Consider the following 72,089-nt stretch of genomic DNA (forward strand, 5'->3'; position numbering starts at 1 on the left):
CATATTTCAAGGTAGCAAAGACACAAAGTGAGAAAACCTAATACCCAACAGGAATTAAACAACGTCCCATCTTAGGTATACTGCACAAAACAGAAGCAATTTAGGCAAACAGTCTCAGGTTGTGGACAGATGTCGAAATGAAGTTCAGGCAATGAGGTAGTGGTGCGTGATACAGGAATATGCAGATATATATATATATAGAATGATACAGTCTCACCTCAGTTTTATGCTTTTAGATTCACACAGTATTCCGCTGTTTTTCCTTTTCTGGTCACAGAATTACCGCTGGGTTTCTGCACATTCGCACCCACCAGGGGGGGGGCGTGTACAGTGCTGTATCAGTTATAGTCCACAAAACGTTCCGTAAATCTTTACACTCACTTGCCGCTTGCCGAGTACTCAGCCGATTCACTCCTTCTGAGGATCAGAGGCCTACCGCCCACCAGGGGGCGTGTCCAGGAATCTACCGGACGATCCTCCAATCCGAGTGCTCGACTGATTTTCGTCACACCCGTTGTCCACCAATCCCGGGACTGCAGTCTGGAACCATAGGAATCCTCCGTTCAGGTAGACGGAACTTTAGCACCGAACCGGCTTCTCACATGTGTGGTAATGGGATATCCCAGCTGCCGCTTGTCCAATGCAGACCAAAACAGTTCCGGTAATTGCTCCCAAGGAAGCAGAGAAGTGGACGAGGCAGGGAACTAACGCTCTCCAGGCTAAAGTATAAAGTCCACCAAAGAAAACAAGTGAGAGCGCTAGTATAAAAATAAAATATAACCTTTATTGGTATATATAAAATAAAGTAGGACAACACAGTGTCAAAAAGAGACAATATGGGGCACCTCTGGCTGGCAGGCTTACGCGTTTCGGCATAGCCGTAATCATAGCATACTGAAGCCAGCCACAGGTGTTCCTTATGTACATAAGTAAGAACAACCTCATTGGCTAAAAGCATATTGAGAAACAACACGCCCTGAGTTTATTTTAACCCCATACATACTGGTTGTGAACTAAAGATAGCAGAGCAACAAGAGGTCATGAATCCATTTTTTGTACATATATTATTCCTCGTATTAACAAATAAGTAAATGAAATAAACACCATGTTTGAATACTATTATCTACATTGCATTTGTTTGACCTAGGTATTCTTTAACAAAGCCATGATGATATAAATTATAACTTAAGGTCTAACAAGTGGCAAAGAGTATTTTATTTTTCAAATGCTTACTTTACTGGATTTGTAGTTGTGTATCACACATGAGAGTAAGGGCCACTTATTCAGGCTTCTAGTAACCTATTACACAACTATGCGTTCATGTATACCGCTTAATCGTTTAGACCCACTCTCTGTGATAAATAACAAAACAACAAAACAACAAAAACAAAACAAAATAAGTTGAAAAATTATCTCTATGCATTGATGTTTGAGATATACATATATATAGAGACACAATCTCCTATTTTCTTGATCAGAGGAATGACATATGTCTTTGAAAATCTACAACAACCTATATTCTAAGAGATGGAATAGTTAGTAGTTATATCTCTAGAATGAAAATGTGATATGTACATATATACAAATACGTGTAGTGTTTGAGATGATTGTTTATTTAATTAAATTAAATTAAATTAAATATGAGCAACAGTGAGAATAATCCTGAGGAATATAATTGTATAGGCATAGCATGGAATGAAACATTCATTCCTATTCCCAGTAATTTATAAGATCAAACTCCGAGTTCAATCCTTTTGGGACTCTGGTTTCCATCTTAAAAATCCACAGCATCTCTCTTTTAGAGAGTGCTACTTCACGATCACCCCCTCTTCTCGGTCTAGGTACCATATCAATAGGTTGCCAAGAAAAACAAGTCAGATCTTGTCCGTGGATTTGTGCGAAGTGATGTACTATAGGAGTAGTAGCCTTGCCCACTCTAATGGTGGACAGGTGCTTTCTAATCCTACTTCTGATGTCTTTTGTAGTGAGCCCAATGTATTGTTTTCCACATCTAGTGCAAGTAATGCAATAGATCACGAAGGTAGATGTACAATTTAGGCAGAAATTTATTTCATAGGAGATACCCGTCACAGTGGAGCAAAATTGTTCTGACACAGTCAGATATTCACATGCCCCACATCTAGAGCTACCACATTTGTAGGACCCTTTGCTAGTTAACCAAGCACTTCCTTGTGAAATGGATTTCGGTAGGACAGTTGGAGACAAGATATTTCCTATAGTTTTATTGCGTCTATAGGAACATCTAAGTCCTCCTTCTACGCATTGTATTAATCTATCATCTGCCACCAGCATATTAAAATGATGTTTTACAATATTACAGACCTCTTCATACTGGTCGCTGTAGTCTGTCACAAAGGTTACCCCTTTCATGGGGTCCTTAGTTTTTCGATCTTTTTCTTTTAAAAGATCTTGTCTGTTCAGATTCCCAACTTCTCTCTGGGCCCTATTTACCACCTTTTTTGGATAGCCTCTCTGTAGGAGGCGTTTTTTAACTTCCATCATCTGTATCTCACCTTCTCTGGTGTCAGAGCAATTACGTTTTGCCCTCATAAGTTGACCTTTCGCTATGCCATACGGAACATGCTTAGGGTGGCAGCTCTTGGCATGCAACAAAGAGTTGCCTGAGATAGGTTTTCTGTACAGACATGTTTTTACTGAGCCTTGAGGGCTACCACTTAAAACTACATCCAGATAGTTAATCTGAGTCTGTTGAATCTCACTCGTAAATTTAAGGCCTATGTCATTGACATTCAGCCCTTCAATGAATGTTTTCAGGTCATCATAGTCACCGTGCCATATGATAATCAGATCGTCGATAAAACGACGATAGAAAACAATACAATTACGTAATAGGTTTCTATCTCCAAAGATGTGGGACAGCTCCCACCAACCCATAAGGAGGTTGGCATAGGAGGGGGCAAACTTAGCCCCCATCGCCGTCCCACATCTCTGGAGATAAAAAACACCCTGAAACTCAAAAAAGTTGTGAGTCAATAAAAACTCAGTCACCTGCAAAATATACTGTTGGAAATCTGTCGTGAAAGAGGACCAATTCTTTAGAAAAAATGATACAGCTTCCAATCCTTTGGAATGTGGAATGGTAGAATAAAGTGCTGTAACATCAATGGTTGCCCATAGATGTACCCCTTCCTGCCATTTAATGTCCTGTACCAAATTCATTAAATGCTTGGTATCTTTGAGAAAACTGGGGAGTGATTCCACAAATGGATGTAGGATCATATCCAACCATTGGGACAGATGTTCAAAAAGAGACCCTATACCACTTACTATTGGACGTCCTCTGACATCCTGTAAGGACTTGTGCACCTTTGGGAGGTGATGGAAAACAGGAGTAACCGGATGTTCAACGTATAGGTATGACATAGTCTCTTTGTCAATAAAGCCATTTTCCATCCCTTCATCCAAAAGATGCAATAGTTCTCTCTGAAAACGGAAGGTTGGATCGGTTGGTAGCACTGAATAGCAGCAATCATCATTTAATTGACGCAGTGCTTCGTTTATATAATCAATTCTATTCAGTACTACCACCGAGCCACCTTTGTCCGCATTTTTTACCACAATATTCTGGTTATTAGCCAAAGAGGAAAGGGCTTCCCTTTCAGCTCTACCCAAATTATCATATCTCTGTTTTGAAGACTTTGATAATGTTCTTAGATCACTCTCCACTCTTTTATAGAAGTTTTCAATAACTGTTCCCCTACTGTGTATGGGGTAAAATTTGGATGGCGATTTAAGACTTTTCACTTTATTTGTGCTGAGTCTGGCCCCTGACTGATTACCTTCTATAAAAAGAGTGTTGAGTGAAATCAAATCACAAGAGTCAGGAAACGAAAGGTCAGTGTTAAGATTAGTGGTAACCCACTGTGTATCCCGACCTTCATCTGGTGGTACTACATCTCCACCTGAAAAATGACCCTTCAAAGTAACATTGCGGATTAGACGATTTACATCAATTACAGTTTTAAAGAGATTGAAGCTCGTAGATGGCACAAATCCCAATCCCAGGCTCAGTACATATATCTGAGTCTCAGACAATGTTTCATCTGAAAGATTAATTACACATGTTACTTGTACTTCGTGTCCTTCCTTGTCTCTCTCAGTTTGTACCCTCTTTTTGCCTGTCCCATAGCCCCTCCCCTGTCAGGGTTGCTCTGGGGCAAGGAAAAAACCTGCTGTACTTGTTCATGTCCAATATCAGGGTTAGCGGGTAAAGCTGACCTCATGGTGTTAGCCATGGTGTTAGCCACAATTACATCTCTTTGGGATACTGCTGGCTCACTGGCTTTATATTTAGTGTTAGTTTCCCTTTGTTTTGTTGCAGGATCTACCTCTGATGTTCTATTGTATGTGGGTGCACTGTATACTATTCCCTCAGTTTGTTTATGTTTGAGGATTCCTTTCTGTGGTATAAATTCATCCCCACTAGTGCTGTCCCCTGATTCTGCCTCAGTGTCTGAAAATGTTACTTGTGACTGTCTTCTCCCTCTTCTATTGCGTCTTCCCCTATTGCGGTTCTGTTGCCTACGAACTTGTGTCCGTCTAGATCTATTCCACACATACACTGAATCAGTGTCATAGTCAGTCTGATCTCGAATATACTTATTGTGTTTAGTGTTGATAATAGTTCTTTTTGCTTCTGCTATAGTGTCTCGTAATACAGTGTCAAATCGACCATAATCTAGATCCTCTTTTCTAGAATTAAGTTCCATTTGTATCTCGCATATGTTATCTCTAACTGTAGACAATAGTTTTGATTTGTAATCACATAATAATATCATAAGCCTCACAGAACATTCCGTTAGTATTGAGTTCCAAGCTTTTATAAAATCAGTATCATTAGTATCAAAAGTGGGGGTACTTATTTACCCTTAACCCCCTAGGGACAATACATAATTCAACATATTTATTCATAGACCAAATGTCCCATTGAAGTTTTATTTCCCTGATTTTCAGCTTCTCCATATCCTCAAAAAGTTCTCCTAGTGAGGAATAGGCTTTATCCGTTGAAAAAATTCTTGATAGCTCTGTATCAGGTTCACCCCCAGTCTCTATAGGTTGCAATGAAAAGTACTGTGATACTATTTGATCGTCCATAACAAGATTGTTACCCTGCATGTTGGGAATAGGTCTCTCTAGCGCCACCTGGAACGCTTAATATTATACCAAAGACACAAAGTGAGAAAACCTAATACCCAACAGGAATTAAACAACGTCCCATCTTAGGTATACTGCACAAAACAGGAGCAATTTAGGCAAACAGTCTCAGGTTGTGGACAGATGTCGAAATGAAGTTCAGGCAATGAGGTAGTGGTGCGTGATACAGGAATATGCAGATCTATGGGCAACCATTGATGTTACAGCACTTTATTCTACCATTCCACATTCCAAAGGATTGGAAGCTGTATCATTTTTTCTAAAGAATTGGTCCTCTTTCACGACAGATTTCCAACAGTATATTTTGCAGGTGACTGAGTTTTTATTGACTCACAACTTTTTTGAGTTTCAGGGTGTTTTTTATCTCCAGAGATGTGGGACGGCGATGGGGGCTAAGTTTGCCCCCTCCTATGCCAACCTCCTTATGGGTTGGTGGGAGCTGTCCCACATCTTTGGAGATAGAAACCTATTACGTAATTGTATTGTTTTCTATCGTCGTTTTATCGACGATCTGATTATCATATGGCACGGTGACTATGATGACCTGAAAACATTCATTGAAGGGCTGAATGTCAATGACATAGGCCTTAAATTTACGAGTGAGATTCAACAGACTCAGATTAACTATCTGGATGTAGTTTTAAGTGGTAGCCCTCAAGGCTCAGTAAAAACATGTCTGTACAGAAAACCTATCTCAGGCAACTCTTTGTTGCATGCCAAGAGCTGCCACCCTAAGCATGTTCCGTATGGCATAGCGAAAGGTCAACTTATGAGGGCAAAACGTAATTGCTCTGACACCAGAGAAGGTGAGATACAGATGATGGAAGTTAAAAAACGCCTCCTACAGAGAGGCTATCCAAAAAAGGTGGTAAATAGGGCCCAGAGAGAAGTTGGGAATCTGAACAGACAAGATCTTTTAAAAGAAAAAGATCGAAAAACTAAGGACCCCATGAAAGGGGTAACCTTTGTGACAGACTACAGCGACCAGTATGAAGAGGTCTGTAATATTGTAAAACATCATTTTAATATGCTGGTGGCAGATGATAGATTAATACAATGCGTAGAAGGAGGACTTAGATGTTCCTATAGACGCAATAAAACTATAGGAAATATCTTGTCTCCAACTGTCCTACCGAAATCCATTTCACAAGGAAGTGCTTGGTTAACTAGCAAAGGGTCCTACAAATGTGGTAGCTCTAGATGTGGGGCATGTGAATATCTGACTGTGTCAGAACAATTTTGCTCCACTGTGACGGGTATCTCCTATGAAATAAATTTCTGCCTAAATTGTACATCTACCTTCGTGATCTATTGCATTACTTGCACTAGATGTGGAAAACAATACATTGGGCTCACTACAAAAGACATCAGAAGTAGGATTAGAAAGCACCTGTCCACCATTAGAGTGGGCAAGGCTACTACTCCTATAGTACATCACTTCGCACAAATCCACGGACAAGATCTGACTTGTTTTTCTTGGCAACCTATTGATATGGTACCTAGACCGAGAAGAGGGGGTGATCGTGAAGTAGCACTCTCTAAAAGAGAGATGCTGTGGATTTTTAAGATGGAAACCAGAGTCCCAAAAGGATTGAACTCGGAGTTTGATCTTATAAATTACTGGGAATAGGAATGAATGTTTCATTCCATGCTATGCCTATACAATTATATTCCTCAGGATTATTCTCACTGTTGCTCATATTTAATTTAATTTAATTTAATTAAATAAACAATCATCTCAAACACTACACGTATTTGTATATATGTACATATCACATTTTCATTCTAGAGATATAACTACTAACTATTCCATCTCTTAGAATATAGGTTGTTGTAGATTTTCAAAGACATATGTCATTCCTCTGATCAAGAAAATAGGAGATTGTGTCTCTATATATATGTATATCTCAAACATCAATGCATAGAGATAATTTTTCAACTTATTTTGTTTTGTTTTTGTTGTTTTGTTGTTTTGTTATTTATCACAGAGAGTGGGTCTAAACGATTAAGCGGTATACATGAACGCATAGTTGTGTAATAGGTTACTAGAAGCCTGAATAAGTGGCCCTTACTCTCATGTGTGATACACAACTACAAATCCAGTAAAGTAAGCATTTGAAAAATAAAATACTCTTTGCCACTTGTTAGACCTTAAGTTATAATTTATATCATCATGGCTTTGTTAAAGAATACCTAGGTCAAACAAATGCAATGTAGATAATAGTATTCAAACATGGTGTTTATTTCATTTACTTATTTGTTAATACGAGGAATAATATATGTACAAAAAATGGATTCATGACCTCTTGTTGCTCTGCTATCTTTAGTTCACAACCAGTATGTATGGGGTTAAAATAAACTCAGGGCGTGTTGTTTCTCAATATGCTTTTAGCCAATGAGGTTGTTCTTACTTATGTACATAAGGAACACCTGTGGCTGGCTTCAGTATGCTATGATTACGGCTATGCCGAAACGCGTAAGCCTGCCAGCCAGAGGTGCCCCATATTGTCTCTTTTTGACACTGTGTTGTCCTACTTTATTTTATATATACCAATAAAGGTTATATTTTATTTTTATACTAGCGCTCTCACTTGTTTTCTTTGGTGGACTTTATACTTTAGCCTGGAGAGCGTTAGTTCCCTGCCTCGTCCACTTCTCTGCTTCCTTGGGAGCAATTACCGGAACTGTTTTGGTCTGCATTGGACAAGCGGCAGCTGGGATATCCCATTACCACACATGTGAGAAGCCGGTTCGGTGCTAAAGTTCCGTCTACCTGAACGGAGGATTCCTATGGTTCCAGACTGCAGTCCCGGGATTGGTGGACAACGGGTGTGACGAAAATCAGTCGAGCACTCGGATTGGAGGATCGTCCGGTAGATTCCTGGACACGCCCCCTGGTGGGCGGTAGGCCTCTGATCCTCAGAAGGAGTGAATCGGCTGAGTACTCGGCAAGCGGCAAGTGAGTGTAAAGATTTACGGAACGTTTTGTGGACTATAACTGATACAGCACTGTACACGCCCCCCCCTGGTGGGTGCAAATGTGCAGAAACCCAGCGGTAATTCTGTGACCAGAAAAGGAAAAACAGTGGAATACTGTGTGAATCTAAAAGCATAAAACTGAGGTGAGACTGTATCATTCTATATATATATATATCTGCATATTCCTGTATCACGCACCACTACCTCATTGCCTGAACTTCATTTCGACATCTGTCCACAACCTGAGACTGTTTGCATAAATTGCTCCTGTTTTGTGCAGTATACCTAAGATGGGACGTTGTTTAATTCCTGTTGGGTATTAGGTTTTCTCACTTTGTGTCTTTGGTATAATATTAAGCGTTCCAGGTGGCGCTAGAGAGACCTATTCCCAACATGCAGGGTAACAATCTTGTTATGGACGATCAAATAGTATCACAGTACTTTTCATTGCAACCTATAGAGACTGGGGGTGAACCTGATACAGAGCTATCAAGAATTTTTTCAACGGATAAAGCCTATTCCTCACTAGGAGAACTTTTTGAGGATATGGAGAAGCTGAAAATCAGGGAAATAAAACTTCAATGGGACATTTGGTCTATGAATAAATATGTTGAATTATGTATTGTCCCTAGGGGGTTAAGGGTAAATAAGTACCCCACTTTTGATACTAATGATACTGATTTTATAAAAGCTTGGAACTCAATACTAACGGAATGTTCTGTGAGGCTTATGATATTATTATGTGATTACAAATCAAAACTATTGTCTACAGTTAGAGATAACATATGCGAGATACAAATGGAACTTAATTCTAGAAAAGAGGATCTAGATTATGGTCGATTTGACACTGTATTACGAGACACTATAGCAGAAGCAAAAAGAACTATTATCAACACTAAACACAATAAGTATATTCGAGATCAGACTGACTATGACACTGATTCAGTGTATGTGTGGAATAGATCTAGACGGACACAAGTTCGTAGGCAACAGAACCGCAATAGGGGAAGACGCAATAGAAGAGGGAGAAGACAGTCACAAGTAACATTTTCAGACACTGAGGCAGAATCAGGGGACAGCACTAGTGGGGATGAATTTATACCACAGAAAGGAATCCTCAAACATAAACAAACTGAGGGAATAGTATACAGTGCACCCACATACAATAGAACATCAGAGGTAGATCCTGCAACAAAACAAAGGGAAACTAACACTAAATATAAAGCCAGTGAGCCAGCAGTATCCCAAAGAGATGTAATTGTGGCTAACACCATGGCTAACACCATGAGGTCAGCTTTACCCGCTAACCCTGATATTGGACATGAACAAGTACAGCAGGTTTTTTCCTTGCCCCAGAGCAACCCCGACAGGGGAGGGGCTATGGGACAGGCAAAAAGAGGGTACAAACTGAGAGAGACAAGGAAGGACACGAAGTACAAGTAACATGTGTAATTAATCTTTCAGATGAAACATTGTCTGAGACTCAGATATATGTACTGAGCCTGGGATTGGGATTTGTGCCATCTACGAGCTTCAATCTCTTTAAAACTGTAATTGATGTAAATCGTCTAATCCGCAATGTTACTTTGAAGGGTCATTTTTCAGGTGGAGATGTAGTACCACCAGATGAAGGTCGGGATACACAGTGGGTTACCACTAATCTTAACACTGACCTTTCGTTTCCTGACTCTTGTGATTTGATTTCACTCAACACTCTTTTTATAGAAGGTAATCAGTCAGGGGCCAGACTCAGCACAAATAAAGTGAAAAGTCTTAAATCGCCATCCAAATTTTACCCCATACACAGTAGGGGAACAGTTATTGAAAACTTCTATAAAAGAGTGGAGAGTGATCTAAGAACATTATCAAAGTCTTCAAAACAGAGATATGATAATTTGGGTAGAGCTGAAAGGGAAGCCCTTTCCTCTTTGGCTAATAACCAGAATATTGTGGTAAAAAATGCGGACAAAGGTGGCTCGGTGGTAGTACTGAATAGAATTGATTATATAAACGAAGCACTGCGTCAATTAAATGATGATTGCTGCTATTCAGTGCTACCAACCGATCCAACCTTCCGTTTTCAGAGAGAACTATTGCATCTTTTGGATGAAGGGATGGAAAATGGCTTTATTGACAAAGAGACTATGTCATACCTATACGTTGAACATCCGGTTACTCCTGTTTTCCATCACCTCCCAAAGGTGCACAAGTCCTTACAGGATGTCAGAGGACGTCCAATAGTAAGTGGTATAGGGTCTCTTTTTGAACATCTGTCCCAATGGTTGGATATGATCCTACATCCATTTGTGGAATCACTCCCCAGTTTTCTCAAAGATACCAAGCATTTAATGAATTTGGTACAGGACATTAAATGGCAGGAAGGGGTACATCTATGGGCAACCATTGATGTTACAGCACTTTATTCTACCATTCCACATTCCAAAGGATTGGAAGCTGTATCATTTTTTCTAAAGAATTGGTCCTCTTTCACGACAGATTTCCAACAGTATATTTTGCAGGTGACTGAGTTTTTATTGACTCACAACTTTTTTGAGTTTCAGGGTGTTTTTTATCTCCAGAGATGTGGGACGGCGATGGGGGCTAAGTTTGCCCCCTCCTATGCCAACCTCCTTATGGGTTGGTGGGAGCTGTCCCACATCTTTGGAGATAGAAACCTATTACGTAATTGTATTGTTTTCTATCGTCGTTTTATCGACGATCTGATTATCATATGGCACGGTGACTATGATGACCTGAAAACATTCATTGAAGGGCTGAATGTCAATGACATAGGCCTTAAATTTACGAGTGAGATTCAACAGACTCAGATTAACTATCTGGATGTAGTTTTAAGTGGTAGCACTCAAGGCTCAGTAAAAACATGTCTGTACAGAAAACCTATCTCAGGCAACTCTTTGTTGCATGCCAAGAGCTGCCACCCTAAGCATGTTCCGTATGGCATAGCGAAAGGTCAACTTATGAGGGCAAAACGTAATTGCTCTGACACCAGAGAAGGTGAGATACAGATGATGGAAGTTAAAAAACGCCTCCTACAGAGAGGCTATCCAAAAAAGGTGGTAAATAGGGCCCAGAGAGAAGTTGGGAATCTGAACAGACAAGATCTTTTAAAAGAAAAAGATCGAAAAACTAAGGACCCCATGAAAGGGGTAACCTTTGTGACAGACTACAGCGACCAGTATGAAGAGGTCTGTAATATTGTAAAACATCATTTTAATATGCTGGTGGCAGATGATAGATTAATACAATGCGTAGAAGGAGGACTTAGATGTTCCTATAGACGCAATAAAACTATAGGAAATATCTTGTCTCCAACTGTCCTACCGAAATCCATTTCACAAGGAAGTGCTTGGTTAACTAGCAAAGGGTCCTACAAATGTGGTAGCTCTAGATGTGGGGCATGTGAATATCTGACTGTGTCAGAACAATTTTGCTCCACTGTGACGGGTATCTCCTATGAAATAAATTTCTGCCTAAATTGTACATCTACCTTCGTGATCTATTGCATTACTTGCACTAGATGTGGAAAACAATACATTGGGCTCACTACAAAAGACATCAGAAGTAGGATTAGAAAGCACCTGTCCACCATTAGAGTGGGCAAGGCTACTACTCCTATAGTACATCACTTCGCACAAATCCACAGACAAGATCTGACTTGTTTTTCTTGGCAACCTATTGATATGGTACCTAGACCGAGAAGAGGGGGTGATCGTGAAGTAGCACTCTCTAAAAGAGAGATGCTGTGGATTTTTAAGATGGAAACCAGAGTCCCAAAAGGATTGAACTCGGAGTTTGATCTTATAAATTACTGGGAATAGGAATGAATGTTTCATTCCATGCTATGCCTATACAATTATATTCCTCAGGATTATTCTCACTGTTGCTCATATTTAATTTAATTTAATTTAATTAAATAAACAATCATCTCAAACACTACACGTATTTGTATATATGTACATATCACATTTTCATTCTAGAGATATAACTACTAACTATTCCATCTCTTAGAATATAGGTTGTTGTAGATTTTCAAAGACATATGTCATTCCTCTGATCAAGAAAATAGGAGATTGTGTCTCTATATATATGTATATCTCAAACATCAATGCATAGAGATAATTTTTCAACTTATTTTGTTTTGTTTTTGTTGTTTTGTTGTTTTGTTATTTATCACAGAGAGTGGGTCTAAACGATTAAGCGGTATACATGAACGCATAGTTGTGTAATAGGTTACTAGAAGCCTGAATAAGTGGCCCTTACTCTCATGTGTGATACACAACTACAAATCCAGTAAAGTAAGCATTTGAAAAATAAAATACTCTTTGCCACTTGTTAGACCTTAAGTTATAATTTATATCATCATGGCTTTGTTAAAGAATACCTAGGTCAAACAAATGCAATGTAGATAATAGTATTCAAACATGGTGTTTATTTCATTTACTTATTTGTTAATACGAGGAATAATATATGTACAAAAAATGGATTCATGACCTCTTGTTGCTCTGCTATCTTTAGTTCACAACCAGTATGTATGGGGTTAAAATAAACTCAGGGCGTGTTGTTTCTCAATATGCTTTTAGCCAATGAGGTTGTTCTTACTTATGTACATAAGGAACACCTGTGGCTGGCTTCAGTATGCTATGATTACGGCTATGCCGAAACGCGTAAGCCTGCCAGCCAGAGGTGCCCCATATTGTCTCTTTTTGACACTGTGTTGTCCTACTTTATTTTATATATACCAATAAAGGTTATATTTTATTTTTATACTAGCGCTCTCACTTGTTTTCTTTGGTGGACTTTATATTTCAAGGTAGGTGTCAGATAAATCTAAGGCCGCATATGCATAGGATTCCATTTTGTGTATAAATGATACAGTGGCTATAACCTGTCTGATGGATGGGGGGGTGTCTGTTTCCAGGCCTTAGCTATCTCTAATTTGGTGGACATAAGTAGGAATATCGTTAGGTATTTTTGTGCTGTAGTAAACGGTGGGAATTCTAAATGTAGAATACATGTCTGAGGGCTTAGCGGGCAATTGATGCCTAATTGTCCGAGTATGCGAAAGAGTTGAGTCCAGAGGGGAGTGATAAGTGGGCAAAACCACCAAATGTGACTCTGTGTGCCCAGTTGACCACAGCCTCTCCAGCAGGTAGGTGGGTGGGTAGCATATATCTTATGTAGAGTGACTGGGACAAGATGCCATCTGACTGTTATTTTGAAATGTAATTCCCACAGAGTGGCACAGTGTAAAATTTTTCTGGCCAGTAAGATTTCTCTATGCCAAGTATCCATCTCACAGGTGAAGCAGAGCTCTTTTTCCCAAGCGATATGTTTGGATAATTTATGAAGTGAGTAAGGATCAATAAGTAGATTATAGTGATATGAGAGAGCTCCTCTAATCTTTATAGTGAGCGACCAACGTCTTTCCCAGTTTGTTATGTCTCTTAGAGCTGCGTTGGGGAATCCCTACGATTTGAGAATAGAGCAAAGACGAAAGGCCTCAAAAGTCAAAGAGCGAGGTACTTGAAGGTTTCTGCATAAGTTAGCGTGGGAGAGTGTATTAGACTGGCCATATAGGTCAGAAATGAATTTAACATCATAATTAGCCCATGTATGTATATGGGAGTCCGGTAAACAAATGAGTGTGCTTGAAATTGTCTGCCGTGGGGAGGGGTGGGAGGCTATGTTAGTAGAGTGCCTGACCTGATCCCAGAACTGTAGGGTCTCAAAAATTACTGGATGAGTTAATTTAAGGTCTTTTCTATAGTGTGTGGGTACCCATGGTAGGTCTCTTAGCTGAAGACCATCAGGGAGTAGAGATAATTCTACTATTCGCCAGGAGGCTGGGTTGGATGAATAGCTCCAGCTCAATAAATGAGTAAGGCGAGCAGCTTGGTAGTATAATATAATATTGGGAAGACTTAAGCCACCATCCGATACATGTCTTTGGAGGGTATGTGAGGCTGTCCTGGGTTTTTTGCCTTTCCACACATAGGATGTGATAAGGCTCTGCATTTTGTTTAAAATGGATCTGGGAATGTTTATTGGGAGGGACCTGAAAAGATAGATTATTTTAGGAATGAATGACATCTTGATTGCTGCTATCCTACCAGTCCAGGATATCTCCCGAAATTCCCAGGACTCTAAAAGCCTACGCCACTCCGGGAGCTTATCTAAGAAATTTTTGGAGATAACAATGGAAGTATCCATACTAAGGTGGACTCCTAATAGTTTGACGGACAACAGACCAATGAAAATTATATAATCTCTGTAAGCGGATGAGGTCAGAAGGCGGTATGTTGACGGATAGAGCTTCTGTCTTGGAGAGATTTAATTTGTAGTAGCTCAGAGAAGAGAAGTGTTGTAGTAAGTCAAATACTGCAGGAAGGGACCGGAAGGGTTGTGTTAGAAGTAATGTGATGTCATCAGCATATAATGAAATTTTATGCTGTGTTCCCTGGGAGGAAAATCCTTTAATATTTGGTTTAGTCTAATCGCCTGTGCCATAGGTTCTATTGAGAGCGCAAAAAGCAAGGGTGATAGAGGGCACCCCCTGCCTAGTGCCATTGGATATTTTAAAGGGTCAGATTGAAATCCCACTCCCTAACCACGGCTGAGGGTTTGTATAGAGCGCCTGTATGGCCCTAATGAAGGGGGCCGGGAATGATAGACCTTTCATGGTTTCCCATAGATAGACCCATCTCACCCTGTCAAAGGCCTTCTCCGGCATCAAGTGACAGGGCGAGCATGGGTATCCTGATTACCGCTGCTTGAACTATGAATGTCCAATACGTATCTGGTTTGCGTTCGGGTTCCTTCTCTCATAGGGAACAAATCGGATGCTGCATTTGTTTAAAATGGATCTGGGAATGTTTATTGGGAGGGACCTGAAAAGATAGATTATTTTAGGAATGAATGACATCTTGATTGCTGCTATCCTACCAGTCCAGGATATCTCCCGAAATTCCCAGGACTCTAAAAGCCTACGCCACTCCGGGAGCTTATCTAAGAAATTTTTGGAGATAACAATGGAAGTATCCATACTAAGGTGGACTCCTAATAGTTTGACGGACAACAGACCAATGAAAATTATATAATCTCTGTAAGCGGATGAGGTCAGAAGGCGGTATGTTGACGGATAGAGCTTCTGTCTTGGAGAGATTTAATTTGTAGTAGCTCAGAGAAGAGAAGTGTTGTAGTAAGTCAAATACTGCAGGAAGGGACCGGAAGGGTTGTGTTAGAAGTAATGTGATGTCATCAGCATATAATGAAATTTTATGCTGTGTTCCCTGGGAGGAAAATCCTTTAATATTTGGGTTTAGTCTAATCGCCTGTGCCATAGGTTCTATTGAGAGCGCAAAAAGCAAGGGTGATAGAGGGCACCCCTGCCTAGTGCCATTGGATATTTTGAAAGGGTCAGATTGAAATCCCACTCCCCTAACCACGGCTGAGGGGTTTGTATAGAGCGCCTGTATGGCCCTAATGAAGGGGGCCGGGAATCGATAGACTTTCATGGTTTCCCATAGATAGACCCATCTCACCCTGTCAAAGGCCTTCTCGGCATCAAGTGACAGGGCGAGCATGGGTATCCCTGATTCCGCTGCTTGAACTAGAATGTCCAATACGTATCTGGTTGCGTCGGGTCCTTCTCTCATGGGAACAAATCCGACCTGATTGGGGTGTACCAAGGTAGGAAGTAGTTTGGATAGACGATTAGCTAAAATTTTAGCATATAGCTTCGTATCGAGGTTCAACAAGGAGATGGGACGGTAGCTCCCACAATCTAAAGGGTTTTTACCTGGCTTAAGAATAGTAGTAATAGATGCCATTAAATATTCAGAGCGAAAGGAACCTTTTCCCATCACCTCATTGAAAACTCTGCATAGAACAGGGGCTACTATGGCAGTATACGTCTTATAGAACTGGCCTGTAAATCCGTCTGGGCCTGGGGACTTAGAAATTTTAAGGTCTTTAATATTATCACTAATTTCTTTCAGGGTAATTTGGGCAGTAAGGCCTTGACAGAGCTCGGGATTAACCGAAGGGAGATTGAGAGATTCTAAAAAACGTTGGATCTCCTGGGTTTCAAGAAGAGGGGACAAATCCGAATCTGATAGATTATACAAATCTGAGTAGTATGTTCGGAAGGTCTCCCCGATGTCATTGGGTGAAGTGACCACTCCACCTCTTGAATTAATTCGTATGATTTTGGTCTGTGCAGTTCTGTGCCTTAGTTTAGAGGCTAAAAGAGAGGAGGTCTTATTACTTTTGTAGTAGTAGATTTGTTTAACTTTTTCCAAATTTGCCTGTGCCCTTTGTAATTCTAAATCCTTAATCTGGCTTTTAAGATCAGATATTTGAGAGTTTAAATCTATAGTATAAGAGGTGGCAAGATTACTTTTAAGTGACCTAAGATGACAATTTAGTGTGGCTAGGGATGAGTTTTGTGTCCGTTTGAACTGAGCATCTTTAGTGATGTAATGTCCCCTCAAAAAAGCTTTTAAAGATGCCCATAATATTTCTGCAGAAACCTGAGGAGTATCATTGACTGCAAGGTAAGTTCTTATTAAGTCTAAGAATTCAAGTTTGAGGGTTGGGTGAGTGATTAAATAACTTTTAAGTCGCCAGGAATAAGGAGGAATGACTGTGGGGTGTAGACCTAATGTAAGTCGGACTGCGTCATGATCTGACCAAGAAATTGGGTGAATCGTAGCTAGAGTCACCTGTTTTAAAGCCCGCGAGCTCATGAAGAAAAAATCAATACGACTATAAGAATGATGAGGTGAAGAATAAAAGGTAAATTCCTTATCAAAAGGGTGTAATGCCCTCCATACATCGTACAGATCAAATTTTGCAATCAGGTTCTGAAATGATACTGAGAGAGGGTGTGTAGATCTCTCACCCGATGAAATATTTGGGCCTAATCTATCTAACGTGAGGTCCCATATTATATTCATATCACCTCCTAATATTAGCTCACCCTGCTGAATGGTCGACACCAAATCTAGTAAACGTCTGAGATATCTGAGTTGTTTTGTGTTGGGTACATATGCGTTTACAATAGTGAAAAGTTTATCATTCAATCTACAAATTAACACAATGAACCTAGCCTGCGGATCTATTTCTATATAGAGTGGTTTATAATTTACCTGGGAGCTAATCAGTATAGCAACCCCCCTGGATTTAGTATTGAATGATGCTTCAATAATTACTGGGTATTTCTTATATCGGCGGGAGGTGACTGTGTTGGGTAGCCAATGTGTTTCCTGCAGCAGAGCGATATCTATCTTAGTGCGTTGTAGCATATTTAACATAAGGCTGCGTTTGGTAGGGGAGTTGAGGCCTTGAGTGTTGAGGGTTAAAAAACGTAATTGGTCCATAACTGCTAAATGGGATGGATAGGGAAGGTGAGAAGGGTAGGGTATAGGGAAGGAAGGAAGGAAAGAGAAAAAAAAAAAAAAAAAGAGGAATTCCCTCTCTCTCCTCTCCTCCCTTTCTATTCTATTCAGCTATAAAACTCCAGAGAACCCACAAGAGTAATGAGTTGGACTATATGCACCGTAATACTGTTAACATTCAAAGTAAAGGGAGTGGATGGTCAGCGGACAAGAGCCGCTCAAAAATTATGGCGTTGGGAGGTAGTGAGGGGTTTAGAATAATGCAAATTTAAAGTGACTATTAAATTAAGTGGGGTGGCTAGAATAGTACTTTATTATTGTAGAAGGAAGTGGGTGATGAGGTGTGAGGGGGTTAGAATGAAACGTAATTATAAATATAACTAGGCCAGAAAAGAATAAAGATGTAATAAAGAACTTTATTACGAATTCGTAAAATTATAGTGATATTCGTAAACCGAGTGCTATAGGGTAATAGAAGTGAAGGAAATTAATCAAGTTGAGGTGCTTGTATATTCGAGCTACTAATATTGAATATTAGTATAAAAAGGAATAGGTAAATATGACAATAAGGTGGGGGGAGTGCCGGAATTTAATATGGAGACACACTGGTCGTGAGTTCTATGTGTACAATATCTAAACTATGTATTTTTCCCAAAGGAGACCAGATTGAACAGGAGCGGGGGGGAAAGATATGTATATCAGTCGAATTCACATAATATATAGTGGATCATATAGCATATAACAATGAAAGAATATAAGGAAACAAAGTACATAAACCACAATAGCTATATTGGCAATGTAATAATCACACAATAAACTTAAAAAAAAAAAAAAAAAAAAAAGACCAACAAAGGGAATAAAAGACAAGAGAACATAGCAACCAACATTACAATACAATGTAGTCCCCAATGTAATGTCAACAGATGATTTCTTAGGTGAAGATTGATTAAGTTATATTTATTCAGCAAGAGAGAGGGGGGATGTATTTAATATGCTGAGGGTTCTGTCCAATTTTGATCCATATCATTTAACTGACATTTCATGTAATGTATATCTAGCTATGTGGGGACACTGATAAGAATAGTAGTGTGGTCTTTAAGAAAGTGTAATAGGTTAAGACCGTATGGGTCATAAAGCGGTGCTGGGACACAGTCGTAATTATGTAACTAGACAATATAAGCATAACTGATAGTGCTTTAACCATATAACAAGTAAAAAGAAGAACAATAACAAATAAACAAGAAAAAACATGGAAACAAAGTTAACTTCACTACGTTACCATCTTCAGCGTGGTGTAGTCATATGGTCTCCGGGAAGACTGACTAACTAAATTAAGTTCACTTGTTAACAAAATAGAAGGAGGTAGTCAATGAGTGGGAGGGTCTGCAGATATTTGACCCAAATCAAAAACCTCCTTACTGAGTGTGAAGTTCTTTTCTTTTAGCTTGATAGCTGAATCGTTGTGGAAAAGGCCTCCACTCTGGAGCGCTGACATTAAGCTTCTCGGGAGGAGCTGTGGAATCTTTAGGTGTATTTGGAGAACGAAGAAGTCCTGCTGTATGTAGGATTTTGTAGCCTTGTTCGATAGTGGAAACAATATATGATTGCTCTTCAATCTGAAAGAACAGCTTGACCGGGAAGCCCCATCTATATTTGATATTGTTTTGACGTAATGTCTGAGTTATTTGTTGAAAGGAGCGCCTTTTGTTCAGTGTGTGGGTGGATAAGTCAGGAAAAATCTGAATAGATTGGTATGGGTCATTTAGCTGTTTATTTTGAAAAGAGGCTCTGAGAAGTTTCTCTTTGAACGTAAAATAATGTAACCTAAGGATGACGTCTCTGGAGGAACCAGAAGGTGCTGTTCTCGGTCGCAGAGCACGGTGAGCTCTATCAATCAGAGCTTCTTGTTCCTGTACTGACCCCAGAAGCTCTTTGAACAGATCTATGAGGTATTTGGGGAGGTCAGCGGTGCTCACTTCTTCTGGGATGCCACGTATTCTTATATTATTGCGGCGGGACCTATCTTCAAGGTCCGCCAATTTTGTTTCCAAATCTGTAATCATTTCTGCAAGCGACTGCGTGTAAGTCAGTAGATTAGAGTGGTCTAGATGTAGATCCTCTTGTTTTTTTTTCCAGATTTTCAGTTCTTTCACCAAGAAGAGAGATGTCTCTTTTGAGTTCTGAGACTGAGGCTTTTAGTTCTTGTTTTAGTGAGGAATAATGAGAGTCCATCTTGTCAGAAAGATCTCGTATAGATTCTAAGATAGAGCAGTGCCGGTTCATTAATCTGTCAGAGTGATGAGAAGTAGATCTATGAAGGTCTTTCGTGGCGGTAAGGGACTCCCTGGAATCCTCATCTGACATGTTCTGTTCGTATGCTGACTTATGAACAAAATGGTCAGAGAGGGTTCTTTTTGGGGGGTCAGCATGCTTTGTCTTCTTTTTTTGGGAATGAGACATGTTCAGTGTCCGGTATGTAAAAGGTAATGTTAGAGATTCAAGCTGATAGGTATGATCTCCAATGATAAGTATTGAACGTATAATGCAGATTCGGCACTCCTCCCCTGCAGAGTGCTCTCAGCACATCATCTTTTCAGGATAAAAGTTAGTAAAATAAAATGAAATGGGGAGGGTAAGGGTTATTATTCCTGTGGGCCTACGGGAAAGGGAGATGAGGACCTGTAACAGAGCCTTGGGACCTGTAACAGAGAGTTCTTATTCAGAAGTGTGTCCCTTTAAGAGCTGTCAGAAGGAATATTCAGTAGGTCTCCTGAGCCTAAGTTGGTGGCTCAAGATTAAGTTAATCAATGACAGAATGATATGTAGATAGGTCAAACCAACAGCCTATAATCACATAAAAGGAAACATTTCTTCTTCCTCTCCTTTCTTTCCCCCCTCTTTTCTCCTTCTTTCTTTTCTCCCTCTCTTAATTCTCTTTTCCCCAGCTCTTTTCTTCCTTTCTCTTCCTTCTTTAATTAATAAAAGGACTGTAGCTGTGTGATTTGATGCTGCTGACTGTACAACAAAACGACTTTCTCCCTCAAGTTGTAGCTCTCCTTATATCTAGATTCAAAAGATGCCTTTATCCAAAAATGCAAAAATATCCCTGTCCAGGATATAGAGATACCTCTATCAAGAGTACCAGTTTAAGGGTTTCTGATAATATAGTTAAGGAGTTAATATCCAAGTAATTAGTGCCAATAATATTAATATTATTAGTCCCAGTTGCGTATAGAATTGCACTGCCCTGTGTGTTCAAATAAGGCCTTATTAAGCAGCCACGTGGGTGCGGTTCAGGGGTTGAAGAAACAAGTGCGCCTCAGTGCTTATTGAGAGTTCTCCCCTTATGAAGCGTAAAAGTACCTGTATTCGCAAAAAGGCAGCTGGGATCTTCAAGATCGGGTGGGTCACTGAGCTTCAGGCTGTTCAGCCAGAGCGGTCCAGGTTAGTTGTAACGGGAAGTATGCAGGCCCGTTCTCTGTTAGGCGGAGTGCTCTCAAGTAAAATTTGAACGGAGCAAAAAAGATGTCACAGCTCAGGAGAACCAGGTAAGGAGTCCTGGGTTCGGGTGTTAGATGCTCCGAGCTGCGGCACCAGTTGTTCCGGATTACTAGATGAGGTGACCGGGGGCCGCAATAAAGTGAGTACTCCGTTGCAATCAAGAGTAGTAAGATGCGGCTGCGGCCTGACCTCCCGGTACTTTGATGTTACTCGTAGCTAGCCCGCTGCGTGCTCTCTGACGGGCTAATTCAGGGGATAAATGTCTAAAGACTTAGGGGAATGAAGGAAACTGGGGTATTTAGGTAAATAAAAAGGGGTTTGAAAGGAAAAATTAGCACTCGGGATACGGAGATAACTAGAGATGCGTCTTCTCAGTAGTGTAGCTGGCTCCGCCCCCGTGCCTGTACTTTTAACACGGATGAAAATGTGTTTGGAGAGAAAAAAAAAGATTTAAGGCCCCAGTCACAGACACCGCATAAATGTCAGTCTAAAGGGTATGAGCAGGGTCAAAGTCATACAAGCATTTCAGGTGCCTTTTTAGATGATATTAGCCAGAACAGTGAATACTTGCGGTTAAGACCTCCAATATCGTACACTTCTGGGCCTGTTTGCTGCTCTCCTCGGACGTTCACCTTTTACTGCACTGGACACCTCCAGGGAGTAATCGGGACTTCCAGGCAGCAGCTTCAGCATTGGCACCTTCCTTTTGATTCCGTCACCAGCGACTTATGCACCCCTTGCGCGCGCTGGTGTTAGCAGGGTGACTCCTGTATACTCCACTCCTAGACCCACCGGCAACCAGGACCAGGACCAGGTAAGAAGGAGGCTCTAGCCGACAGAGCAAATTCGGCCTTGCGGGGACTTCCACAGCGCTAGCTCCACGTCCGGGCTCAGGGATTCCACTCCGCCAGGATGGCAGTCTCCGCGAGCAACGACAAGGCAAGCACCGGTCGGTAGCGATGTATCACTGCGCCACAAACACTTGCGCACAGAGCGGCGTCTTCACACGCCAGCTCCTCCCAACAGGAAGTCACTGTTACACCAGATATGAGTTGCACTGGGGTGACACTGTGCCCTGGCAGGCAGGCCCTGAAACGCACACGTGTGAAGGAAACTGACTGCTATTATTTAACACAGTCAAAAAAGTGTTGTTTTTTTTTAAATCTACACTATTGTTACACCAGATATGAGTTGCACTGGGGTGACACTGTGCCCTGGCAGGCAGGCACTGAAACGCACACGTGTGAAGGAAAATGACTGCTATTATTTAACACAGTCAAAAAAGTGTTTTTTTTTTTAAATCTACACTACTGTTACACCAGATATGAGTTGCACTGGGTTGACACTGTGCCCTAGCAGGCAGGCCCTGAAACGCACACGTGTGAAGGAAACTGACTGCTATTGTTTAACACAGTCAAAAAAGTGTTGTTTTTTTAAAATCTACACTACTATTACACCAGATATGAGTTGCACTGGGGTGACACTGTGCCCTGGCAGGCAGGGCCTGAAACGCACATGTGTGAAGGAAACTGACTGCTATTATTTAACACAGTCAAAAAAGTGTTTTTTTTTTTTAAATCTACACTACTGTTACACCAGATATGAGTTGCACTGGGGTGACACTGTGCCCTGGCAGGCAGGCACTGAAACGCACACGTGTGAAGGAAACTGACTGCTATTATTTAACACAGTCAAAAAAGTGTTGTTTTTTTTAATCTACACTACTGTGTATTTTCTGTAATTTAGTGTTGGTTTTTTTGTACTTTAGTTAATTTAATTTAATTGTAATTAATTTATTTTAATTTAGGGAATTAATTTAATTATAGTGTAGTGTTAGGTGTAATTGTAACTTAGGTTAAGTTTTATTTTACAGGTACTTTAGTATTTATTTTAACTAGGTAGTTATTAAATAGTTAATAACTATTTAATAACTATTGCACCTAGTTAAAATAAATACAAAGTTGCCTGTAAAATAAAAATAAATCCTAAAATAGCTACAATGTAACTATTAGTTATATTGTAGCTATCTTAGGGTTTTTTTTATAGGTAAGTATTTATTCTTAAATAGGAATAATTTATTTCATGATAGGAATATTTATTTAGATTAAGTTAAATTATATTTAAGTTAGGGGGTGTTAGGGTTAGATTTAGGTTTAGGGGTTAATAAATTTAATATAGTGGCGGCGATGTTGGGTGCGAGAGATTAGGGGTTAATAAATTTAATGTAGGTGGCGGCGGTGTAGGGGGGGTCAGATTAGGGGTTAATAAATTTAATGTAGATGGTGGCAGGGTCCATGAGCGGTGGTATAGGGGTTAAACACTTTATTTTGTTGCAGCAGGCTCCGGGAGCAGCGGTTTAGGGGTTAATAAGTATAATGTAGGTGGCGGTGGGCTCCGGGAGTGGCGGTTTAGGGGTTAAACACTTTATTTAGTTGTGGCGGTGTAGGGGGGGCAGATTAGTGGCGTTTAGACTTTGGGTACATGTTAGGATGTTAGGTGTAGACATTTACCATAGGAATCAATGGGATATCGGGCAGCAGCGAACATGAACTTTCGCTGCTGTCAGACTCCCATTGATTCCTGTGGCATCCGCCGCCTCCAGGGTGGTGGATTGAAAACCAGGTACACTGGGCCGCAAAAGTGGCGAGCATACCTGCTAGTTTTTTTATAACTTCCAAAAGTAGTCAGATTGTGCCGAACTTGCGTTTGGAACATCTGTAGTGATGTAAGCATCGATCTGAGTCTGGCGGATCGTATGTTACGTCACTATTCTACTTTTGCCGGTCTGTAGGGTTTGATAACTACAGCAACTCAGGCTCGCCACAAATACGCTGCAGAATTCCAGCGTATTTGCGGTTGACAGCTTGATAAATAGAGGCCAATACCTATAACCTTCTAGACACATGTATATGTGTGCCAAAGATCAATCTGTCTGTCTGTCTGTCTATATATTATAGATATCACAATAAATATGTTTTTGAAGCACCAAAATGCATTTTAATTGAAAAACAAATCTATGGTAAGCTATGTTGAATCACTAAGTATAAATTATTTTGAATGTAAATTAATTTGAAGCAAAAACACATTTAAGACTAGATTTCAAGTGGAGTGCTATTTTTGTGCGCGTTGGGTTGTGCTCGTATTATGAGTTGAAAGTAAACTGACAGGGAGCTTAAGCACTTAGGTGGTAAAACAAGAAATCAGTATGGAAATGCTCCAAATGCCTATATAAATAAACCTATAATGCACATAGAATACTATATGACTATGTCAAAATCCCATGGAAAAAACATCTAGGAAATACTAACGGCTAGATTTGGAGTTCGGCGGTAGATGGGTTGCTAACGCTACGCGCGTTTTATGTCTAACGCACGGCATTGTTTGACTCCGGTATTTAGAGTTTAAAACAGACCATCTACCGATGCTCCTAACGCGTGTATGTCACACGCGTAATACTGCCCGCGTTAGACAGTCTCCCATAGAGATCAATGGGAAAGCAAAAAAATAGCTTTTTTCACCTAACACTCGATCTCGCGAGAATACGCACAGCTCGGTCATATGACGCATACCACATCATGCACAACAATAACACGCCGCAAATGTCACAACAACAATCAATCAACAAAGCACACAAGCATTACACATTCACAAAGGGGGGATTTGAAATAAAATTTAATACGGGGAATACGCATATACTTTAAGATGCGGAAAATCGCAAAATAACAACAAGGAATAAAAAATATATACATACACTAGAAAAATATTCGCATTCAATATCACTATATATTAGGACAAATATACATATACAACACTTCACTAATAACACACCATCGCAAATTCACATTTAAAAAGAATACTATTGGACAATGTTAGAGAAAACGACCACTATGACATCATCGCATTCTACACATTCCACAAATACTAACTCAAAATGAGCATGCGCAAATTCACACAACTAATACACATTGCACTAATAGTAATTGCTAATAAAGCACACCTGAACACTATTTACAACGGAAATTGGTACATCATTAAACATTTACACAGGGTATATAAGCACCACACAAGCAGGACTTCTTTGACTGTGTTGCTGGTGGGTCTTTGGAGATTGGAGGTTTAAGATTAGAGAGTTGATGCATTATTGTGAGTGAGTTAGTGTTAGCGTGAGAGAGTCAGTTGTTAGTGTTATCGTGAGTGAGTTAGCGGGAGTTAGTGGGAGTGGGAGAGAGTCTGTTAGTGGGAGCGTGAGTGAGTTAGTGGGAGTTGTTAGTGAGAGTTGTTAGTGGGAGCGTAAGTTACTGGTAGTTAGTGAGAGTTAGTGGGAGTGTTTGTTAGTGAGAATTAGTAGTAGTGTGTTAGTGAGAATTAGTAGTAGTGTGAGTTAGCGAGCGAGTGATTTTTCTATACACGTAACACATTTGCACGCAAACACATTCAATACATACATACACTTATCAATAACACTCCATACACTCCATACCCCCTACCCCCTCATACTATACTCCATACCCCATTCCCTGTAGTCCCATTCCCTTTCATCCCATTTACTCTTATCCCATACCCCATACCCATCCCATACCCATCCTCTAGTTACATTTAGTTTACATATCCTCCTTTTAGACTTCTTCTTCTTTTGGTTTATTTAAATACTCCTTACCCTCTTTGTTTTTTTACATCCCTCTCACACTTTCAGCACTTTTTTTGTCTTTTTAGTTCTTTATTTTGACCCCCTTTCATTTCATCACACTCACTTTTTTTTTTATTATTTGGGGTTTAGTTTAGGGAACAGATGGAGGCCAGGCAGGGGAGAGGTAGAGGGGGGAGGAGAGGGAGGGGGAGAGGAACAGGGCAGGAAGGGGGGCAGGAAGCGGGGGTGGAAGCGGTGGGTGGACCCAGCCACTTGGTTCAAGATGAACAAGTGGCTGGGCCCAGTGGCGGACAGAGTAGGGCTTCACAGTCTGGGAAACAGAGGGCATCGTCACAGGGGAAGGCCAAGGCGACTAGGGAGGCGAGGTTTTCGATGGAGGAGAAGGAGGCCCTCATAGAGGCCTATATGGCCAGGTATAGGAGGCTGCAGCACCAGAAGACTACCCCGACTGACAAGAGGAGGCTCTGGAATGAGATAAGAAATGCAGTCAATGCAGTGGGTGGCCGGAACAGAGATCTGGATTCGATAAAACACCGCTACCGGGACTGTAAGATGGATCTCAAGAAAAAGTTAAGTCTGGAGGCCCGACATGCCGCAGGAACCGGTGGCGGACCTGCCCTGGAAATAGAGTACTGCCGATGGGAGGAAATGTTGCGGCCCAGCATCTCCGAGGTGGAAATAGTCGGTATCGGAGGAATTGATACCGGGAACCTGCCACTCTCATCTGACGGTAAGCTCATTGAACAATAATTTCACATACAAATGTATTTCAAGGGACACTATACGCAAACATTTACTTTCATGATTGAGGTAGCGAATACAATTTGACAAAACATTCAAATGTACTTATATTACCTAATTTGAATCATTCTTGAGATATATTTTAATGAAGAAATAGCCATGCACACGGTGAAACAATCACAGGAGGCAGCTATATTCAGCTAACAATCAGCATCTTATAAGCATATTTAGATATGCTTTTCAGCAAAGAATATACAGAGAATGAAGCTAATTAGATAAGAAAAGTACATTAGAAAGTTGATAATAAATGTATGCTTCTAAATCATGAAAGATAAAACATTGGGTTTCATGTCCCTTTAAGGATCAGATTAATGCTATAACGTTGTTTACACGCATTCAATTACTTTGCGGTTACATCAGTATCTAGGCTATAGGTTAGGTGTGCATTTAAACAGACTGAAAACAAATGCTAAAACATTCAGATTGACCAGAGATATCACAAACACAGTTTTGAAAAAGCGGAAATCGTATTGATTGTTTGTTAGATTTCAAAGTGGATTAATGATTCTGCATTTGTAATTGTATCGTAAGCTAAGTCATTTAAAGCTTGTTTTGCAAATATGCTAATATATACATTTTTTTTTTATTTTTTTTTAATATACAGAGTCTGGGGAGGAGGCAGCACAAGAAACACAGCCTCATCTATCTCCCCGGGATGAGAGTGGTGGGGAGGAATTTCCACTTCGGAGGGAAGAGGCCCCCCGTGACGAAGAGCGCACGGAAGCTGATGAAGAGGCCCCGGAAGCAGAGGAGGAGCACGCGGAACCAGAGGACCCTCAAGGACCCGCACCCCACCATGCACGGGCACCCCGCCGTGCACGCATACCCCGCCAAGCACAACAAGAGGAAATAGCGGAGGTGCGGGTTCTACTGGACTACATAGACCAGATGCGTAACTCCCGGATACAAAATATCGAAGGCCGCACTCGAATTCTTGATGGACAAAATCAAATAATTGAAGGACAAAACCAAATAATAAACATACTCAATAGAATCGAACAATGCCAAAACAGAATCTTTCATCTGCACCAAGAGATGTTCAATTTTTTCCGGGAGGCGCATGCTGGTCTACCTCCTGGTCCGCCTCCTGCTGCTGGGCCTCTTGCTGCTGGGCCTCCTGCTGCTGGGCCTCCTGCTGCCGGCCCATCTCCTGCTGCCGGCCCATCTCCTCCTGCCGGCCCATCTCCTCCTGCCGGCCCATCTCCTCCTGCTGGGCCATCTACTCCTGCCAGGCCATCTACTCCTGCTGGGCCATCTACTCCTCTTCAGCCATCTCCTCCTCTTCAGCCAGCTTCTCCTCCTCAGCCATCTTCTCCTCCTCAGCCATCTTCTCCTACTCAGCCATCTTCTCCTCCTCACCTTGGTCGTCCCAGTACTCTTCCTTCCACTCTTCCCACAACATCTCCAAGGAGAACTCTTCGGAGTCGGCAGTTGCCCCTCCCAGAGCCTCAGCCCCGTGGGAAGAGGGGAAGGAAGAGGAAGTAAGTATTTATTTTCATCTTTAATGTTTTTTTTATTTAATGTGTAATGGATAGGTATGTGATGATGTGGTTTTCATACACTTGTGGACCACACTCTGTATATAATCTACTTCTATGGGACCGGGTCCATGGAGGCAGATTGTTTGCAGACTGTGGGTTATAAGTGTGTGAAAACCACATCATCACATACCTATCCTTGTTCATGATATTGATTGGTTTCTGTGATGTGATGTCCAAACTGTTTCCCGAATCGCAAACAAAATTACCATTACAATTATCCATGATGGCATATTACTGTTTGAATGCCAATAACACAGCTTAAAGGGACAGTCAGAAAATTATTGATTACAAAGAAAACACTGTATTACGCATTATCAAGTTGGAAACAACAAAACATGGAGAAATACGTGTGACTTATGTGCTTAACCTTGTATCTATGCCTAGGAAAAATGACCACTTATTTGTTGTTCTGACATAACAACCTTTTAGATATCAATGATCAATACATGGTAAATAATATGCTGTATGAGCACAAGGTTTTACATATACAAATGCTATCCAAATGCCCTCTAGTGGTCAAATTGTATAATGATTACATGCACTCTTCAAGCTCGAAGAAATGAGCACACGAACCTCATAGGTTTAGCTAGCAAATTTAAATAAACAAAGACAAATGATTAATTGGTGAGAAACCTTTGAGATCATTGATATTACAAAATTGACTTTTAGAATAATGCAAAACATTATTTGTTTTCTAAACTGTCCCTTTAACAAAATTACATATGCTAACACATATTTGAAGCTTGTTGGTATATCTACATGTACTTTGTCAAAAATTAAATATTGAAATCAGATTTATATTGACGTGTTAAATAAAGTATATTTTCTTAAAGAGACATTATTGTGTTAATTTTTTTTAAGAAAGACATTTGTTTGAACAATGAATATGGTTTAAAGTCCTTTTAGGAGTGGGGGGTCAAAATATGCTAACAATAATATATTTGAAGATTAAACAATGTGGAACTCATACATGATACAAAAATCAACATTTGCATTAAAGGGACAGTATACTATATTTTTAACAGAACTGTATGTAATAGACACTACTACAAACAACAAGATTAACATATACTGATATCAATATTACAAAGCTTCAAACACTTTCAAAGAAAATCGGGTTAGCTCTATTGAAAATATAGATGAACCCCCATTACAACCGTAAAACAAGACAATACCCCATCATTAACATATGAAAAGACCCTTTACACAAATAGTAGAAAGCTGGAGATGGTACTCACATGAAACTTAGAGGCTTGGCGAGGAGTCTGATAATTAATTACATTTTCTTTGAACAGAAGCAAAATGAAACGTGTATTTGTTAAACAATGGACTATCTAACTAGAGACAAAATAAAAAATTTAGATTTATAATGTGAGTGTCTAATGAACCTTTAATAAAATTTACAACGAAATTACATTTAGAAGAAGTCGGCATCATATATTTAGCATATGATAAAGCTAAATGCATATTGATTACTTTATTCTAACACAATAGCGCATATTTATTAATTAGATATCTTTAACATTAAAAACAACAGTCATTTTTCTGAAAAAGGAACATATTGTTGACAAACATATTAAACAACATGGACTATAGAGATTTGCACTTGCCTCGAAATATCATATGCATGAAAACATTTTGCTTTCGTTCGTTTATTCAACCAGACATCCAGCAAAAGAGAATGTGGTGGTCTTTATCAGCTACGGGTCAACAATGTAACATGATGCAAATAATACATATTCGCAAGGTTTTTAAAATTGGCTGCAGTCACAAACGTGTTTAACGTGCACAAACAAATATTGCGGGACTACGTAATCCAATCATAAGTTTTTTTACCTTTGCATGTGACGTCTTAACATGGCGCTTCCTTGATCACGTAAGAACGCCATCCAATAAAAGGCACATTCTTGATCACGTAAGAACGCAACAAAAAAAAGGCGCATCCTTGATCGCGTAAAAACGCCATCCAATAAAAGGAACATTCTTGATCACGTAAGAACGCCCCAAAAAAAAGGCGCATCCTTGATCGCGTAAAAACGCCATCCAATAAAAGGAACATTCTTGATCACGTAAGAACGTCAGTCAATACAAGGAATCATTGGACAGCCTGGCAGGTGACGTTTTGAGCAACATGGCGCATCCGAGATAGCTGAAAAACCGCAGCCAATACAAGGACTCAGTTGACAGCTTGGCATATCACTAAAAAACGTATTTATATTTTAGGAACTAGTATGTGTCTAGATTGCTATCTAGGAATGTCACCAAATCATGAATCATCTTTTTGGACTTGACTGTCCCTTGAACTATAGCTATGGTGTATATCTTTAACATTTAAAAGATACACATGAGAAATACATATGCCATTGATGTTTTAAGATATGTTTGGATTGTTTTGGAATAACAATAATGATACATGGATTGATTAAACGTGTAATTTATTCAAGTTTAAATATGGTCAGCCTACCTATAGCCATATATGGGAGGAGAAGTATTTTGTTAACATATTTTTAAACAAATATTCATCATCTAAAATATTTGCATTACACACAGAGATTTATTTGGTTACACTTTTAAAATAAGATAGAATAGAAAATGAAATACATATGCTGTCAACATTACAATAAGATTGTTTATTAATAAGATTATATGTCCTTGTTCATGTAAAAAGGACAAAAATGCTTTAGAAATGGAAATACATTCATTAACAATTGTGCTCACCATCCCTTAAAGGGACATTATTTTGTTTTTAAAAAGCGGATACACATAGACAATACTATTTCAATAAAATGAACACTTTACAGGGATTATATCATTGTATCAATCCTCAGATCATTTGTTAAAGGTGCATCAATTCATGCAGAGTTTCTAAATACACACATGGATGTGAAAAATGAAATATACATATATACACAAATAACAATCTATATATACATATATAAAAAAATTACTATGCTAATCATAATCATGCAATGATAAAGCTAAGAGAAAAATATATAAAGACAAACAATAAGATTACATTGGAGATATTAATCTTAAAGTCATTTACAATTGTCTTACATATATGATTTTTAATATAAAAATATTTTTGGTAGGTCCCTTTAAGGATCAACAAGATAAACTAGAGCTTTCAAAAAATAACATGAAGAATGAGGACAAAGAATCGTGCAATTACATGTCTTTTATTAGTATGTAAGAAAACATCAACAACGTTTAGAAATAATCTTGTAAAAATAAGGAATATTTGAGCCATATGACAAGGTAACACAGTGCATCACAGTCCATGAAGAGAGTTGCCAAGGGCCACCATAGCCCCATTGGAGACATATGACAAGGTAACACAGTGCATCACAGTCCATGAAGAGAGTTGCCAAGGGCCACCATAGCCCCATTGGAGACATATGACAAGGTAACACAGTGCATCACAGTCCATGAAGAGAGTTACCAAGGGCCACCATAGCCCCATTGGAGACATATGACAAGGTAACACAGTGCATCACAGTCCATGAAGAGAGTTGCCAAGGGCCACCATAGCCCCATTGGAGACATATGACAAGGTAACACAGTGCATCACAGTCCATGAAGAGAGTTGCCAAGGGCCACCATAGCCCCATTGGAGACATATGACAAGGTAACAGAGTGCATCACAGTCCATGAAGAGAGTTACCAAGGGCCACCATAGCCCCATTGGAGACATATGACAAGGTAACACAGTGCATCACAGTCCATGAAGAGAGTTGCCAAGGGCCACCATAGCCCCATTGGAGACATATGACAAGGTAACACAGTGCATCACAGTCCATGAAGAGAGTTGCCAAGGGCCACCATAGCCCCATTGGAGACATATGACAAGGTAACACAGTGCATCACAGTCCATGAAGAGAGTTGCCAAGGGCCACCATAGCCCCATTGGAGACATATGACAAGGTAACACAGTGCATCACAGTCCATGAAGAGAGTTGCCAAGGGCCACCATAGCCCCATTGGAGACATATAACAAGGTAACACAGTGCATCACAGTCCATGAAGAGAGTTACCAAGGGCCACCATAGCCCCATTGGAGACATATGACAAGGTAACAGAGTGCATCACAGTCCATGAAGAGAGTTGCCAAGGGCCACCATAGCCCCATTGGAGACATATGACAAGGTAACACAGTGCATCACAGTCCATGAAGAGAGTTGCCCAGGGCCACCATAGCCCCATTGGAGACATATGACAAGGTAACACAGTGCATCACAGTCCATGAAGAGAGTTACCAAGGGCCACCATAGCCCCATTGGAGACATATGACAAGGTAACAGAGTGCATCACAGTCCATGAAGTGAGTTGCCAAGGGCCACCATAGCCCCATTGGAGACATATGACAAGGTAACACAGTGCATCACAGTCCATGAAGAGAGTTACCAAGGGCCACCATAGCCCCATTGGAGACATATGACAAGGTAACACAGTGCATCACAGTCCATGAAGAGAGTTGCCAAGGGCCACCATAGCCCAATTGGAGACATATGACAAGGTAAAAGAGTGCAACAGGCACAACAATAAACTTTTAAAAAGGCCAAATGGCAACAATAAAACAAAAAAATCAACATGTGGACGGAGGATTCTTATCTGCCACCTTGGAGCATCTCCAGATCCTCCACTTACTGGTCATCCTCTCCATCGTCCTGTGCATGTCCAGCTCCAGATTCAGGCCTTGAACTTAATCGCATAATTTCACGCAGAGTCAAGTCCTGAACCCGGAGCTGGGCCTGCATGGTGTCATTCATCCCTCTCAGGACAGCTGCGTTCCTCAACACGGCCTGCTCTACTCTTGCTATACCTTCTAGCATGAGCCATGCTGAGTCACAGCCTAAAATAAAGAATAAATTAAATATTAAGGATAATTACACAACAGACGAAAAAAATAGAAAAGATACATTGTCATCATAAAGACAAATCATTCTTTACATCAATTAGTTTAAATTTATTCTTTACACAGGAATTAGGTTATTCAGACAGACCGAAATCATTAAAGGGACAGTTTACTCAAACATGTTGTCCCCTTTAATTGGTTTTAGATGATCCACTTATACAGCTTGAGTGTATCAAATCTTGTTAAAGGATTTACACTGTACTTACATTAGCAATTTAAATATTTTAATTATACTGTGGTAGGCACACCTATCCTTAAACATTTTGGCATTGAGGACAAGCTGTGTAAACATAGCAACCTGAAGAAATTACATTCCCACTGGGTTAGACAAGAGATAATGTATAAACATTTGTACATTAATTGTTGGATCCAAGTAGTGGTGATTGGTATATGTAGTGATATCCAATTAAAGGGACACTGAACCTAAATATTTAATTGACTGATTCAGATAGAGCATGACATTACAAATATTTAAAAATTACACATATTCTTTAAATGTTTGAATTCTATAGCTAGATTTTGAATGCAAGAATGTCGCTTTTTAGGGCAGGCCATATTTGTTTATCAACTTTGTTTGTCCCTGCTGGTTGATGGATACATTCATCCAACAATAAAGAAATGATGTCCACAATTATTTTATTTTTTTAAATAATTATAGGCATTTCTTTGTTTCAATAAAGATATCAAGAGAATGAAGAATAATTCATAAGAGTAGTAAATTATAAATTTGATTAACATTGCATGCTCTATTTGAATCACAATAGAAAATATTTACCTTCAGTGTACCTTTAAGTATCTTATAATGTTGATTTTGAATGATACTTACAGCTGTGCCTGGGAAGGACAATCCGACACCCAGGACAATGAAGGTTGAGACAGGGGGGGAGGGATGGGATTGGCTTGGGGAGGGGTGAGATGACCAGAAGTGGTGGATCCATCTGAAAATTTAATAAATATATATTAACATCTCATACATCATGAAATCAAATCAACGCATTTCAAATTGATTATGTTTTCAATATACTTCGAAGTGTGTTTGAATTTGTAAACAATTATGAAATGAGGATATGGTATGCATATAGGCACTCAGATGAATATCAATTACTGTCTGTACAATTATAACATTATTATTGTGTTTTGGCCTGGAATATGCATGTGACATAATGATGGCATGAATTATAAATTTTTAAATAAAATTTTTTTTCATGCTGCCTGATATAGAAAGGGGGCAGTAGTGTATTTGAACAGACAAATAATATTCCTTTTTAAAGTGCAAAAGCTGTAGACTTTGAATGTCTTCAATGAAATTATTTCAAATAAAGCAACATGTTGGAAACATGATAGATATATTTCACATACCATTAGACTCCAAGGCAGCCTCTTCCTCCTCCGTCACATATGTTAAATCAATCTCTGTAAAACATAACATGTTGTGTACACGTTAAGAACAGATATTATAACATATGTTACTGTTGTTCAAAGACACACATCAATGTTGCATTAAAGATATACACACCCAAAGTTATGATTTACATCATTTTGATGGAGCATACAAATTACATTAGATTTGTTATTCTCAATGATTCATATTTTTGATGTATTGTTTGTATTAATTTAAAAATCATAAAAGCATAGTACATAGAACATTTAAGATTTCTCATGTGTGTATCACTTGATGACTGTTGTCAAAAAAGAACATGGAAACAAACATATGCTATACATCTTCTGAATAACAAATGTGTAGACTAATAAAGTTTAAATTATTAATCTTTCAATATTAAAAGAAACTTAATATATAATCAGAAGAGAAAATTATATGTTTGTTTCAAATGTTATGCTTCATTCGAATCATGCTCATAATATTGATTACCAATACACCTTCAATGACATATAAATGAGTCAATGGACTTACCAGGAGACCGCAAATGCGGCTCTATGTCACTGCTGGATTCCTGTGGGCTCACCACACCAACTCTCTCTATGAATGATATAGATATATATTAGGAAACACATTTGGTATATCACTAAATCACATCTGTCTCGAATTTTAAGATTAATCAACTTGAAAATGTGAAGAATAGAGCAGTCATTAAACCAGAAAATGCTTGATTGAATCAAGGGGATTTTGTTAAAAATGATGTATTGAACATATGTTTAATTTCAGACTATATTAGACATCAAACTCATCTCATACGATGCTATTGCATATCTAAATATACCCATTGATCAATGTTCTTAAAAGAATACACACAAACCACATTTTGAAGAGCAGCTGTTGACAAATCTAAACAAACACATGTGGCACATCGAGCCATTTGTGCAATGTACAGTAATCTTGTTTAGGACACAACACATATTTATCACAATACAAAACCAAATTGATTAGTACAAATATGTAATCATGGTGCTGTTAGAGTATGCTGATATCTATAAAGTAACTCCAACAGTGAATATGTGAATTATATATCAATATTGTTTAATCCAAAGAATGTAAAGATGAATGAATCTATTGTTTATTAAAGGGACACTGACATGATTAATTTAAATCATTGATTTCTCTGTTCAAACTGTTCAAAATGATTTAACATTGACTCCTATTATAATTTGAATGTTGCTACATTTTAATCTTAAAGGCAGATAAGCAATATTGTATTCAATAAATATTGTTTGTTGAAGGTATCCACCAATCATCAATAAAAACCCAGGTTGTTCAACCAAAATTGAGATGCAGATAAACCTACATTCTTGATTTTAAAATACATTTAGCAATAGAATATTTCACATATGATGATAGTATTATATTTAAATGTTTATTAATATTGCATACTCTATCTGAATGACAACATTAATAATTGTAGATCAGTATCCCTTTAATATAAAATTATATTGATTTGACAATGTTGGTGTTAATGAATTCTCTACTCCATATGTTGATGTAATGAATGGGATTGAGCATGCAATTCAAATCTAATATGTTATTTAAGGATATCCGAAGAATTATTTAATTTTCATCTATTAAAGGGACATTACATATAAATATTGAACAATGTGGATTTAGTATGTAATGTTCTGTCCATGTTTCTAAGACAAATGTCAATTAAAATGAGACATACCATACTGTGACAAGCCCTGCCTTAAGGATCCAGCAGCAACATTCATATCTGTAATACATTAAATGAGGATTGCATATCATTAATACAAATCATGCCATGTTTAAAATCTTTACATTATTAGCAAATCAATTTTAAACTATTAATCCTTTGGTAGTCCCATGAGTTAATTGTTTCCTCAATTCAATTCATGATAAATATATCCTGTACTCTTATTTTCAATCAGTTGTGTTGTTTACTGTAGCTTTAATTATTTTTTGGTGTTATTTCATTATCATCAATTGATGTGCATATGTTATAATTTATTTGTATTCTTCTTTTTTTATTATGTATAATATTGAAAATAAGAATACTGTATTCTTCACATATATAATAATTCACATTTCATTTTGACCAACATGTATAAAGCAATGCCACTTACAGCAAAGCCATGTTAACGTGTATGCGCAATTCCATTTTCGCGATCATTGCGCAATGATTCAAATCGGAATTACGCATCCGTCATTTGACCAACATGTATAAAGCAATGCCCCTTACAGCAAAGCCATGTTAACGTGTATGCGCAATTCCATTTTCGCGATCATTGCGCAATGATTCAAATCGGAATTACGCATCTGTCATTTGACCAACATGTATAAAGCAATGCCACTTACAGCAAAGCCATGTTAACGTGTATGCGCAATTCCATTTTCGCGATCATTGCGCAATGATTCAAATCGGAATTACGCATCCGTCATTTGACCAACATGTATAAAGCAATGCCACTTACAGCAAAGCCATGTTAACGTGTATGCGCAATTCCATTTTCGCGATCATTGCGCAATGATTCAAATCGGAATTATGCATCCATCATTTGACCAACATGTATAAAGCAATGCCACTTACAGCAAAGCCATGTTAACGTGTATGCGCAATTCCATTTTCGCGATCATTGCGCAATGATTCAAATCGGAATTACGCATCCGTCATTTGACCAACATGTATAAAGCAATGCCACTTACAGCAAAGCCATGTTAACGTGTATGCACAATTCCATTTTCGCGATCATTGCGCAATGATTCAAATCGGAATTACGCATCCGTCATTTGACCAACATGTATAAAGCAATGCCACTTACAGCAAAGCCATGTTAACGTGTATGCGCAATTCCATTTTCGCGATCATTGCGCAATGATTCAAATCGGAATTACGCATCTGTCATTTGACCAACATTTATAAAGCAATGCCACTTACAGCAAAGCCATGTTAACGTGTATGCGCAATTCCATTTTCGCGATCATTGCGCAATGATTCAAATCGGAATTACGCATCCGTCATTTGACCAACATGTATAAAGCAATGCCACTTTCCGCAAACCCATGTTAACGTGTATGCGCAATTCCATTTTCGCTCTGTGACGCATATTCTGTAGAGCGCAAGACACATCATTCCTATTTCATGTGTCACTAATCTAAAATCAGATATCTAAACATCATATGTAGTGTATGTTGTGAGATCTGTATAGGTTTAGTATCTGACTATATACACATTTTTTGATTAAAAAAAATAAATAAGATATTATATGAAGTTGGATAATTACCTGGTTCAGATTCTCCATCTCCTCCCAGGCCACCGGACGGAGAAGCAGCTGCCCTGGCCCCCGCGTCAGGACTTTCAGATCCCGCAGCTGGGAGGGAAGAAGAGGAGGCCGAGGATGGCAAGGATCTGAATCTTTTGGGGACCCGGAGATTGAAGAGCTCGCATAAAGTCACCTCATAAGGGAGTAGGTACAGTTTCTGCGGGGCCTCTCTTTTGCCACCTCTTTTACGGGCTTGTACCCAGTCCCTTATGAGGTTGACTTTTTTGGTTAACCGCAACCTCATATCTCCGAATCTCCTCATGATCTTATCCTGGGTCCTCTGGACGTCACACACCAATCTAACCGCATTGGTGATAGACTCCCAGAGGGCCTTCTTAACAGGCGCATCTGTCAACCTCCTCTTGTTCCCAAACAGCTGGGGATAAAAGTCCTTGACAGCGTGGACCAGTGCAGCGCTCTCCTCCTTGGTGAACCTGGGAGCTGACATGCCTGCTGGGTTGTCGATTTTTTGGTAAAACAAAATCAGATATAGGCATTAGAGAACTGACAAAGATGGCAACGTGTAATGGACTTTTATATGGTGAAGTAAACATGAGATGCACCATGGGACAAGTTATCTGTACATCTGATTGGATAAAAGTTTGAAATATTGTTAGAATGTCTGTGAGACCATCCTGACTCAAGTTGTGTTTGTGTGATGAACTCTGATTGGCCGTTCCTTAATGTTTCATATCTTAGTAACTTCCTTACACATACCTCATGGTGGTGCTGTAACTTCATTTTTCATGTAGACTTATTTGTAACTCATGGGCCTGTCATGCGGATATGTGTGTCGCAGATTTAATATCCGTGATCCGTTAAATATTAATGATTAAATTTTATTTAACATCTAATACTGTCACATTATTAATGTTGTAGACATTTCTCGGTTTAATAACGGTCTGTTTCTTTAATACAAATACACATTTAATATTGTATGTCTTTATTGTTCATAAAATCAATTTATTGACTTATTGTGAAGTATTGATATTGCTCTATTAAATGTATTTCATAATGCACATTGATTGTGTGCTATTGTGTGACATTAGACTCTAATGTTTAAAGATGCTAATCTGGTGTTTCAAGATGCGTTTCACACGCAATATTTCTGAATGTTCAAATTCAGGTTATAAGGTCATTCACTTGGATAATCTGTTTATAAATGTTAAACTACAGGTTTGTTTGTTATTAGTAAATAAACCTCGAGCTTGTATTTGTCTGAAGTGCTCATATATGTTATTGTGCAATGGCGTCTTTATTTTTTAATAGACATTACAAACAAACAATTGTATCAAATGATCTGTAGAGATAGAAAATTGTTTAGACTTTAAAATGTAAATCAATGTATCTTAGTATTTAGATATCCTCAACAGAAGAAATTTAAATGCACATGGTTGAGACAATCACATAAGGCATCTCTGTGCATCCACCAATCTTCATCTACTGAGCCTATCTCGATATGCTTTTCAAGCAAAGTATGTCAAGATAGGAAGAGAAGTAAATACACTCTTTAAATCTCTTAAAGGGACACTGTCCAAACAAATTTAGCGTTGGTGATTCAGATTGAGCCTGAAATGTTAATCAACGTTATAATTTAATCCGATTCTCAAATGTTAACAATTATCTTGTTATTTTTCTTTGCAAATCAATAATGATATTTGAGATTACGGACAATTTTTTCAAAAACCGGGGTTGTCCTTGATGATTGTTGGATAAATTAATCCACCACAAAAAACCAAGTTCAGTCCAGAGTACTGAAGCTAATAAATTATCTATTTAATGCCTTATTTTTAAATTAATGATAGCAACATCACAAGGAGCATTCATAATATGAGACAATTTTTAAATTTCCTTAAAATAGAATACTCATTCAGAATGTATAAATCATTAATTTTTTAACTGTCTCCCTTTAAGTATATTTTTAGTTCATGTCCCTTTAAATAAACATTTCACAATAATGCTTGAAATATCAGAAACCTAGGCACCTTCCTTTTGATAAATTAGTATAACATATGAGTCAATAAAATTTAGATTAACTTCTGGATTGTTTTACACACTGACTGAAATATATATTGTAAAGGAGGTATTTCGGAGTCTTCAGCTTAGAGGGACATTAAGCTATATGTTATGTATGCATTTTGGATAAGATTATAATATTTGAACAACTTAATATGTTTTGGTATTCAATCATTAGATTGTAATTATATATTTTTTTTATTAAATACATATCTACATAGGCTATTTTGATGCTGATTGTTGTTTGCACATAGATACCTTATGTAATTGACTAAGATATGTGCATTGATTTTTTTTTTACAAAGTATATTTAAAGACTGAATGTAATTCTATAGTACTTTCTAAATATGTTTAAATTATTTTATGAATAATGTAAAAATCAATACACAATATACTTTGTGAATGTCCCTTTAAGGACCAAAACATTTGTAATGTTGATTTAACATTGTCAAAATAAACTAAACGGGAATGAAAATTATATATAGATATGGGATGTCTAACCCAAGAGGTAAGATTTTAAAAACTACATAATATTATTAACTATAGTTAAATGACTCCACTAGAAAATCAAATCGATTAACCTGCCATCCAATAACTAGCTTGTGAAAAATATAAAGTTAAATGACCTACCATTTATAAATGTAAAATTTTAATAATTTTTGCAAATAATGTTTTGAGATACCTAAGGAAGATACAAGATCTTATAAAATTAATTTTACATTCAACAACACTGTCAGATTGAGCCTGAAATGTTAATCAACGTTATAATTTAATCCGATTCTCAAATGTTAACAATTATCTTGTTATTTTTCTTTGCAAATCAATAATGATATTTGAGATTACGGACAATTTTTTCAAAAACCGGGGTTGTCCTTGATGATTGTTGGATAAATTAATCCACCACAAAAAACCAAGTTCAGTCCAGAGTACTGAAGCTAATAAATTATCTATTTAATGCCTTATTTTTAAATTAATGATAGCAACATCACAAGGAGCATTCATAATATGAGACAATTTTTAAATTTCCTTAAAATAGAATACTCATTCAGAATGTATAAATCATTAATTTTTTAACTGTCTCCCTTTAAGTATATTTTTAGTTCATGTCCCTTTAAATAAACATTTCACAATAATGCTTGAAATATCAGAAACCTAGGCACCTTCCTTTTGATAAATTAGTATAACATATGAGTCAATAAAATTTAGATTAACTTCTGGATTGTTTTACACACTGACTGAAATATATATTGTAAAGGAGGTATTTTGGAGTCTTCAGCTTAGAGGGACATTAAGCTATATGTTATGTATGCATTTTGGATAAGATTATAATATTTGAACAACTTAATATGTTTTGGTATTCAATCATTAGATTGTAATTATATATTTTTTTTATTAAATACATATCTACATAGGCTATTTTGATGCTGATTGTTGTTTGCACATAGATACCTTATGTAATTGACTAAGATATGTGCATTGATTTTTTTTTTTACAAAGTATATTTAAAGACTGAATGTAATTCTATAGTACTTTCTAAATATGTTTAAATTATTTTATGAATAATGTAAAAATCAATACACAATATACTTTGTGAATGTCCCTTTAAGGACCAAAAAATTTGTAATGTTGATTTAACATTGTCAAAATAAACTAAAGGGGAATGAAAATTATATATAGATATGTGATGTCTAACCCAAGAGGTAAGATTTTAAAAACTACATAATATTATTAACTATAGTTAAATGACTCCACTAGAAAATCAAATCGATTAACCTGCCATCCAATAACTAGCTTGTGAAAAATATAAAGTTAAATGACCTACCATTTATAAATGTAAAATTTTAATAATTTTTGCAAATAATGTTTTGAGATACCTAAGGAAGATACAAGATCTTATAAAATTAATTTTACATTCAACAACACTGTCACTTTAATGTAATTGAACCACTTCCCCTTCTTAAAAGTGTAAAAAATTAATTTTTGTGAAATTGACTACATATCCAAAATTATTTTAACATCTAATAATTTCTAAAGAAAAGCATCGATGGATCTCACTCCCCAATGAATGTTAAAAAAGATAGTTTAATGTAATATTCTCTGAATCAGTGGATTTTCAACAATTAAAGCATTATTTGATCTTATGCATGTGCTTGTCAAATAGACAACTACCAGTCATGGGAGTCAAATTGATTTTTATTGACAGATTATATGGATATTTATTATAATCTGTTCCAAATAGTGTATTTAATACTAAACGTTATATTATTACCATTTTAAAATTTAATAGTTACTGAACCAAAAATAAAAATATATTCCTGGAAGTCATCAGATGCCAATCTGAAATGTAAAAATTTTTTTGACAAAAGTTAATACACACGTAGTCAAAGAATCATAAAATACATTTACAATCATCTTGTGTCTATGCTCTAACTTTGTTCAACATTTTTTAAAGATATTTATTAATTATATTTAATAAAAATATATATGATTTTTGAATTATACATAAAAATGTATATCAATTTTTTATAATATATATGTTGAACATAAATGTAATATTTCATGTCCATTCAAATACCTCTATATCAACTATAATATGTATTCCTTTTTATGATTGTGATCCTTAAATATCTAATGATGAAATATGTATGACTAATTTATGTAAGCTACCAATAATCAACATTCTTCCTGTGATTCTTACCTAGCATGCATTGGTACACCAACCTGGATAATGCATGGTCTTTGAAAGTCAATTCAGGGCTAAACAGTTGATCTTCAATAGGTGTCTTATTCATCATTTCAAAAATAGAGGACTGTGAAATACCATCTAAAAATTAGAAAATCATCTAAGTGTCTCCAATAGGATGCCTCAACAGCCTTATTCTATTAAATAGTTGGCACTTACCATGTGAACATGTCTTTGTATGCTTTTCAAGGTCAGCAGATTTGAAAGATAATGGCAGACATGATCCCATTGGTATACTTCAATTTCAATCTTGGCTTTTTCCACTGTCAGTCTGGGCAATCTTCACTGTCAGGCTTCTAATTCTTCCCTTTCAGTCTTTAGATTAAGTCATCTCCCTAATGGCATAAAAGGTTAATTCAAAATTACTACAAGTGTGTGAATCATTTCTCTAGCCCTCTCCCACCCCCCATTTCATAAGAAATTTCTGTCACTAGCTTACTGTGTAGCATCTTGTGTTATGTTCTATCAAGTGTGAAGATGAGTCATATTGAGCAGAACAAACCTCTAATGTGTGACATTGAACCATAGTCATGATAGAGGATAGTTATGCTAGAGGATCCCTTTCTGAGTATTTACATTTTAAGTAATGTGTAAACTAAATACTAGTTTAGAAAATGTATGCCATATGATGTATTTGTGTACAATTCATGCCAGCAACAGTACAGACATTTATACTTACCAGCTGATGTCCTCTTTAAAAACCAGGTGGCAAAGACTCGCTACAGAACCCAATGGCCAGAACATCACCTATATTAATAAATGAAACACATTTTTAGCATTTGATGAACAATCCTAACATGTTTGCACAATTCTCTACTTGTCATTTCCCTAGAGTTCACATCTATTGACAATACTCCAATCTAACTTCTATTATTTACCGTCTAAAGTTGCGGTTGATGATGTCTGCTCTGACATTGAGGCCCTCGTCCCGGAATGGCCCCTCTAGAACAGGATCATCCTCCTCATCTCTGAGGAGGTTTCTGTCTGGCCGGACGGCCGCAGCATCCCAGCCCGCTGTGCAATATTATGCAGGACGCTACAGGCTACAACGATCTTAGCCACCTTCTTTGGGTTGTACTGGACCTGTCCAGGCACCTGAACCTCATCTTCAGGAGCCCGAACATCCGTTCAACCACCGCCCTGGTTCTCTTATGAGCCCTATTGTAGCGCTCCTCAGACACATCAGTCAGGCTACGCAAGGGGGTAATGAGCCAAGGCCGGCTCATGTACCCAGAATCACCTATAAATTATGAACAGAACATAATTCCAACCGAATCCTCAAAATAGTATTTGTAGTACAATAAAATGTTTTGTACACGATAATCCATTAACAAATGTTTATTTTAACTTAAAAATATCTAGTTCAATATTATTCTCTATCTTCCCATTTCAGCTAAGACATGCTACATATGCGTATTTCTCCTAAATCAAGCCTTGTGTAAAATGCTAACTACATGGTTACATTACATTCTCCATCTGAGCATTTAAGGTAAGACATGCTACATATCTGCATTGAACTAAAAGACATTTGCGGAAAGAGACAATGACATGGTTAAATTGCATTAGCTAATATCTTCCCATTTCAGCTAAGACATGCTACATATGCGTATTTCTCCTAAATCAAGCCTTGTGTAAAATGAAAACTACATGGTTACATTACATTATCTATCTGAGCATTTAAGGTAAGACATGCTACATATCTGCATTGAACTAAAAGACATTTGCGGAAAGAGACAATGACATGGTTAAATTGCATTAGCTAATATCTTCCCATTTCAGCTAAGACATGCTACATATGCGTATTTCTCCTAAATCAAGCCTTGTGTAAAATGAAAACTACATGGTTACATTACATTCTCTATCTGAGCATTTAAGGTAAGACATGCTACATATCTGCATTGAACTAAAAGACATTTGCGGAAAGAGACAATGACATGGTTAAATTGCATTAGCTAATATCTTCCCATTTCAGCTAAGACATGCTACATATGCGTATTTCTCCTAAATCAAGCCTTGTGTAAAATGAAAACTACATGGTTACATTACATTCTCTATCTGAGCATTTAAGGTAAGACATGCTACATATCTGCATTGAACTAAAAGTAGACATTAGCGGGGGGAAAATATATGGTTAAATTGCATCCTATAGCTGAACATTACGCTAACATTTTAAAACTACAGTGGCAATTGTCACAATTATTAACCATGTTGTGCACAAATACTCACCAACGAGATAACCAGGGGGCATTTGTCTTTCCTCAAACTGTCTCCACAGGGACGACAGAGAGAGGATGCGGGCATCATGACAAGCCCCTCCAAAATTCGCACACACATGCATAATCCTCATCTGTGCGTCACAAACATACTGCACGTTAAGGCTATGAAAATGTTTGCGATTTCTGAAGGGCGAGTCATCAATTGGAGCACGCAGCGCAATGTGGGTACAATCTATGGTTCCCAAGACATTGGGCATTTGAGCAATATCAAAGAATTCCCGCTTCAGACGCCTCCAATCACAATCATTCTGTGGGAATCCTATGTATTGCTTACTGATACGTACCATGGCGTCCAGAAAGTTATCAAACACCACAGAGAATGTACCTTGAGCCAGGCCATGCATGTACAGTTCTCCGGATTGAAAACTCCCGGAGGCCAGGACGTATAGACAGCTTAGCATCTTACTCATGGCGGGAACAGCAGTCCTTATTCTTATACGTGGCTCCAAATGAGGTTTAAGAAGATCGTAAAGGCCAATGAGCTGTTCGCGATCGAGCCGATACTTATCATAAACCTCAAAGTCGCTCATGTTTTCCAAGGTGGGTCTCACCCTGTAGACAGGAGGACCTCTAACCAGACGACCCCTTCGTCTCGGTCTGAGCCGCCGAGGCCTCCTGATTCGACCAACAGCTAGTTCGCCAATAGCAGCACCAGCAGCGTCTACCATGTCATCGTCATCCATCTTTCAAAACAGCGTAACAAGGTAAGCACTTGATCTGATGTGGATCACAAGTGATGCATTGGCCATGTTGTTTGGGGGATTTATAGTACAATTAGTCCAATGGTAGTGAGTTTGTAATGATTGCTAATTGTATTCACTTGTTTGTATGTGAGCGGCGCCAATGCTTTCACAGTGGGCGTTTATTTGTTGTTTGCTGAAATGTTGTTTTCCAACAATGAATCTCAATGTGAAAGTGTCAAATATCACACATACAGTGCTTGTTTGTAATGTTTGATCATATGCGTAATCAATATTTCTTAAACGCGATCTTATAGTAACAAGCACACGTCCAGGCTAACATGAATGAAAGTGCATAGTTGTGTATAATGTGCATCGAATGTGATCGATCAATGTTGCTGCAATATTGTTTGTAAACGATAAAGTAACAGCTGCCATCTGTAGTATTGTATATATAAGTGATTGCCGAGCTGTCAATATTGTATGCGTCCCTTTAAAATCGCACTAATACTGAATAACTTCCGGCTGTCATCTGTAGTATTGTATATATAAGTGATTGCCGAGCTGTAAATATTGTATGCGTCCCTTTAAAATCGCAATAATAATTCCGAACTTACCGTCTGCCATCTGTAGTATTGTATATATAAGTGATTGCCGAGCTGTCAAAATTGTATGCGTCCCTTTAAAATCGCAATAATAATTCCGAACTTCCCGTCTGCCATCTGTAGTATTGTATATATAAGTGATTGCCGAGCTGTCAATATTGTATGCGTCCCTTTCAAATCGCACTAATGCTGAATAACTTCCGGCTGTCATCTGTAGTATTGTATATATAAGTGATTGCCGAGCTGTCAATATTGTATGCGTCCCTTTCAAATCGCACTAATGCTGAATAACTTCCGGCTGTCATCTGTAGTATTATATATATAAGTGATTTGCGATCTGACAATATTTATTAATTGTGCCATTGAAATCGCCCTAATAATACTGTTCCAAACTGTTGTTTACGTATATGTTGTATTGTAGTATTGAGTGTTAAAGTTCCGAAAGGGGCGGTACAGTGGTGAATCTGTAATGTGTATAGTTGAATCTTCTAATGACGTCATGATATTATTACCCTGCCTATGTAGTTCATAAATCCTCATTGTGTTGTTGTATTGTACTACATTGTTATTGTGTGCTGAATAAAATCTAAATGTGTGCTTTGTGGTTGCGTGATGGGTGATGCGTGTTATGTACATATACGTATATATTGTGATTGTGTCCCACATATGCTGACTTCTATATAGCGGTCTGGCATTATTGTTCCTTCCCATAAAGTGACATCTGTAATCTGGTGTAATGATGTTCTTGTTGTACGTAATTCCTAATGGTTTCTGGTGATGGAATCATGATGTTAAAAGTACAGTAAAATCCATATGTTGTGTTTTGTGATTCCTCTAGAGAATGTAATGTGTTTGTCCCCCATCATTTGAATGCATGTATGAGTGAATGTTAAAAGTAATGTATGTGCATCCATGAGTGATCATGTGTTAAGCCTATGTAGATATGCTGTTGCTGCAAGCATATGAGTTGAATAACTGAAATGCAATAATAAAGGTAAATGAGAATTCTTTCCCATTGTGTAGTGTTTGTGAATCCTGAAAAGTTGACATTATTTTTGTGTCCGTTTAAATGTAATATTTTTAAAACTAAAATGTTGTTACTAGTGATGTTGAATTGTAGTTGATGTAATATAAAAGTCTGAAAGAATGTAATGGTGTTGTGAATATTCAAACAGTAAAATCCATAAATCCACCATAGGGAAATAGTCATTTCTTGATCTATTTATCATAGCTGGGTCTAACGCATGAAATCATGTCTTTTCTAGCGCTGGTATTTGGAGTTTTTCTGTCTACGCTATTTGCGTGCGTTAGGGAAATGAGGGTTTCGTGTGCACGAGCACGTCTTCCCAATAGAAGTCAATGGAGTCTCTGAAAATTGGTCTTTTTTTTTTCTAAGACTGGTTTTCCTCGGATCGGAACAGCCAATAGAATGCGAGCTCAATCTGATTGGCTGATTGGATCAGCCAATCGGATTGAACTTGATTCTGATTGGCTGATTCCATCAGCCAATCAGAAAATTCATACCTTAATTCCGATTGGCTGATAGAATCCTATCAGCCAATCGGAATTCGAGGGACGCCATCTTGGATGACGTCCCTTAAAGGAACAGTCATTCGTCGTTCAGTCGTCGGTCCGGATGGATGTTCCGCGCTGGAGGTCTTCAGGATCCTGCCGCTTCGCTCCGGATGGAAGACCATAGAAGATGCCGCCTGGATGATGACTTCAATCGGATGGAAGATCCTCTTCTGCCCCGCTTGGATGAAGACTTTGACCGGATCATGGACCTCTTCAGCCCCCGCTTGGGCTTGGATCAGGACATCGGAGGAGCTCTTCAGGACGGATCGGTGAACCTGGTATGGTGAAGACAAGGTAGGAAGATCTTCAGGGGCTTAGTGTTAGGTTTATTTAAGGGGGGTTTGGGTTAGATTAGGGGTATGTGGGTGGTGGGTTGTAATGTTGGGGGGGGGGTATTGTATTTATTCTTTTACAGGCAAAAGAGCTGGAATTCTTGGGGCATGCCCCGCAAAGGGCCCTGTTCAGGGCTGGTAAGGTAAAAGAGCTTGTAACTTTTTTAATTTAGAATAGGGTAGGGAATTTTTTATTTTGGGGGGCTTTGTTATTTTATTAGGGGGCTTAGAGTAGGTGTAATTAGTTTAAAATTGTTGTAATATTTTTATTATGTTTGTAAATATTTTTTTATTTTCTGTAACTTAGATCTTTTTTATTTTTTGTACTTTAGCTAGTTTATTTAATTGTATTTATTTGTAGGAATTGTATTTAATTAATTTATTGATAGTGTAGTGTTAGGTTAATTGTAGGTAATTGTAGGTAGTTTTTTTAATTATTTTATTGATAGGGTAGTGTTAGGTTTAATTATATCTTAGGTTAGGACTTATTTTACAGGTAATTTTGTTATTATTTTAACTAGGTAACTATTAAATAGTTCTTAACTATTTAATAGCTATTGTACCTGGTTAAAATAATTACAAAGTTACCTGTAAAATAAATATTAATCCTAAAATAGCTATAATATAATTATAATTTATATTGTAGCTATATTAGGATGTATTTTACAGGTAAGTATTTAGCTTTAAATAGGAATCATTGATTTAATAAGAGTTAATTTATTTCGTTAGATAAAAATTATATTTAACTTAGGGGGGTGTTAGTGTTAGGGTTAGACTTAGCTTTAGGGGTTAATACATTTATTAGAATAGCGGTGAGCTCCGGTCGGCAGATTAGGGGTTAATAATTGAAGTTAGGTGTCGGCGATGTTAGGGAGGGCAGATTAGGGGTTAATACTATTTATGATAGGGTTAGTGAGGCGGATTAGGGGTTAATAACTTTATTATAGTAGCGCTCAGGTCCGCTCGGCAGATTAGGGGTTAATAAGTGTAGGCAGGTGTCGGCGACGTTGAGGGGGGCAGATTAGGGGTTAATAAATATAATATAGGGGTCGGCGATGTTAGGGCAGCAGATTAGGGGTACATAGGGATAACGTAGGTGGCGGCGGTTTACGGAGCGGCAGATTAGGGGTTTAAAAAAATATGCAGGGGTCAGCGATAGCGGGGGCGGCAGATTAGGGGTTAATAAGTGTAAGGTTAGGGGTGTTTAGACTCGGGGTACATGTTAGAGTGTTAGGTGCAGACGTAGGAAGTGTTTCCCCATAGGAAACAATGGGGCTGCGTTAGGAGCTGAACGCTGCTTTTTTGCAGGTGTTAGGTTTTTTTTCAGCTCAAAATGCCCCATTGTTTTCTATGGGGGAATCGTGCACGAGCACGTTTTTGAGGCCGGCCGCGTCCGTAAGCAACTCTGGTATCGAGAGTTGCATTTGCGGTAAAAATGCTCTACGCTCCTTTTTTGGAGCCTAACGCAGCATTTGATTAAACTCTCGATACCAGAGTTAAATTTATGGTGCGGCCAGAAAAAAGCCCGCGGAGCGTTAGCAGCCCTTTTACCGCCGAACTCCAAATCTAGGCCTAAGAATGCCTATATAAATAAACAAATAAAAATTAATTCACATTAAAACTATTGTATCGCTTTGGTAAAAATTATTAGTAAAAACAATGTATCAAAGTTCCATGGTACAAAACAATGTGTCCAATAAAAAAATGTTATATCAGTGATGCATAAGTACTGTGTCCAGAGCAAGTTTTCAGGGTGATTTACTTATAAATACAGGGTTGTGATAGCAGTGGCCAGCAGCTACCTTACCTCTGTATTAAGTTGTACTTTCCATACCATTCCTGCTGTACAGGAGGTCTTACCATCTGCATTTCTGCGGAGCTTCAGTTCCCTGCCATGAAGGTCCTCTCCTCGTTGGATATACTGGCATCCCTCTCTGGAGACGTCACAGTCTGTCTGCGATTGTCTTTAAACTTGCGCAAGTTCTCACATTGGTGTCCGACTGTAACTTTGGTCCACAAACGATCTTCTTTTCCTCTGCTCTTTAGTACAGGTGGTCTTATCGTTGGCGTGTTTGCTGAACTTCAGTTCCCTGCCATGCAGGTACTCTCCTCATTGGCGATACTGGCGTTCCTCTCTGCCATACTGATTTCCTGATTTACCACCTAAGTGCTTTAGCGCCCTGTCTTTTTATTTCCAATTTTCTGTTTTAGTATCCTATCTAAGGATAGGAATAATCAGTGGTTTTAGTTTATTTTTTTTGCGCTTTAACACTTCCACCTCTGATTTGAAAGTAAACTGCTTGAGCGCTAATCTGATGTGCATAAAAAGCCAAACTTAGAATATCGTGTGTGCGGTAACCTATTCCTCCATAGAGGTCAAAGAGCAAAAAAGTGGAAAAAACCCTTAACACTAGTGATGTCGCGAACCTAAAAATTTGGGTTCGCGAAATTCCCAAAAAGTTCGCGAACCGGGCAAACCCCCATTGACTTCAATGGGCAAGCTAATTTTAAAACCCACAGGGACTCTTTCTGGCCACAATAGTGAGGGAAAAGTTGTTTCAAGGGGACTAACACCTGGACTGTGGCATGCCGGAGGGGGATCCATGGCAAAACTCCCATGGAAAATTACATAGTTGATGCAGAGTCTGGTTTTAAGCCCTAAAGGGCATAAATCACCTAACATTCCTATATTGTTTGGAAATACATGCTTTAAAACATCAGGTATGATGTTGTATCGATCAGGTAGTGTCACCACAGTGTCACTGGGGTGACACTGTGCCCTGGCAGGCAGGCCCTGAAACGCACACGTGTGAAGGAAACTGACTGCTATCATTTAACACAGTCAAAAAAGTTTTTTTTTTTTTTAAATCTACACTACTGTTACACCAGATATGAGTTGCACTGGGGTGACACTGTGCCCTGGCAGGCAGGCCCTGAAACGCACACGTGTGAAGGAAACTGACTGCTATTATTTAACACAGTCAAAAAAGTGTTGGTTTTTTTAAATCTACACTACTGTTACACCAGGTATGAGTTGCACTGGAGTGACACTGTGCCCTGGCAGGCATGCACTGAAACGCACACGTGTGAAGGAAACTGACTGCTATTATTTAACACAGTCAAAAAAGTGTTGTTTTTTTTAAATCTACACTACTGTTAAACCAGATATGAGTTGCACTGGGGTGACACTGTGCCCTGGCAGGCAGGCCCTGAAACGCACACGTGTGAAGGAAACTGACTGCTATTATTTAACACAGTCAAAAAAGTGTTGTTTTTTTTAAATCTACACTATTGTTACACCAGATATGAGTTGCACTGGGGTGACACTGTGCCCTGGCAGGCAGGCACTGAAACGCACATGTGTGAAGGAAAATGACTGCTATTATTTAACACAGTCAAAAAAGTGTTTTTTTTTAAAAATCTACACTACTGTTACACCAGATATGAGTTGCACTGGGTTGACACTGTGCCCTAGCAGGCAGGCCCTGAAACGCACACGTGTGAAGGAAACTGACTGCTATTGTTTAACACAGTCAAAAAAGTGTTTTTTTTTTTAAATCTACACTACTGTTACACCAGATATGAGTTCCACTGGGGTGACACTGTGCCCTGGCAGGCAGGGCCTGAAACGCACACGTGTGAAGGAAACTGACTGCTATTATTTAACACAGTCAAAAAAGTGTTGTTTTTTTTTTAAATCTACACTACTGTTACACCAGATATGAGTTGCACTGGGGTGACACTGTGCCCTGGCAGGCAGGCACTGAAACGCACACGTGTGAAGGAAACTGACTGCTATTATTTAACACAGTCAAAAAAGTGTTGTTTTTTTTAATCTACACTACTGTTACACCAGATATGAGTTGCACTGGGATGAGACTGTGCCCTGGCAGGCAGGCCCTGAAACGCACACAAGTGAAGGAAACTGACTGCTATTATTTAACACAGTCAAAAAAGTGTTGTTTTTTTAAAATCTACACTACTGTTACACCAGATATGAGTTGCACTGGGGTGACACTGTGCCCTGGCAGGCAGGCACTGAAACGCACACGTGTGAAGGAAACTGACTGCTATTATTTAACACAGTCAAAAAAGTGTTGTTTTTTTTAAATCTACACTACTGTTACACCAGATATGAGTTGCACTGGGGTGACACTGTGCCCTGGCAGGCAGGCCTTGAAACGAACACGTGTGAAGGAAACTGACTGCTAATATTTAACACAGTCAAAAAGTTTTTTTGTTTTTTTTTTTTAAATCTACACTACTATTACACCAGATATGAGTTGCACTGGGGTGACACTGTGCCCTGGCAGGCAGACACTGAAACGCACACGTGTGAAGGAAACTTACTGCTATTATTTTCACAATGTATCATGAAACACAGTACTCACTGCACAGCCAGGAAAAGGTTCACCAGACCCAGTATTGTTTCTATGCTATTATTTAACACAGTCAAAAAAGTGTTGTTTTTTTTAATCTACACTACTGTTACACCAGATATGAGTTGCACTGGGGTGACACTGTGCCCTGGCAGGCACTGAAACGCACACGTGTGAAGGAAACTGACTGCTATTATTTAACACAGTCAAAAAAGTGTTGTTTTTTTTAAATCTACACTACTGTTACACCAGATATGAGTTGCACTGGGGTGGCACTGTGCCCTGGCAGGCAGGCCCTGAAACGCACACGTGTGAAGAAAACTGACTGCTATTATTTAACACAGTCAAAAAATTTATATTTTTTTTAACTCTACACTACTGTTACACCAGATATGAGTTGCACTGGGGTGACACTGTGCCCTGGCAGGCACTGAAACGCACACGTGTGAAGGAAACTGACTGCTATTATTTAACACAGTCAAAAAATATATATTTTTTTTAACTCTACACTACTGTTACACCAGATATGAGTTGCACTGGGGTGACACTGTGCCCTGGCAGGCAGGCCCTGAAACGCACACGTGTGAAGAAAACTGACTGCTATTATTTAACACAGTCAAAAAATATATATTTTTTTTAACTCTACACTACTGTTACACCAGATATGAGTTGCACTGGGGTGACACTGTGCCCTGGCAGGCAGGCCCTGAAACGCACACGTGTGAAGGAAACTGACTGCTATTATTTAACACAGTCAAAAAAGTGTTGGTTTTTTTAAATCTACACTACTGTTACACCAGGTATGAGTTGCACTGGGGTGACACTGTGCCCTGGCAGGCATGCACTGAAACGCACACGTGTGAAGGAAACTGACTGCTATTATTTAACACAGTCAAAAAAGTGTTGTTTTTTTTAAATCTACACTACTGTTACACCAGATATGAGTTGCACTGGGGTGACACTGTGCCCTGGCAGGCAGGCACTGAAACGCACATGTGTGAAGGAAAATGACTGCTATTATTTAACACAGTCAAAAAAGTGTTTTTTTTAAAAAATCTACACTACTGTTACACCAGATATGAGTTGCACTGGGTTGACACTGTGCCCTAGCAGGCAGGCCCTGAAACGCACACGTGTGAAGGAAACTGACTGCTATTGTTTAACACAGTCAAAAAAGTGTTTTTTTTTTTAAATCTACACTACTGTTACACCAGATATGAGTTCCACTGGGGTGACACTGTGCCCTGGCAGGCAGGGCCTGAAACGCACACGTGTGAAGGAAACTGACTGCTATTATTTAACACAGTCAAAAAAGTGTTGTTTTTTTTTAAATCTACACTACTGTTACACCAGATATGAGTTGCACTGGGGTGACACTGTGCCCTGGCAGGCAGGCACTGAAACGCACACGTGTGAAGGAAACTGACTGCTATTATTTAACACAGTCAAAAAAGTGTTGTTTTTTTAATCTACACTACTGTTACACCAGATATGAGTTGCACTGGGATGAGACTGTGCCCTGGCAGGCAGGCCCTGAAACGCACACAAGTGAAGGAAACTGACTGCTATTATTTAACACAGTCAAAAAAGTGTTGTTTTTTTAAAATCTACACTACTGTTACACCAGATATGAGTTGCACTGGGGTGACACTGTGCCCTGGCAGGCAGGCACTGAAACGCACACGTGTGAAGGAAACTGACTGCTATTATTTAACACAGTCAAAAAAGTGTTGTTTTTTTTAAATCTACACTACTGTTACACCAGATATGAGTTGCACTGGGGTGACACTGTGCCCTGGCAGGCAGGCCCTGAAACGAACACGTGTGAAGGAAACTGACTGCTAATATTTAACACAGTCAAAAAGTTTTTTTTTTTTTTTTTTTTTAAATCTACACTACTATTACACCAGATATGAGTTGCACTGGGGTGACACTGTGCCCTGGCAGGCAGACACTGAAACGCACACGTGTGAAGGAAACTTACTGCTATTATTTAACAATGTATCATGAAACACAGTACTCACTGCACAGCCAGGAACAGGTTCACCAGACCCAGTATTATTTCTCTGCTATTATTTAACACAGTCAAAAAAGTGTTTTTTTTTTTAATCTACACTACTGTTACACCAGATATGAGTTGCACTGGGGTGACACTGTGCCCTGGCAGGCACTGAAACGCACACGTGTGAAGGAAACTGACTGCTATTATTTAACACAGTCAAAAAAGTGTTGTTTTTTTTAAATCTACACTACTGTTACACCAGATATGAGTTGCACTGGGGTGGCACTGTGCCCTGGCAGGCAGGCCCTGAAACGCACACGTGTGAAGAAAACTGACTGCTATTATTTAACACAGTCAAAAAATATATATTTTTTTTAACTCTACACTACTGTTACACCAGATATGAGTTGCACTGGGGTGACACTGTGCCCTGGCAGGCACTGAAACGCACACGTGTGAAGGAAACTGACTGCTATTATTTAACACAGTCAAAAAATATATATATTTTTTAACTCTACACTACTGTTACACCAGATATGAGTTGCACTGGGGTGACACTGTGCCCTGGCAGGCAGGCCCTGAAACGCACACGTGTGAAGAAAACTGACTGCTATTATTTAACACAGTCAAAAAATATATATTTTTTTTAACTCTACACTACTGTTACACCAGATATGAGTTGCACTGGGGTGACACTGTGCCCTGGCAGGCAGGCCCTGAAACGCACACGTGTGAAGGAAACTGACTGCTATTATTTAACACAGTCAAAAAAGTGTTGTTGTTTTTTAAATCTACACTACTGTTACACCAGATATGAGTTGCACTGGGGTGACACTGTGCCCTGGCAGGCAGGCACTGAAACGCACACGTGTGAAGGAAACTGACTGCTATTATTTAACACAGTCAAAAAAGTGTTGTTTTTTTTAAAAATCTACACTACTGTTACACCAGATATGAGTTGCACTGGGGTGACACTGTGTCCTGGCAGGCAGGCCCTGAAACGCACACGTGTGAAGGAAAATGACTGCTATTATTTAACACAGTCAAAAAAGTGTTGTTTTTTTTAAATCTACACTACTGCTACACCAGATATGAGTTGCACTGGGGTGACACTGTGCCCTGGCAGGCAGGCCCTGAAATGCACACGTGTGAAGGAAACTGACTGCTATTATTTAACACAGTCAAAAAAGTGTTTTTTTTTTTTTAAATCTACACTACTGTTACACCAGATATGAGTGGTGGCACTGGGCAAGTGGGCACAGTATACACTGTGAGCCTGACACACACGCTGGCAGGCAGGCAACTGCAATTAGATTACACAGGAAAAAAAAAAAAAGCAGACTGATGTTCTAGCCCTAAAAAGGGCTTTTTGGGGTGCTGTCCTTACAGCAGAGATCAGATGAGTCCTTCAGGACTGTAGTGGACACTGAATACACTAGCCTAGCTATCAATTTCCCTATTAAATCAGCAGCAGCTACACTGTCCCTCCTCTCACTAAGAATGCAGCTTCCAAATGAATCTAAAATGGATGCTGTCCAGGAGGTAGGAGGGTCTGGGAGGGAGTGTCTGCTGCTGATTGGCTGGAATGTGTCTTCTGACTGAGGTACAGGGTCAAAGTATTACTCAATGATGACGAATAGGGGGCGGATCGAACATCGCATATGTTCGCCCGCCGCTGCGAACGCGAACATGCTATGTTCGCCATGAACTATTTGCCGGCAAACTATTCGCGACATCACTACTTAACACCCTACTCACGCACAAACAGGATTGCATAGTCTTAAGTATGCTTACTTGACATGAAAATATTAGTATTTTACATTGCAATGTTCTTCACATAGCAGAATATGTGTGTACGATGGAATATATTTTCCCCCACAAATTATGCAGTGCTGTTGGTGGTGCTGTTGGTGGTATTGAAAAAAATAAAATATTTTTTTTTAATTTTCAAAAGCTTTATTGAAGTTCGACACAATAGATACAATAAAACTTAAAGTTGATGTTGTATGACAATGTGAAACAATGGGTGTGGAACAATAAGCGTTACATAGTTCTCCTGATAAAGGCATCTCTTGCTTGCCAGGAGGAGAATCCATGGATATAGACTCAGGACATCATTAATAAAAGTAGGGGTAAGAAAGCATGTGGGGGTGTGATAGAAAAAGAGGGGGGAGGTGGATAGACTCCTAATACATCAGATGTGTTTTCAGTCAGGTGAAATTGGGGTTCGGTTACAACACTACTGTGGGTTGCCAGTTAGGTTTGTACAGAGCTTCCTATTCTTCCCATAATAGTGCGAACAAGTCTACTTTACCTAAAGTATAGAATATTTCCCGTTCCATGGAATTAATAAAAGCCATAATGTATAGGATAGAATACCAGCTCAGTGTGTGTCTCTTCTCCAGGCACTAGCTATATCAAGTTTAGTTGCTGTTAGTTAATAGATCTAAAGGTAAACCCTGATGCTTAGGTAGGGGGGTGTTTATCCCTATATGTAGGAGTGCAGTTGCTGTGGTTTTTGGGATTTGGATACCAAGTCTGGCTAAAGTAACAAAGTTCATGCTCCATAGTGTTGTAAGTTTTGGGCAGCTCCACTAGGTGTGTTAGGAGTCCTCTACCTGTCTGCACTGCCTCCAGCAACTTGATGTAGGGTTTATTTTTAATTTAAATAGTCTCATAGGTAAGTAATACCAGTGCGTGAGATGTTTGTAGAAAGTTGCGAAGGGGGTTGTGCAATGTATGGCTTTAGTGGTGTTATTAAAGGTCTTGGACCATGTTTGTGGTGGGATGGTAGTATTTAAGATATTTTCCCATTTTGATATGTGAGATGCCTTATTGTCTGGCTCTGCCCCTTCTATGAGAGAGTAATGCTTTGACATAGGTGTTTGCAGCCTCCCTCCCTGTTTCCACTTAGCTTCCCAAGTAGTCAGAGGGTGGGGTGGAACCCCCAAGACCTAAGAATACTTTTGAATCTCGAGTATTCAAAATGTAAATGGGGGGATAGTATGGGTACAGCAATTTGATTAAGGGTGGGGTAAGTATTTTGAGTGTGATAAAGCATTAAGTCAGAAACTTTGGTTAGTCCCATGTTAGACCAGGTATTAGGATGGGAATGGGGTAATCCCAATAAGAGGACTGTGATGGAGGGCATGGGTGTGGAGCTACTCATGGATAATGTCAGATTTGTCCCTGGGTCTCCTACCATAGCGTCCCTTTTCATTCATATGGTGATGTATAGTGTGAGCTGACACATTTGTACCCTTTGCCTGAAGGTCAGTTTGAATTTGTCTGGAAGTTTATTGGGGTTCTTTATCTACCATTTGAACAATCCTTCATTGCAATCTTTGATCAATTTTTCTCTTTCGTCCATGTCTAGTGAGATTAGTTACAGTTGCAAGGGCTGTAAACTTTTTGAAAATAAAAAGTACTAGGGAGCGCTCAAAAGAGCTAAAGAGTATATAGAAACAATTATATAGAAACAAATAACAAACAGGATATAGAATATATATTAACCCGTATCTCAAAAGCACAGAAGATAAACCACAAAAGAAGATACAATATACAAGTATCGCAATATATATACTTTTTAACTTTGTATGTTTATGATATTTTTTATGTTTATATTGTTTATTTATATATGGTACTAGGTCGACCTAGAATTAAGTTTTTATGTATTAAAATTGTATATTTTAACAGTGTTTTCACTTGCACCACTCATTTATATATTGTGTTCTGATTAAATGTGTTTTTATTGTAACCAGCACCTGCATTGATCTTTATTATTGGTCAGATTATAGAAATTTGTTTTTGGGATTAAACTTGTATATTCTTTTATGGTTTATCTTCTGCGCTTGTGAGATACGGGTTAATATATATTCTATATCCTGTTTGTTATTTGTTTCTATATAATTGTTTCTATATACTCTTTAGCTCTTTTGAGCGCTCCCTAGTACTTTTTATTTTCATGTAGAATTTTTAGAAGCCTGTTGAGAGATTCCTGTATTTTAGTTGGAGTGTGTAGTATTTTATTTTTGGCACTGGTCACATATACCTCTTGTTTTAGTATTCTGTAAACTTTAAACAATGTTGCGCACAGTGGACATAGGAACATTAAAATGTCTGGAGATGGACTTGCAACCTTGAGAATGTCCATGCTTACCACAATTTTTGTTCTCAAATCCTCAGACAATTATTTGCTGTTTTTTCTCTTCTCCATGCTCAATGTGGCACACAGAGACACACAACAGAAAGGTTGAGTCAATTTTTCACCATTTTAACTGGTTACCGATGTGATCTCTATATTGTCAGCACCTTTTAATTGATACAGGTGAGTTTAATTACAAATTACAGGAGCATCACAAACTTGGAATGCAATTATTTCTTACAATTTTGAGAAGGTGCCAATAATTTTGTCCAGTCCATTTTTGGAAATTTGCGTGGAATGTTTTTAGATTTTGCTTTTTTTTTCCCCTCCACTTTTTTGTGTCATACCAATAAAAAAAAAAGAAGTCAACATGAGAATGCCTAAACATTTGTAATTGCAACAATATTCTGGGTGAAATGGTTCATTATCTGACAGAAATGCAGGGGTGCCAATTGTCATAAGATGCAGGACACAGCATAGAAGGTAAAACATTATTTTATTGCAGAGCATAGAAGTATAAAGCTTGTACAACACATCTAACTTAGGAACTGCGACATAGACAATAATGCCTATAAGTAGTGTTGTCGTGAATAGTTCGCCGATGAATAGTTCCCGGCGAACATAGCTTGTTCGCGTTCGCCGCGGCGGGCGAACATATGCGATGTTCGATCCGCCCCCTATTCGTCATCATTGAGTAAACTTTGACCCTGTATCTCACAGTCTGAAGACACATTTCAGCCAATCAGCAGCAGACACTCCCTCCCAGACCCTCCCAGCTCCTGGAAAGCAGCCATTTTAGATTCATTCTGATCCTGCATTCTTAGTGAGAGGAGTGATACTGTAGCTGCTGCTGATTTTATAGGGAAATTGATAGCTAGGCTAGTGTATTCCGTGTCCACTACAGTCCTGTAAATTTTGTAAAAAAAAACTTTTTTGACTGTGAAACATCAGTCTGCTAGTGTAATCTAATAGCAGTTGCCTGCCTGCCAGCGTGTGTGCCAGGCCCACTTGCCAACTAGTGCCACCACTCATATCTGTTGTAACAGTAGTGTACATTTTTTTAAAAAAAACTTTTTTGACTGTGAAACATCAGTCTGCTAGTGTAATCTAATTGCAGTTGCCTGCCTGCCAGCGTTTGTGCCAGGCCCACTTGCTAAGTGCCACCACTCATATCTGTTGTAACAGTAGTGTAAATTTCACAGTCAAAAAAGTTTTTTTTTTTAAACATCAGTCTGCTAGTGTAATCTAATAGCAGTTGCCTGCCTGCCTGCCAGTGTGTGTGCCAGGCCCACTTGCCAACTAGTGCCACCACTCATATCTGTTGTAACAGTAGTGTAAATTTAAAAAAAAAAAACTTTTTTGACTGTGAAACATCAGTCTGCTAGTGTAATCTAATAGCAGTTGCCTGCCTGCCAACGTGTGTTCCAAGCCCACTTGCCAACTAGTGCCACCACTCATATCTGTTGTAACAGTAGTGTAATTTTTTAAAAAAAACAAAAACTTTTTTGACTGTGAAACATCAGTCTGCTAGTGTAATCTAATTGCAGTTGCCTGCCTGCCAGCGTGTGTGCCAGGCCCACTTGCCAACTAGTGCCACCACTCATATCTGTTGTAACAGTAGTGTAAATTTTGTAAAAAAAAACTTTTTTGACTGTGAAACATCAGTTTGCTAGTGTAATCTAATTGCAGTTGCCTGCCTGCCAGCGTGTGTGCCAGGCCCACTTGCTAAGTGCCACCACTCATATCAGTTGTAACAGTAGTGTAAATTTAAAAAAAAAAAACTTTTTTGACTGTGAAACATCAGTCTGCTAGTGTAATCTAATTGCAGTTGCCTGCCTGCCAGCGTGTGTGCCAGGCCCACTTGCCAACTAGTGCCACCACTCATATCTGTTGTAACAGTAGTGAAAATTAAAAAAAAAAAAACTTTTTTGACTGTGAAACATCAGTCTGCTAGTGTAATCTAATTTCAGTTGTCTGCCTGCCAGCGTGTGTGCCAGGCCCACTTGCCAACTAGTGCCACCACTCATATCTGTTGTAACAGTAGTGTAAATTTTTTTAAAAAAACTTTTTTGACTGTGAAACATCAGTCTGCTAGTGTAATCTAATTGTAGTTGCCTGCCTGCCAGCGTGTGTGCCAGGCCCACTTGCCAACTAGTGCCACCACTCATATCTGTTGTAACAGTAGTGTAAATTTAAAAAAAAAAAAACTTTTTTGACTGTGAAACATCAGTCTGCTAGTGTAATCTAATTGCAGTTGCCTGCCTGCTAGCGTGTGTGCCAGCCAGGCCCACTTGCCCAGTGCCATCACTCATATCTGGTGTAACAGTAGTGTAAATAATTTTTTTTAAAAAAACTTTTTTGACTGTGAAACATCAGTCTGCTAGTGTAATCTATTTGCAGTTGCCTGCCTGCCTGCCAGCGTGTGTGCCAGGCCCACTTGCCCAGTGCCACCACTCATATCTGGTGTAAAAGTAGTGTAAATAATTTAAAAAAAAACTTTTTTGACTTGGAAACATCAGTCTGCTAGTGTAATCTAATTGCAGTTGCCTGCCTGCTAGCGTGTGTGCCAGCCAGGCCCACTTGCCCAGTGCCACCACTCATATCTGGTGTAACAGTAGTGTAAATAATTTAAAAAAACAAACTTTTTTGACTGTGAAACATCAGTCTGCTAGTGTAATCTAATTGCAGTTGCCTGCCTGCCAGCATGTGTGCCAGGCCCACTTGCCCAGTGCCACCACTCATATCTGGTGTAACAGTAGTGTAAATAATTTAAAAAAAAAAAAACTTTTTTGACTGTGAAACATCAGTCTGCTAGTGTAATCTAATTGCAGTTGCCTGCCTGCCAGCGTGTGTGCCAGGCCCACTTGCCCAGTGCCACCACTCATATCTGGTGTAACAGTAGTGTAAATAATTTAAAAAAAAAACTTTTTTGACTGTAAAACATCAGTCTGCTAGTGTAATCTAATTGCAGTTGCCTGCCTGCTAGCGTGTGTGCCAGCCAGGCCCACTTGCCCAGTGCCACCACTCATATCTGGTGTAACTGTAGTGTAAATAATTAAAACAAAAAACTTTTTTGACTGTGAAACATCAGTCTGCTAGAAATCGGCAAAGTGGTTTCTGACAATGCAAGTAATTTGGTGGCGGCATTGAAATTGGGCAAGTTGACACATGTGTCGTGCATGGCACATGTGTGTAATCTGATCATACAACGCTTTGTGCATAAGTACCCAGACTTACAGGACGTCCTGAAGCAGGCCAGGATGGTGTGTGGCCATTTGAGGCATTCCTGCAAGGCCATGGCGCACTTTTCCGATATCCACCTGCTCCAACAAGAAAAAGCCGTTAACAAGTATTTGTATGACCGGGGTGCTAGGACAGCCTCTGCGGAGCTGGGAATTTTTTTGCCACGTTACTGGGCGCTCATGCGCAATGCCTGTAGGCTCATGCGTCCTTTTGAGGAGGTGACAAACCTAGTCAGTCGCACCGAAGGCACCATAAGCAACATTATACCATTTGTTTTCTTCCTGGAGCGTGCCCTGCGAAGAGTGCTGGATCAGGCCGTAGATGAGCGTGAAGAGGAAGAGGAAGAGTTGTGGTCACCATCACCACCAGAAACAGCCTTATCAGCATCGCTTGCTGGACCAGCGGCAACGCTGCAAGAGGATTGTGAGGAAGAGGAGTCAGAGGAGGAATGTGGCTTTGAGGAGGAGGAGGAAGACCAACCACAAAAGGCATCCCAGGGTGCTCGTTGTCACCTATCTGGTACCCGTGGTGTTGTACATGGCTGGGGGGAAGAAGATACCTTCAGTGACATCACTCAGGACGAGGAACGGGACTTGAGTAGCTCGGCATCCAACCTTGTGCAAATTGGGTCTTTCATGCTGTCGTGCCTGTTGAGGGACCCTCGTATAAAAAAGCTGAAGGAGAATGACCTGTATTGGGTGTCCACGCTACTAGACCCCCGGTATAAGCATAAAGTGCCAGAAATGTTACTGAATTACCACAAGTTGGAAAGGATGCAGCATTTCCAAAATAAATGTATATTGCATCTATTTATCTATCTATCTATCTATCTATCTATCTAATCTATGTATCTATGTATCTATCTATCTATCTATCTATCTATCTATCAAATCTATCTATCTCATGGCCAGACTGTTTTGTGACAGCCACTTGTGTTTCGGCCAAATGTCTGTCGGACAAATGTCCGTCGGCTAAAAGTCCGGCCACGATTGCACGCGCAGTGCCCCAAATTTGAAGTAGGAGGACCGACCAAGCATCTTTTTCCATCTCCCGGTTCCTAAAATCCATGCCATATACACGTCCCCTGATAGGGGGCGTAACAGGTATTAAACTGATCAGAATAGTACTACTTAACACACCACTCATATCTGGTGGCACAGTAGATTGCACGCGCAGTGCCCCAAATTTGAAGTAGGAGGACCGACCAAGCATCTTTTTCCATCTCCCGGTTCCTAAAATCCATGCCATATACACGTCCCCTGGCACCGCAACTGCCTCTGGGAACCTTACCATGGGTCCCAGACCACACGTCTTGTAATTCTCTGTCTGGGAAATTATATATCTATCAAATCTATCTATTTATCTATCAAATCTATCTATCTATCTATCTATCTATCTATCTATCTATCTATCTATTGTATCTATCAAATGTATATTGCATCTATTGATCTATCTATCTAATCGATGTATCTATCTATCAAATCTATCTATCGTGGCCGGACTGTTTTGTGACAGCCACTTGTGTTTCGGCCAAATATCCTTCGGCCAAATGTCTGTCGGCCAAATGTCCGTCGGCTAAAAGTCCGGCCACGATTGCACGCGCAGTGTCCCAAATTTGAAGTAGGAGGACAGACCAAGCATCTTTTTCCATCTCATCTTCCTAAAATCCATGCCATATACACGTCCCCTGGCGCCGCAACTGCCTCTGGGGACCTTACCATTGGTCCCAGACCGCACGTCTTGTAATTCTCTGTCTGGGAAATTATATATCTATCAAATCTATCTATTTATCTATCAAATCTATCTATCTATCGTATCTATCAAATGTATATTGCATCTATTGATCTATCTATCTAATCTATGTATCTATCTATCAAATCTATCTATCGTGGCTGGACTGTTTTGTGACAGCCACTTGTGTTTTGTCCAAATGTCCGTCGGCCAAATGTCCGTCGGCTAAAAGTCCGGCCACGATTGTACGCGCAGTGCCCCAAATTTGAAGTAGGAGGACCGACCAAGCATCTTTTTCCATCTCCCGGTTCCTAAAATCCATGCTATATACACGTCCCCTGGCGCCGCAACTGCCTCTGGGAACCTTACCATGGGTCACAGACCACACGTCTTGTAATTCTCTGTCTGGGAAATTATACAGACAGTGCAGAATTATTAGGCAAGTTGTATTTTTGAGGATTAATTTTATTATTGAACAACAACCATGTTCTCAATGAACCAAAAAAAACTCATTAATATCAAAGCTGAATAGTTTTGGAAGTAGTTTTTAGTTTGTTTTTAGTTATAGCTATTTTAGGGGGATATCTGTGTGTGCAGGTGACTATTACTGTGCATAATTATTAGGCAACTTAACAAAAAACAAATATATACCCATTTCAATTATTTATTTTTACCAGTGAAACCAATATAACATCTCAACATTCACAAATATACATTTCTGACATTCAAAAACAAAACAAAAACAAATCAGTGACCAATATAGTCACCTTTCTATGCAAGGACACTCAAAAGCCTGCCATCCATGGATTCTGTCAGTGTTTTGATCTGTTCACCATCAACATTGCGTGCAGCAGCAACCACAGCCTCCCAGACACTGTTCAGAGAGGTGTACTGTTTTCCCTCCTTGTAAATCTCACATTTGATGATGGACCACAGGTTCTCAATGGGGTTCAGATCAGGTGAACAAGGAGGCCATGTCATTAGATTTTCTTCTTTTATACCCTTTCTTGCCAGCCACGCTGTGGAGTACTTGGACGTGTGCAATGGAGCATTGTCCTGCATGAAAATCATGTTTTTCTTGAAGGATGCAGACTTCTTCCTGTACCACTGCTTGAAGAAGGTGTCTTCCAGAAACTGGCAGTAGGACTGGGAGTTGAGCTTGACTCCATCCTCAACCCGAAAAGGCCCCACAAGCTCATCTTTGATGATACCAGCCCAAACCAGTACTCCACCTCCACCTTGCTGGCGTCTGAGTCAGACTGGAGCTCTCTGCCCCTTACCAATCCAGCCACGGGCCCATCCATCTGGCCCATCAAGACTCACTCTCATTTCATCAGTCCATAAAACCTTAGAAAAATCAGTCTTGAGATATTTCTTGGCCAAGTCTTGACGTTTCAGCTTGTGTGTCTTGTTCAGTGGTGGTCGTCTTTCAGCCTTTCTTACCTTGGCCATGTCTCTGAGTATTGCACACCTTGTGCTTTTGGGCACTCCAGTGATGTTGCAGCTCTGAAATATGGCCAAACTGGTGGCAAGTGGCATCTTGGCAGCTGCACGCTTGACTTTTCTCAGTTCATGGGCAGTTATTTTGCGCCTTGGTTTTTCCACACGCTTCTTGCGACCCTGTTGACTATTTTGAATGAAACGCTTGATTGTTCGATGATCACGCTTCAGAAGCTTTGCAATTTTAAGAGTGCTGCATCCCTCTGCAAGATATTTCACTATTTTTGACTTTTCTGAGCCTGTCAAGTCCTTCTTTTGACCCATTTTGCCAAAGGAAAGGAAGTTGCCTAATAATTATGCACACCTGATATAGGGTGTTGATGTCATTAGACCACACCCCTTCTCATTACAGAGATGCACATCACCTAATATGCTTAATTGGTAGTAGGCTTTCGAGCCTATACAGCTTGGAGTAAGACAACATGCATAAAGAGGATGATGTGGTCAAAATACTCATTTGCCTAATAATTCTGCACTCCCTGTATATCTATCAAATCTATCTATTTATCTATCAAATCTATCTATCTATCTATCTATCTATCTATCTATCTATCTATCTATCTATCTATCTATTGTAACTATCAAATGTATATTGCATCTATTGATCTATCTATCTAATCTATGTATCTATCTATCAAATCTATCTATCGTGGCCGGACTGTTTTGTGACAGCCACTTGTGTTTCGGCCAAATATCCTCCGGCCAAATGTCTGTCGGCCAAATGTCCGTCGGCTAAAAGTCCGGCCACGATTGCACGCGCAGTGTCCCAAATTTGAAGTAGGAGGACAGACCAAGCATCTTTTTCCATCTCATCTTCCTAAAATCCATGCCATATACACGTCCCCTGGCGCCGCAACTGCCTCTGGGGACCTTACCATTGGTCCCAGACCGCACGTCTTGTAATTCTCTGTCTGGGAAATTATATATCTATCAAATCTATCTATTTATCTATCAAATCTATCTATCTATCGTATCTATCAAATGTATATTGCATCTATTGATCTATCTATCTAATCTATGTATCTATCTATCAAATCTATCTATCGTGGCTGGACTGTTTTGTGACAGCCACTTGTGTTTTGGCCAAATGTCCGTCGGCCAAATGTCCGTCGGCTAAAAGTCCGGCCACGATTGCACGCGCAGTGCCCCAAATTTGAAGTAGGAGGACCGACCAAGCATCTTTTTCCATCTCCCGGTTCCTAAAATCCATGCCATATACACGTCCCCTGGCGCCACAACTGGCTCTGGGAACCTTACCATGGGTCCCAGACCGCACGTCTTGTAATTCTCTGTCTGGGAAATTATATATCTATCAAATCTATCTATTTATCTATCAAATCTATCTATTGTATCTATCAAATGTATATTGCATCTATTGATCTATCTATCTAATCTATGTATCTATCTATCTATCAAATCTATCTTGTGGTTGTGCAAATGGACTGTTTGCGGTTGTTTGCGGTGCGTTAAACGGGGAGTTTGGTCTGTCACTGTGAAGGGGGCGTAACCCTTACACTACCTGATCGATACAACATCATACCTGATGTTTTAAAGCACGTTATTCCAAACAATTTAAGAATGTTAGGTGATTTATGCCCTTTATGGATTAAAACCAGACTCTGCATCAACTATGTAATTTTACGTGGGAGTTTCGCCATGGATCCCCCTCGGCATGGCACAGTCCAGGTATTAGTACCCTTGAAACAACTTTTCCATCACTATTGTGGCCAGAAAGAGTCCCTGTGGGTTTTAAAATTTGCCTGCCTATTGAAGTCAATGGCGGTTCGCCCGGTTCGCCCGTTCGCGAACAGTTGCGGACTTTCGCGTTCGCCGTTCACGAACAGAAAATTTTCAGTTTGCGACATCACTATTGTGCATATGTGAATCATTTTATGACTAATAGTGAGTGTTCATAGTGATTAATTTGGTACTGTGATGTGTTGTTTGCATGTGATTAGTGATGGTCATATATTGAATGCAGCTAGATCTACATTTGCATTAAAACCCCATGTGTTTCATTTTGTAGTTCTAAAAGGTTTCACGTTGTCTAAGTCTACGTAAGCAACTTGTAATCTGTTGATTTTGGTACATAATCTATTTGTAAAAAAGTGTATATATGATGGTTGCCAGCATGTGCATTTAGACAATGTCTTGGAATACTTTGTTGTATTGTACTTGATCTACAGTTGCTTGCATTCTGAAAGTGGTCACCCCAGCATGTGCGTATCTTACTTATTGTATGCCCTATATATTGAACCCCACATTCCCATTCTATGAAATATATTACAAAAGTAGACTCACAATTGTGAAAGATTCTCCTGTCCAATTGGATTTAAAAGATTTGCTGCCTGATTTTATGTATTTACAGGCATTGCATGTTTGGAATGACAAAACTATTATTACTATTGTTTTTTGTTTTTTTTTAGATATTATTATTACTCAGAGAGTTTTAGTGTTTCACTCTTTTACTTGAAATTAATTTATTTCTTAATGTGGTTGCTCTTCTGTATACAATTTTAGGTACCTCTCCCACTATTTTTTGTAGAATTGGGTCTCTTTTGATAATATGCTAGTTTTTGTGTAAAATTCTCTTGATTTTATTGTAATTGTTGTTGTATTGTCTTATAAAGATAGCACTTTTTTCAAATTTGTTCTCTTCTTTAGTTTGTTTCTGTAGTGATTTATTCTTTTTAGTGAATATGTCATCCCTATTCCAATCTTTTGCTTTTTGTAATCTTTGATCTAAAAATGGAATGGGATATCCTTTTTCCACAAATTGATCATATATAATCTTACTTTGCTCTTCAAAGGTCTGAAGTTCAGAGCAATTTCTAAGAATTCTTTTGAATTAACTATAGGGTATGTTCTTTTTCCATCATATATAATGATGACTGGATTAATCTAAATAGCGGTTGCTATCTACATTTTTTAAAATGTTTTTTTGAACAAATATTTCCCTGATTATCCCAACTAAGAACAACTAAGAACAAGGTCTAAAACTTATATAGTCATTGATTGTATGTTTGCTGTAAAGGTTAATCCCATTGTATTATTATTTAAATGTGTTATAAATTGGTTAGCTGATTCTAAACTTCCATTCCATATTTAAATCAATTTGATTTCAATAAACAAAGCTGAATTTTACATCTCGTTCCAGTGAGTACATTCCTTTTGTAGCAGGATTTGTCTAAAACGTATTGCACCATCATTTATGCTTTTGTCTTGAGGTATATTGAGGAATGGAATATGGAAGACTTACCCGCTTCAGTCAGTACCGCCATACACAACCAGTGAATTCTCCCTCTTGACTGACCAGAAACTATACATGGCAGTGATATTACCCTGCTGCTGTAGCCCTCCAACTTTATGTAGATAGGATTAAGCATTCTCCTCTTTTGAATTTTGCAAACAAAGCCTTGAATAGTGCCACTATGCTGCCCCTGATCCCCTGCTGTAGCCTCTCCCTACCCCATTCCGAAAAGCCCCTTACTCCAGCTCCATTTTGCTGCTGGCGATCAGTCACCAGTCAAAATGTCTGAAGCAATCCTGAAAAAGCAGTGCCTGTTATGGTGCTAGAAGAGACTAAACAGCTGAACAAAATAGCTAAAGCCAAAGATACATTATGGCATCTGCAATAAGCAGCCCCCACCACTGTTCAGTTTAATTATTAGATGGTTACAGAGTTGTTCAACCTTATTCTTGAGGTCTGGGGATAGGCTAGCATGTTTAGCATAATCCTGTATAATACATTCTAATTACCTTATCTGCCAATTGATTTACCTATCACTCCACAATATTCTAATTACAAGTATAAGTCCCAGTCCTGCAAGCAATACAACTTTTACGAAAGCTTAGATTTAAAATATGTATTTATACTATTTTGTGCTTAGTGTGATTAGTTAATATTACCACTGGATGGCAGTAAAACACAGCAATTTTGCACTAACTTTTTTTCAGCATTTGATGACGGAAGTTGCTGTCTTAATAAAAATAGGGTTAATAAATAAGTTTCATTATTGTGTTGTGGCTTTTCATGTTGTGTATTTGTTTTGTATACTCTTTTGCTGCTATTAGTTTTGTTTTACACTACATTCATAATAACACTACAGGCCTGATGATATAAAGGTCTCCGCTTAAGCAAGATTGTCTAAGATATCTAATCAGTACTGTAAAATCCTTGAAACTATATTATAAAGGCAAAGAAGTATGCAGGCTTTTGGATGTAAAGAAAAGACACCTAGATTACAATATAATGCTAAAAAATCTTAAGATTTTGTGTTGTTTCTCTCCATGCCGGCAAACGTTTGATCATCAGGCCTTTTATCAATTGTAGTGCTGAAACAACACACACATGTTATCCATAGAAAGTCTTTCTGCTAGGGTGTGCTATTGTCAGAGGCAAGTGGGGCTTGTGTGATTGTTTACAAAGGTACAAACACAATTAAAAGGAGTGAACAATGATGAAGTAAAAAAAATGGGGTTGACATAATACTGTAGATATATTTTAATTTAAATGTTGCTTTGTATCAACAACTTTATGAAACTTCTAGTTAAGTGCAAAGTAAATTTTGGGATATAAAGGGCTAGATTACAAAGGGGAGTGCTATATATCGCTTTCATGAAAGCAATATTAGTACTCCACTTTGTAATATCAGTGCATGATAATGTGCGCTGATATTAAAAGTTAGCCGCAATGCAAATGCAAGCTCGCATTCACATTGCTAGGAAGCATTGTGCTCACGAGAGCACGCTTTCATAGGCTCCTATGGGAGCCTTGTTCTGATGCTGTCAGAAATGGCATCAAAACTTCAGGGCCAGCAAAGAGGGTAAGTCGCGCAGCAATCAAATATATATGTATATGATGATATATATAATTATGTGTTAATATGTGTATATACACATATTAACAAATAAATATATATAAGCACATATGTCTGAAGAAGGGGCACCATCCCAAAACATCACATGATAATATAAGATTGTTGTTTTTCAAACAGAGAGTGCAGGAGCGTTTATTCGAGGTATATATATATATATATATATATATATATATATATATATATATATATATATATATATATATACAGTATACTTACTGGGAACACACAGTTCCCATTGACCACAATGTAAAGGCACTTTTCTGTACGCTTTTTCTTTTCCCACTCCCACCAACTTCAACCCCAAAATACTACCTAGGGCAGTGATTTTATAAAAAAATAAACTACACTAGACAGTATTGTAGGGGCATTTAGGGCAGATTTATAAAATTAAGCAGAGATCTGATCTCTGGTTAATTTTATAAGCACCAATTGCTACCGTGAGCTTGCAGCAGCATTAACCAGCCACTTGTAATGGTTGGTTAACTATCTCGCTCCCCCAAACGGGCAAATTACTAATTTAGTGCTCCACTTGTAATCTAGCCCAAAGTAAGTGTGAGTTAAATTAACAAACAATAGTTTGTGATTTCAATAAGATCGAGCCCCTTAACTGCAATTTGCAAAATGCCAGATAAAACCAAAATCAACACATATCTATTATGTGAGTGAGAGTGGCAGATCTGCCTAGTGGATACTGCAGTATTTACTGATAATGTAGTTATTGGAGTAGCAGGGCAAATAGCAGATTTAGGGAAAATGTAGGTGATGAATAATTCAAGGAGCAGGGTTTTGATAGGGCCGGGGCAATGGTAAATAACTAATACTGGTAAGAGAATGACATTTGGGCAGACACAGGGATACATTAAAATAAAGATAATCAATATAGAAGGAAGGATAAAGTTCACAGGTCAACTAATATAACTACAAGAATACATGACACGTGACACAATAAAATCACATAAATGCTGTATTAATAATCTTTATGAATGGTCCAACAACTTTGAGAAAAATGATCACTGTTAAATATTAGTCCCATAGATTAACAGTGATTAAGGCCAGTATCTCATGCATCTCTTTTCAATTATTCCAAGTGACCTGACATATGACCTCTTCCCTATTCATGACCTTATCATAAATTTACCACTAGTTTATCATGATTTTTTTTACAATATCATATCCTCAGGTTATTTTATCATTTTTTATCTTTTATATCAAATTTGTAATCTTTTATATCAAATTTGTAATCTGTCTAGCAGGCTATATCTTTGGGAAAAAAAAGAATTTAAAACTATCTAGAAATTACACATTGTTGACATTTATATAGTTCTCATATGACTAATTCTTGAATTTGTCATCAAAAATGTCTCATCTGTTACAGCCTGCTTGTTTGTTCTAGGACTAATACAAACATTTTTAAGAACTATTAAATCTTTATTTTAAACTATGTCATATTTTTTTCTTGATTGTTATTTCATCCTAATTAGTACATTAGCATTGATAAAGGCCATGAAAGCTATTAAAATACAAACAAAACTGTTGTAAGTATTTTATTTATTTATTTGATCAGATCAGCCCCTGTAAAATAATTTGTAGCGATGGTCATCTCTTAAAAAGATAAATATATTTATTTTTATAACCTTCTGCCCATAAGATTAGAGGTATTCACTGTTACTCCACTTCTAGAAGAAGAGACACCAGCTATGTTTTATAAAATTATATTAAACACCTTTTGATTTAGTGCAAACATTGCGTTTGTCACACGCTCCCTAGGAAGCCAAAAAAGCAAATCCTGTAACCTGCAAATCAAATAGCTGGTTAGGCGATTTGCAGCATTTTTAAATCTTGGTTACAGACTTTTAGGCCTATATTTATCAAAGTCTGGCGGACCTGATCCGACAGTGCGGATCAGGTCCGCCAGACCTCGCTGAATACGGAGAGCAATACGCTCTCCGTATTCAGCATTGCACCAGCAGCTCACAAGAGCTTGATAGATAGGCCACTTAGTCTATGTAGGGAATGTGGGATACTACATTTTCTCAAAAGCAAGAGATGTTAAAAACCCCTTTAATGTAATTTTTAAAAGTTGTAAACTACTAACTAAAATAATTTTTACAGAGTCCAGGTGATAAAAAATATAAACTGTTTTATTTGATTGATCTTTGTGTTCCTTAAAGAGGTTTAATTGCAAAGAGAATTTTTTTTTTAGCAGAATATATTGTAATGCTTGTGGGATATTTCCCTATCATACCAAACTTGGC

The sequence above is a fragment of the Bombina bombina genome, chromosome 4 (assembly GCF_027579735.1).
Source record: "Bombina bombina isolate aBomBom1 chromosome 4, aBomBom1.pri, whole genome shotgun sequence".
NCBI classification, from domain to species: Eukaryota; Metazoa; Chordata; class Amphibia; order Anura; family Bombinatoridae; genus Bombina; species Bombina bombina.